Here is a 72089-nt window from a genome sequence, read left to right on the forward strand (position 1 = left end):
AAACTTCCTCGCCAGCCCACACACACTCAAACCGATCCCTGCCACCAGTGACAGGATTAGACGAAACAAAAATGAAGCAAAACAAAGTGAAACCTGTCCTTTTCACCCAGGTCTGACCTGGTCTGCCAGCACACGTTAGATATTAACGTCTGACTTGTTAGACAAGGTAAGGCTGGCTATTCCACTAGTAGAGCATTAATACTGCAGGGTTTAGGGTTCGAGGGCGGCCCATGTAACATCTTTCACTAAATACCCACGTTCCTGTAAGACGTTTTGGATGTAAGTCCCCACCAGGCTGCATATTATTAAAACATTTGCTATGCAGTTTACCATTAGCAATTCAGATGTTTTAAGCGGTAATTCTCCGCAAGCCTTTGTGGTAAATTGTTAACCAAAGCACCCTTTGGAGCTGCAGTATAATGAGAAGCACTGTGCTCTGCGAAGAGCTTCATGCTTCAGCTAACAAGCTGCAGGTCAAGATCCTTTCACTTTGAGGTCCTCCAGCGTTTTCTACAGGCTATTTTTATCCCCTTCTTTCTGGGGTTTCGATAACTTATCATTACTTGAGGTGCCTGGTTGCCAGGCACCCTTCTCCTGGGATGGATGTGATTGCTGCGTGCACAATGCTCAGGGGGAGGGGGGGTTGGACCAGAGATGGTCGTTGACCTTCTTGCCCTCCCACTTCCAGGCTGATTTCTCAGAGATCAACCTGGTGGCCCACTCCACAGGCTCCTACAGCGTGGACATCGACGCCATCAGAAACGGCCATAAAGTCACTAAGTAGGTGTCCTCTGGAATGAACTATTAATGGAGTGGCCCTCATGAATGTGGTCGTAGTGTTTCACTGATGGCCTCCCCTCCCCTGGGGCCCCAGGTCCTTTAAGCCAGACTTCGTCCTGGTCAGAGAGCATGCCTTCAGCATGGCCAGGCACGGCGATCACCGCAGCATCGTCATCGGGCTGCAGTATGCTGGGGTCCAGAGTGTCAACTCTCTACACTCGGTCTACAACTTCTGTGATAAACCATGGGTGGTACGTACCTGGGACTGGGCAGTGAACATACACTTTGTGCTATTCTTCATATATCGACTGTAGGAAACAGACAGGGATTTACGTTTGGTTGTGTTTGTCCCTCTCAGTTCGCCCAGATGACCCGACTGTCAAAAACGCTGGGCCCAGAGGAGTTCCCACTGATAGAGCAGGTTTACTACCCCAACCACAAGGAGATGGTGGGTAGTCTGGCTATCTGCTCTCTCTCTCTCTCTCTCTCTCTCTCTCTCTCTCTCTCTCTCTCTCTCTTCCACAGCAGCTGAGGCCCTCTCTTCGTCTCTCACTGCGGCGTCTGATTTGTTTTTGGAAGCTGGAGCAAGCGTAGCGACAGGGTCTTGATTTTCCAGGTCACTGTCATTATGCTGCACTGCAGAGACATCTGTCTGTCTATCTGTCTGTCTATCTATCTATCTATCTATCTATCTATCTATCTATCTATCTATCTATCTATCTATCTATCTATCTATCTATCTGTCTGTCTGTCTGTCTGTCTGTCTGTCTGTCTGTCTGTCTGTCTGTCTGTCTGTCTGTCTGTCTATAACTCTATCTATCTTCGTATCTATCTATTTATCTATCTCTATCTCTCATTTATCGGTTATCTATCTATCTATCTATCATCTTTCTATTATCTGTCTGCCGGACCGTCTGTATTTCAGTCTTTCTGTCTGTTTCTCTGTCCGTCTGTCTGTCTGTCTGTCTGTCTGTCTGTCTGTCTGTCTGTCTGTCTGTCTTTCTATGTATCGATCTATCTAACCATGCATCCATCAATCCATCCATCAATATCCATCCATCTAACAGTCTAGCTACCTATCTGTCTGTCTAGTCAGTCTGCCTGTAAACATTGTTTGAACAATGAGCAGTAGTTTAAATTCTTTATTAAATATGTTGGATTGAAAGACCCTACACAGTTGATTGGACCATTATAAAATACTTTTGTTGTCCCTTGGTTACAGCTCACTTCCTCTGTCTTCCCGGTGGTGATCAAGATGGGTCACGCTCATTCTGGGATGGGCAAGGTAAAGACCACTATTGTATTTACGCCTGGATTACTAGCCTGTGCATGCCATTGTTATATTCTTCTTACTGGAGGAAAATCTCTGGCCTGCCCACTCAGGTCAAAGTGGACAACCAGTACGACTTCCAAGATATTGCCAGTGTTGTGGCCCTGACCAAGACCTACGCCACTTCCGAGCCTTTCATCGACGCTAAGTACGACGTCCGCATCCAGAAGATTGGAAACAATTACAAGGCTTACATGTGAGTCAACATTTAGCGGTCCCTTCCTCCAAAATGTCAAGGTGCTGTGGGTAAGATTAGACAGTCGCAAAGAGAGACATCAAACGAGGCGAGAAGAGAAAAATACGAAGCAGCTCCACTCCGTGCTCCCGGTTTGGCGCCAGTCGCAGATAGAGACGTCAGCAACACGTCAGCAACACCTTTGCAACACGCCAACAACACACCCACTCGCATGTTGTGAAGTCTCTGTCTCTCCGATTCTCCAGACTTTACACTAGGGGCCTGGGCGGGTAAAATCCGGGTAACCTCTGGGTTTTATCTGTGGAAGGCCGGGCTTACAGTGCATCTGGGAAAGGGCCATTGAAGTGAGTAATTGATTCATGCACTTGTGGTTAACAGGCAAGATGGATTCTCTCCGCACGATCCAATCAGGACTTTTGTTCTATAATGGATCTGGTCAGAATTGACACGGGTAGTAGTCTGATATCTAAAATGGCTCATGCAGAAGGAAACAGTATTCACAGTGCATTTCCTTCTCTAATAGCTGTCGGGGACAATGCCACTTCTAACAAATGATACTCTCACAATAATACCTCCTAAATCCTGCCTACAGCACCTTAAATGAAACATGCAACAACAGCTTCATCTGCACAATGATATTGATAAAGTTATTGATGGAGAAAAAATGGTTCGTTTTACGATAGGAGGACTTCAATATCTGGCAACTGGAAGACCAACACAGGCTCCTCGATGCTGGAGCAGGTGGCCATGTCAGACAAGTAAGACCCGACATGGCAGCACCGGCTCTCAGAGCCAACATCGGATTTCTGATGGTTCTCCAGTGTTCTGGTTCCATCTGTTCACCCTGCCGTTCCAGGTACCGCATGTGGGTTGATTCCTGCTCCGAAGTCTTCGGAGGGCTGGACATATGTGCGGTAGAGGCTCTGCACGGCAAAGACGGCAAGGACTACATCATAGAGGTACCAGACCACAGCCTGTGGTGTCCGTGACAACGAGGAGGTTGTGGTGTCTGTGACAACGAGGAGCGTGTTCTCGTTCCTCAGAGCATAGCGTTGAGCGGGTTCTCCTTCCTCAGAGCATAGCGTGGAGCGGGTTCTCGTTCCTCAGAGCATAGCGTGGAGCGGGTTCTCGTTTCTCAGAGCAGAAGGAGGAGCGGGTTCTCGTTCCTCCGAGCAGACTGAGGAGCGGGTTCTCGTTTCTCAGAGCAGAACTTGGAGCGGGTTCTCGTTCCTCAGAGCAGAACGAGGAGTTGGTTCTCGTTCCTCAGAGAGCAGAACGTGGAGCAGGTTCTCGTTCCTCAGAGCAGAACGAGGAGCGGGTTCTCGTTCCTCAGAGAGCAGAACGTGGAGCCGGTTCTCGTTCCTCAGAGCAGAACGAGGAGCGGGTTCTCGTTCTTCAGAGCAGAACGAGGAGCGGGTTCTCGTTCAGAGATCAGAATGAGGGGCGGGTTCTCGTTCCTCAGAGCAGAACGAGGAGCGGGTTCTCGTTCCTCAGAGAGCAGAACGAGGAGCGGGTTCTCGTTCAGAGATCAGAACGAGGAGCGGGTTCTCGTTCCTCAGAGAGCAGAACGAGGAGTGGGTTCTCGTTCCTCAGAGAGCAGAACGAGGAGCGGGTTCTCGTTCAGAGAGCAGAACGAGGAGCAAGATCTCGTTCCTCAGAGCAGAACGAGGAGCGGGTCGACTCAATTTGCATTCAATTTGAAGAAAATAAATGCTAACATGCTAACAAAACCATTAGAATGTTGCATGCTGAAATCCACCATGCCAACACAGTGTTTCTGTGACTTTAAGCCACTGCAGTTCTTCCCCAGTCCACAGCTGATGTGTGAACCAGAATACTGTTCTGCTGTGGTTGGCGGTGGTCTAACTCAGGGAGACTTTGATAGCTGGGCTCGAGCAGGACACCATGATAGGTTGCTATGGCAGTTGTCCTTTGAAAGATCACCACTCGTGCAAATCGAGGGGCTGGTAGTAGCAGTGGTACTCGGAGGGCATCTACTGGCTCATCACCCGCTCATGAGGGCGGGGCTAATCCCGTCTCTCCCGGTCAGGTGGACGACTGCTCCGTGCCGCTGATCGGAGACCAGCAGGACGAGGACCGCGTCCACATCGCTGAGCTGGTGGTTTCCAGGATGAACCAGACCGTCCCGCGCTCCGCCTCCCCCTCGGCGGTCCGCTCCGCAGCTGGCCAGCCCCCTCAGGTGCTCAGACCATGAAGCGTTTCAGACTCACTGACTGCCACACACCCAGCCGTCTGGCCGGCCTCCACGACGAGGAGGCTCACGGCGGAACGGAAATAGAACAGAGCTGATATGCATTTCATTAATAGAACAGTTCTCCTTTGTTCTGTACTCCTCATGGTTATTATTACATCATCTGTTAAGGAAAATCCTGCCCTGAAGTGTATAAAAGATTTTCCGTCCAATCGGACTAATCATTAAATCTAAAAAACCTGGGTTATATGGTACTCTGTGGTATTGATGGCGGGCTGTCGGGGTGTTTCATGCAGAAGACGGTGTCTCCCCTGGCCGACTCCCAGACCAGGGTACCCCAGGCCCAGCAGCGCCCCCCCACGCAGGGTAAGATGGCCGCTGCAGCCCCCCTGCCATCACAACCCTGAGACTGGTGCCTTGTGGTTCAGCCGTTGAACTCTGCATTGCATTAACCCTGAACTCCCTATAGCATCAACCCCTTACTACCTTGTTATGTTGTCCGTGTTCGTCTGTACGGTTAATCAGACATTATTATATTATCTACAATAATTATGTGTTAGTATATATCTATACTGTATATACTGTATATTTACTGTAACAATATATACTGTAATACAATTCTCTATTTTACGATCATTTTGGAACATGTTGCCATGGCGAAGCTCAGAGGTGCTTTCGTTCAGCCTCATGTCTACACACCTACACGTACACATATGTATTTATAAACCAAAGTAGTAAAGACTATATTAAGTACATGTCCCACAACTAATATTGTGTCTGTTTCATACCGATGTTAAGAGAAACAACACAAGTTTATCCTGGCTATGACACAAATTTGAAAAGAGAAAGGGAAATGAATAGTCGTTTATACTAAAGCTGAGTGACTAAGAGCTTAGTTATAACTCATACCATAGGGTGTGTCTCCCTGTCTGCAAATGAGATTGGTTTGATTTAAAAGTGTTGTTGGTGATACTTACATTAAGCCAATTCACTTAACTTAACACAAAACTGAGACGGTGCAGACGTGTGTGAGGACTCTGTGGGTGTTGTGCTCTAGGTGGGCCCCAGCAGGGCCCCTCTCAGCAGCGGCCTCAGCCGCAGGGCCAGCCCCCTGCTGCCCAACCGGGGGCCAGCCCCACGGCTGCCAGCGACCCCGGCAGCCATCCACCGTCCTCTAAACCCGGCCAGGGGCCCGGGGCAACTCAACGGCCGGCACCAGCGGCCGGCCAGGGCCAGAGACCCCCCTCTGGCCAGGGCTCCCCCCAGCGGAGCCCCAGTCAGGTGCAGAGGCAGCAGTCCGCCTCCGCGCAGCAGAAGCCCGGAGGCCCCGGCCAGAAGACCCCGGGGGGCCAGCAGAAGCCCCCACAGCAGAGGCCCAGCCAGCCCCCTAGGCAGATGTCCCAGGGTGGCAGCTCCCCGCAGCAGAGGCCCTCCGGGCAGCAGGGCCGCCCCGGGGGGGCCCCGACCACCCAGCAGCCCCGACCGGCGGGCCAGGCAGGGCCGGGCGCCAGACCCCCGCTGCAGCAGAAGCCCCAGCCCCCCCAGAAGCCCCGCCTGGATGAGGCGTCCGCGGGCGGCACTCCAGCACTAAAGTGAGTAGACGTGTGAGCGCACTCCGCAGCTCGCCGTAGCCTCGGAAACGTTCCCTAAGTGCTAACAAGGATGAAGGGAAGGTCTTTCATCCTCTGCCTGCTTCCAGAGCTGCATGCCAGGACACATCCCTACTCCTAGATCAAATCCCCGCCCTAGTGCGCATGCAGCCTGCGTGTTTCTGCAGCTCACCCCTGCTGCAGCGCTTGCACAAGACAACGTTTATTTCCAGAAAGCGCGTCACTTTCATAGCAGCCGCATCACGCGGGCGTGTTTTTCCCCCTCATCCACCCATTCTGGCACTGGATGCAGATTGCCTTGGAAAGGTTGGATCAGGGGGAATTTCAGGTTCAGACCACAGTGCTAGTAGTACACGACTGCTCCTTAACCTTGTTTTGAAAACAAAGTAAGTAAAGGTGTGTGGATGAATACAGGTGGGTCCACTGTTTAGGAAACTCCTGGGACAACCAGAAAATAGGAAAGAAAAATAGGATTCTTACTTCAAATCATTAACATCAATGAAATATCGAATTTGAAGATATAAAAAATGCTAAAAGTTTTAATTTAAACGTGCAGTCACTTAAGGTTTTCGATATAATTAAGTCAGTATTATACTTATTATTATTATTATGTTATTTTGATCATGTGACTCGTCATTATTTTAAAAAAATACTAGTGCACTTGAGAAATACTAGTCCTCCCAAAATCGATTCAGCAAATCATGAACTGATTCAGTTGGTACTCCCTTATTTAAATTGAAGAAAAGATTGCTAGCATGCAAATTCAACCAACATGCTAACAATGCAATAACATTGTAGTAAATTTGCTGAAATAAGACAAGCCAACACAGTGTTTATGTGACTTTAAGCCACTGCAGTTCTTCCCCATTCCACAGCTCCTGTGTAAGCCAGAATATTGTTCTGCTGTGGCTGGCGGTGGTCTCAGATGGGGGGATTCGGCTAGCTTGGCTCAAGTGGGACACCATGCTAGGTTGCCACTTGGGCAGATCGAGTGGCTGGCAGTAGCAGTGGTACTCCGTACAGAGTAGGCACAAATAATCCAGAAATATCCCCCTTCTGAGACCACATGTGAACTACAAGTACGGTTTATATAGGTTTCTTTGTATTCCTGTGTAAATAGTAGACATCTTCTGCTGCTCAACGGCTAATATATTCTTGATGCAAACCGTCAAATAAGCAAATGAAAAGTAATTTAGAAAAAAAGAAATAGAATTGTGGAAACACAATGCAATATTATAACAGCAATATAAATAAATAAATATCACATTGTTCACTTAATAAAAATGCAATTAATGCGAACATACATAAATCATTAACCTAATCCTAGTGGATTCTGCTGTTTGGATGTCTTGGCATTGTCCTCAAACATGAGTCATCATTACATTCGTCTCATGCAAGTCTCCTTTCCCGCATATGATGAGCTCATCGTACACAAACACATGACAGGAAGTGCTCCCCTAACGTCACTGGAGGGTCACGCCTTGCCCTCGTCCTGCCCTCCCACCCCGCATGTTGACCGTCTACATGGGTTTGCTGCATGACTTAAAAGCCTCTCCCTCCCCTCTACCCACACTCCTCTTCCCTCCTCCTCCTCCTCTCCTCCTCCTCCACCTCCTTCTCCCCCTCCCCCCTTCTCCTCCTCCTTCTCCTCCTCATCTCCGCTCCTTCCCCTCCTCCTCCCCTCCTCCTTCTCCTACTCCTCCAACTCCTCCTCCTCCTCCCCCTCCTTTCATAGCAAGTCCCAGTCTCTTACCAATGCCTTCAACCTTCCAGAAACACCGGAGACGTGGGCCAGCCTTAGCCGGGACCAGCTGAAGGCTGAGGCCGTACGCAACCTCGCAAATCTTTTGCTAGTCTGTTTTCCGACTGGGGGTGAGCGTGAAATGCCCCCAGTGCAACTGACAATAACATGGACTTACAGGACGGAGGAACCTCTACTCCCCTTCATCCCACCCCCCAAATCAAACAAGGACCAACAACATGTCACCTTATAATGGTTCTCTCACACTGAGGCCAACGTGAACCCTAAAACCCCCACTGCCGCAATAGGTTAAACAGTAAAACACAAGGATAGTTAATCGATGTAGACTCAGTCTGAAACATTCCTTGACCCACTGAAGGCGCAGATGCCTGGGTGATTCAATGACTCATATACTCACACTCATTGGCTGTGTGTTCCTGCTTGCACTTGTAGAAGATCTGCTTCCATTATGCGTACCCGCACACACACACACACACACACACACACACACACACACACACACACACACACACACACACACACACACACACACACACACACACACACACACACTCTTAATCACTTACACACCTCTGTTCCCACAGACACCGATTATTTCACAGACACAGACAGGCACTCTCATAAACATGCACACACACACACACACACACACACACACACACACACACACACACACACACACACACACACACACACACACACACACACACACTAACTTTCTTTGTCTCAAATTCACACTCATGCACACACATGCAAGCACACCTATGTACAGACACACCTTACAATCCCAAATCAAGGGTTTCTTCTTGTTTGTTGGTGGCATGGCGTGAAATATGATCTTTTAAATCAGTCAACAAATCATGGGATGCCTAATCAAATCAACCCAGCTGTAAACTAGATTGTTTGGTGTTGGTGACCGCTAGACATCTTATTTCTGAGCTGTTTTCCAATCATGTCTGTGTTTTAGCTGCATGTCAACATGGAGGTATTTGATCCCCAACCCCCGGTAGTATTGGCTCTTCTTTGTAACAGTGTCGTCAATCGTAGCTCAAGTAGTTAGCATCGTAGCCTTATTTGGTGTTGTGGGAATGTCGTCGCTGCCATTTTGTTCTCTCTCTTTATTTCTCTCACAAACCCTTCACCTTAATAGCATGCCTTGTGAGCACAAGAGTACAGTCAAATGGTGAGATCCCAGGGTTGCCCACTTTGATTGTGACGCTCGTGCTAGGGTGAGGGCCTTCCATTGTGATTTTGTGCGATTGTTGTTGATGTCCTAATGGTGCTGAAGGAAATGCATGGTATTCTGTTTTTTTTTTTGTTTTTTTATGAGCTTGAATGTATTAAGTACTATTGGACTTTTTTGCACTCATTATACAACAGAATTATACTTGAATTCAATGACGCTGACTGATGTATAGACTTTTTCAGGTTTGTTTGATCGCCAGAGGAAAGGACAGTGGTGATCCATGCACAGGCTTTCAGGCTGAATGGAAGGGATCAAATATACTAGAATACCTAAGGGCACAGCAATCTTACTACCATGTAATGGGTGGTCAGTGACATATGAAACAAAATTATGCTATAAATAAAAAATATTTATGGTCGATGATTTATTTTATTTCAATAATAATAATGCTCAATATCAATAATTAATCTCTCTTTTGAGTTAATGCAAAACTAACCGTAAATCGATGGAAATGTTCATTAAGGCCGCTGATGCATATTAACAACAGTAACTTTCAGTGGGGATTTCTGTTGTCCTTTTAAGATCTATTTAACCTTGTATCTGTACTACCAAAAACACAATTTAGCGTCTGAAAGAATATCTAAAGCATAGCATGAAATCGGTCCCTACGCGTTTAGCCAGGAGTGGGCTTCAGTCCACTAAGCCAAGGACTGTATATAAACATGATGGGTGGGGGTCCATGTCTGCAGTAGATGTAATACTGATGGGTGGGGGTCCAACCCTGACGTAGGTGTAATACTGATGGGTGGGGGTCCACCCCTAACGTAGGTGTAATACTGATGGGTTGGGGTTCACCTCTGACGTAGGTCTAATATTGATGAGTGGGGTTCCACATCTGACATAGGTCTTATACTGATGAGTGGGGGCCCACCCCTGACCTTAGATGTGTAATACTGATGTGCACTTATGTGATCCTAATTTCATTTCTGTGACGTCTCCGCTTTTGATAAACCCTGTTGGACCATTTTCCACCCGTCCTGCATCCTTCTGGGATCTTTTATCCTTTGTTTTCGTCGTCCCCTGATAAACTGTCTTCCATTGAGAGAAGCCCCCTACCCCCCCCCTCACCTGTTCGAATACACTAAGGCAATATCCTCTAGAAAAGGACGCAATACCTTAACATTAAGCACTGAGTTCCTTTTTGACCCTTTGCACTCCCTACCGCAGGCTTTGTGTGTATCAACGCATTCATGTAGCCACAGTGACCCCTTGTGATCAGTGGTGTGTAAAATGTGTGGATGTGCTGTCTTGTAACTTGTGGAAACAGAAAAAACAAGTTGATTTGCTGCTCCGGCCTTCGACCCAAACTGGCCCTCTTTACCCTCTGCTGCTAGGTGAGCTGCTTTTCAATGATTTTGTGTTCTCAAGGGTGGAGTCGACTGTTTTGATGCATTTGTTCTTCATATATGAAGTGATGTACTTTTTTAATTCTTAATTTATTTATTTACATGTTGTCACATTTCGGGGCCGAAAGCTGCTTATGTCTGGCTCGTAGGTATGTGTGTTGACTACATTTATCCTCGCCTGGTAACCAAACTTATTTGCAAGCTCATGTTTGATTTGCTCCGGCATGTGCGATGTGCATTTTTTTGTCAGGCTGCATAAATCCTTTGTGGCGCCATTTTCTTCCATTTAGAAATGTGTGTTCTTTCGGCCAGTGACTCAGTAGGTAAGTCATTGTTATATTTTTCATGGCATAGCTCACTGCCAGCCTTGAAGCCTAGTCCCTCGCACACCCAGTGTGTAATTTGTGACGAATGGCTTGAAACGGGAGGGCCTCTCTGAGGGTGTCACGGCATACACATCGATCACGAAGTCCCGCAGACTAGGGTTGTCATGGCAAAATGGTCGCCATCAGTTTTTATTTATTTCACGTTTCAACTGTTTGTAGTGGATATATTTTAACTGTAAATGTATACTTCTTACTTTATTTGCTGGAGTGATTTTAACCGTTTTTCTAAAGCCCACTATGATAGTTGGAAATATCTTGTCTGTTGAACTATCAATCAGTCAGTGAATGTCTGCCAGGTGTGTAAAAAAAGATATGAAAAAATGCAAATTAATATAAGAAGACGCAAAATTGTAAATCATGGTGGAGTGTTGAAGTATGTGTATGGAAAAAAATGTTAAATCTATTATATGTTATATGCAATGTAGCTCTATGATGTGAATTATGTTATCAATACATGCATATATTCAATAAAGTCTGTGACTAACAGTGACTAAGCTTTTTACTTTAATTATTTTAAGTTTTAAGTTATTATAGTTTTAACCTATTTTCTTGAATGGAGCAATCATCGTTAATCCAAAAATAAATATATTTGTGATATTTTAAAGTAAATGTATTCATTTGAAACTATCTGCATTAATATATACAATAATATACAATGTTTATGTATGCTAGGCAAATGTGACCACAAGGTGGTGTGCACTTGCTCTCTGACCACTATCAGTCTTAAAATCGAATCTCTTATAAGGTCTCACATTTGTGTATATAGTAGGCCAATATATTACATATAATTGAATATATAGTGCGTGCTACATTCTGTATTTCCAATTGCCTGACCCATTCAGCCAATCAGAAGACTACTCAAAAAGTAAATAATCCAAAATATAAATATAATTCATACAAATCTTTGCGAAAATGTTAGGGTTTGATTCTAAGGATAATCCTGCCTGCTTGCAGTTAACAGTTTCACAAGACCAAGATGTAGCAAGCCATCAAGTGTGTCTGCATACACAAAAACATCACTGTTAATAATCCTACTTGGGCCTGAACAAAACCAAGACAACTGACACACACAAAGAGGTTTATCTTGGATGCGTATCCCCATCCCTACCGAAGAATACTTGGATTCATGGTTTGAGACGCAGTGAACCTTTTGCAAATCTGAATGGAGACAGCTGCAGCTGGCAGAGAACAATGGGTCTAAGTCGTACCCCGCGATAACTGTGGCCATCATTGAACCGAACACATTTCAACAAGGATATCTCAATTGTACTTTCAATCTCTGTCTCAAAAAAGACACGACTCCTCATGACTCCTCCTGACTCCACGTTCGTTGTAAAACTTTGAGAAAGCGCTGACAGAGACTTGAATTACTCAATCAATATCTTTGACCTCTCACAGTTTTCATTGCAGTTTAAAAATGTATGGAATGTGCATCAAATTTGCAGGCAGGATATCATGTAGTTTACACCCTACTTACTCTGCATGAAAGGTCAGGAAGCCTGCATGCCTTATCTCCTGATGCACTTTATAAAACTCCCAAAGTCAGGTCTCCCCCAGAAAAGCAATAAATGATCTCACAATAAACTGTCTGCGTACCCTTTTAGAGAAACCTCTCAATAAAGGTATTTCTTCATTCGTCAGACTTTAAATTGAGCAATTTGAGACTTCAGTTGTGATATCTTTAGGATATCGTTAGATATCTTTAGGTCCGAGGACAGCACAAGGTGTATGATTTGAAAAGTGGGTTGGCATGAATAACTGAAGACTACACATGGAGGAAAACAAAGCCATAGCCTGGTACAGCTTACCCACACACACCCATGGACACTCTAACATCTCCATTCTTCCTTCATTCTGGTGTTCTTGATCATGATGGGGCAGCACGGACCGAGCAATGGGAGAGCATCACTGTCCAGATCCTGTTCTTTTTATGGGCAGAGGGAAACGATGTGGGGGCGGAGCCTAACCGACCTGCTGGCAGAGCTGGGATATTTCTAGATCTGACCCATTTAAAAAAAGAAAAATCCCTCAGAAGCCGGACGCACAGGTGCAGCCTGGTGGCTGTTAATAGCTTAACAGAATTGTGCAATTACTAAGATTATGATGCTGTCAAAGAACACAGTGCACAACGTGCCACTACTCATTACGTGTAGGCTGTAGTTTAATTGGCTGACATACACAACAGACATCATAAAAGGTGATGCACGTGTAAGCATTACCAATCATTCCTATTTATTTATCAATAAAAAAATAATAAAGATGCTTGCGTGTGTATGGGAGGGGCAAAAAAAGAGGGAGAGAAGGGGAGACCAATGCTAATGCACGACTCTGATGCACTATTCAGCAATTACATAATAGCCTTTGAATGTGAAACAGTGGACTGGCTGTTATCAGCTATTATGGGAACTCACGCCTTCCACCAGGGGCCCAGCCAGCGTGCGGTCAGGACGAGATCCTATTGTCCGCCTCGGAAGCAGGGGGCGTTTGATTCCACATTTCTACAAAAGACGCAGAAAAGACAGAAAAGACAACTACATGTGCTTAGCGTGTAACAGGACGAAGTCATTCCAGTCCTCCGCTCCCCTCCATGCCACAGCGCTGTGTAAAGTGTGTGTTTGCAGGGCATTAGACAAATGATTCCTTTGCCCCAACTGGCTGGAGACAGCGGATGAGCGACTAGTGTGGAGCAGAGATTTAATTAAAGTCCACCATGGGACGCCTGACTGTGACCCGGGGGACCGGCGACCAGGGAGGGTGTGTTTGTTCGCTGTTGTGAATAATATCTACACTCTTCCGCCATTGACCTACATGGGCTGGGAGGAAGCAGCCACAACCCACGCAGGATAACTTATTTACTGCAGTTATGATCCCGGTGTTTTTTTCACTCACACTTGAAATCACAATGTGTGCTGGATGATTATTGTGAGGCGTGTTATGAAGCTTTATATCCAAGTGAGCCATGAGACTGAACAGAGGAACTGGCCCTTGGAACTAATCATGGATGATCCACCCTCCTGCTCTCCCCCCCCCCCTGCAGACCCCCAGTGTGTTTGCCTGTAACCCCCACCTCCCCTCCACCTCCCCTCCGCCTGGCCGTGACGCAGCCCATTCCTTACGTTCTCCACGGTGGGCTCCCCTCAGCACTTTGCATCATTACATCAGTCCCTTGGAAATCAAGTCCCTATCTCTTGCTCCTACTCTGAGCGGGTTGCCATGGATACGGCTCCCGGATGGTTTGGCTCGCTCCTATGTGGATCATGTGTGTGTGTGTTTTTCTGAGCGGGTTGGAATGCTTTGCCTGTGTTTTTTCACATCCTGTTCAAACGGGATCTAATGATGGTGATTCAGCACTGTCAATATTGTCAACTGCTCTCCATCAGGGAGTGATTAGACTGAGCAGAACTGATCAGAACACAAGTTCATCTGAACACAGCATTACAAAACACACACCTGGATCATGGGATTGATACCCACTCAAACAAGCCACCTTGACACCTTTATTGGTTTGACGAGGTAGGCCCTTGATTGCACGATAAGGTGCTATAAAATACACAATAAAAATGATTATTGATTTTTTTCATTTTTGGAAAATGATAATGGTCATGAAGTGGGTACCTATGGGTACTGGTGGGAGTTGGATTATGATCAGACTATGCTAATACATGCAAATTACACTCTGCTGTGAAGGAAAAGCCAGAGTGAGACTTATTGATTCGCCCTTGAGGCCCTAGACATTGCTGCGTGTATAATCCGCTCTGATCCTCCGTGAATCTGCGCCAGGAACACAAATCCACCGCCAAACGTCTGATTCTTCGACGGCATCCAGACTGCACTGGAAATGCCATCCAAGTGACGGCTGCCAGGCGCGTCCAGACCCAGACCACGACACGCGGGACCTTGTGGCCTCCGCCCTGAGGCTGTGGTGCCGCAGCTGGACACGCTTGGGTCGGCCGTGCTCTGAGGAGACTTTTAGTACTTAGATAAATCTGGAAGGATCTCCCTAGATTCCTCAGACTCACCACTCCCTACTCAGTCTTTCTGGATGTGACTTTCTGGGTTCCGGGTTGGTTCCTTGTTTTGAGCGGTTGAAGACATTGTGGAACCCGACGCACGTTCTACTGCAGGTATACATCAAAGGGTTTTATGTAATCTGGATATTTGAAGAATGCGTCACGTTGAGGTCAGCATCACCGCAAAATCATTCATTGATGTGCTGGGGAATTCTTCCCCTGATGCATATCTTCCGCTTCGAACTGTCCCTTTAATGTGTTCTGGGTTTTCTTATGCTGCACATTGCATTCTGCTGCAAACACAGACCAACTGTGCCTCATGTCATCTTTGGCTGCAAGGCTTCTCCCTGCAGCTCCGTCACAGATAGCATGGACCCTGTAGGGTATGTGTGTCTGAATGGTCACCAACATGCACAATTCCTTAATTTAACACCCCCCAATACTCATTATAGTAAATCTAAATATAAAAACACAAGCATCATGTCCCCCTTTGAAATGGTCTCTGATGGCCCCCCTGTCTGTTTAATCAACAGCGATTGCTGTGTAATATGTCTGATAGATCCCAGTCAGGGGGTGATGGGGGGTCTACTAATCAACAAAGAGTCATCGATCCTCTCTCTCCCACCACAGGACGAGGTGCCTGAGACACCTGCTGGCCAACCAGCTGACAGAGAGCAAAGCCTGCAGACCCACGGCTGTCATAACCTGATGCCAATGCATGCATGCTGCTGAGGGAGGGTTGACTCACACACACACACATACACGCACACACAATCACTCACACACATACACACACACACACGCACACATACACACACACACACACGCACACACACAACCACACACGGTCGCACGCACACATCACACAGGGTCTCACACGCACACACACACACACACACACACACAGGGTCTCACACACAGTCACACACACACACACACATGGTCGCACACACACACAAACACGGTCACACACACACACACACACATGGTCACACAGAGCCCACTCTGGTCAGTGTTGGCTGTGGAAGCGCACACACAATGTGACACCCCGCTGTGCCTATGAATCACAAGCGACGCGCGTCTTATGTCACCGACGGAGGCGTGCAGGCTCTTCGTAGCGAGGGCTGGCATAACTGTATGAACGTGACGCGGGCGGTATTCAGAAGGAGAGGCCGTCAAACTGAAATCCCCCCGGCTGCTGGAAGCGCCCCACATGATCGGCGATCGTCTGAATCGGGGATGACAATCTGTTCTGCTGAAAGCACCGCTCCAATCTGTGTTGTGATCTCCAGCGACGGTGAGACGGCCTGAGCCAGCAGTTCTGCTCCCTCTGCATTCCCAATGTGGAGGACTGGTGTTGGGATGGGGTTGTTTCCCTGTCCTCCACACTCCTCCCTCTGCAGTGTGGAGGGCAGGTCCCATGCCGCTCGTGTTACCCCCGTCCCAGCAGGCCGGAGTGGCGCCCGGACGGGGGGGATGGAGCCATGTGGTGTCACTTGTGGTTAGCTGTCTCTAACGGATGGCACACGATTACATGCACGCACGCACACACACACACACACACACACACACACACACACACACACACACACACACACATATACACATACATAGTCAGCCATGCATGCATGCAAGCATTGACACACACACACACACACACACATACACACACACACAGCCATGCATGCACACAGACACACACACACACACACACACACACAAACACATACAGCCATGCACGCACACACACACAAACAAACACAGCCATGCATGCACGCAGACACACACACACATACACACACACACACACACACAACCATGCATGCACACATACGCACACACAAACACAGCCATGCATGCACACAAACAAGCACACACAGCCATGCATCCACACATGCACACACTCACCACAAACACACACACACACACACACACACACACACACACACACACACACACACACACACACACACACAGACATAACAGTGATGTTCATGTGACCATGCACAGGTTCTATGAAATAATTATTAGATTTTGTAGTCTCCTTCAAATGTTTAAATCAATACATAGTTATTTGTGCTGGGAATTATGTTTGATTGTTTTTGGATTCTAGGATAACAACAGGTATGCATTCCTTAGTCAATAACAATAAAAAAATGAGCAATGCATTGAGAGTAAACGTGATCTACTGGGACCCAAGAACCAGGGAAAATAACAAGCTGTGTGCGGAACTTGCCGATAGGCAGGCTGGGAAACAATAGGCTAGTTGAACCCTCGTTTAGGAGACCGCATTGCTGCTGCTTCTTCTCGACTGAACCGTCTGTATCCCCCATCTCACCCCCCCTCCAGCCTCCCCCGCCCCCATTAAAAACAGGCGCACGCACCACGCCTACGACACATGCACGCGCGCATGTATTATTCCACGTTCACCAGCGCAGGCTCAGACACACCTCCTCTCTCAGCCCAGATGATGACACTGCCAGAGCGGAGGAGTCCGCTTCCTCAGAGATCTGGAGGCGAACTCGCTCACTACGATGGAGGACGGCGTCATGGCTCTTCGGCGCGGATAGCTGCAGGTGCTGACGTTTGACTGTTACAACCACACACACACAAACACACCACACACATACCAGCGCGTCGTAGAAGCCCCGGATCTCAGGCAGTCCATCGGACCAGGGCTCTTATGAGAAGGTAGGGCCTTTTATTATTGGATCAAATGTTCGTCTTATCTTATCAAACAAAAGTTATCTTATGAGCGGCATCTTATGAGTGGGACGTGTGACGGGTTCACTATCTGTGATCATGACGTCATGGGGGCTCAAAGACATCAGGTCAGCCGCGGACGGTGCGGGGGGCCACCGCTCGTGCTGCAACAACAAGATAAAAAGGGGGGACCGAAGTGCACAATATTCAAAGAGAGAATAGCGTCCCCTATTCGTCTCTCATCGTGCCGAGTTTGTTTGTGTTCGCCTACTTGTGTGTGTGTGTCAGGAAATTGCGATGTTGGGGTTTGCACAAGACAAGACCTGGGTATATAAGATGTTGTGCGCGGTGTGTTGTGATTCTGCAGTTAAGCATCGCTGTGATCGCAGCCTCGTAAAGCAGCTCAGAGCGGCAGAATCAGAGTTCATGCTCTTCCTTTTGGATTAATCTAGCCGTAGGTATATTGTTGGACACTGCAGATTCTCGCTAGGATGTTTCGCTGCTTTGTACTCGTTACTAGGCGACAGAGTTTTATGGCATTTGGGCTTTCAGGGAGAAAAGCCTCTGCTGTCCAACTTTAGCAGGAGACGGATATCTGAGTTACCCTGCAGACCTACTTTACAACATGCCTTAAATAGATTTTTTCGCAGCACCATCATCATGATGTGGCGTAATTACAACATGGATAAACTGCGCGTCTCACTGAAGCCTAATAGGGCCTTTATCATGAGATATGGAAAACTAGTAGTTGGCCTGAATGAAGAGCAGGATGAGTGGCCTACCCAACCTTATGATACAGGTTGTAATAAACACGAACGTATACAAAAACAAGAACCCTGAACATTAATATCAGCAACAGCAAAACCTACCATTACCATAAATTACATGTTAATCATTGCGAATGGTTGGGAATGTGTCTGTTGAGGGTGTGTGTGTGTGTGTGTGTGTGTGTGTGTTTGTGTGTGTGTGTGTGTGTGTGTGTGTGGGGGGGGGGGGGGGGGTGTGGGTGCATGTCAGGGACATGGTCAGTTTTTCCTCATTCAGATGAGCAGATGGTAACTCAGGGTTAGCTCTTGAGCGAGAGCCAAGAAGGTTTAATGTGTGTCCTGTTGGTGGTGGAGGCGTTCAAGTGTGTGTGTTGTTGTTGCATGATTGTCTGCTTGATGGTTGTGTGTGTGGGTGTTATGGTGGTAGCATGCATGTTCAAATTTGTGTGTGTGTGTGTGTGCGTGTGTCTGTGTGTCTGTGTGTCTGTGTTTGTGTGTGGTTGGATGATTGATGATGGTGTGTGTGTGTGTGTGTGTGCGTGTGTGTGTTTGTGTGTGTGTGTGTGTGTGTGTGTGTGTGTGTGTGATTGATGATTGTGTTCAGGTGATTGTGTTGTGTGTGTGATTTAAGAATGTGTGTGTGTGTGTGTGTGTGTGTGTGTGTGTGTGTAATTTAGTGTGTGTGATGATTCTATTATGTGATAAATTAGGCAACGACTAAAAGCTTGACATATTTGGAATCAGTGGTTAGAACATTTTGTGTTCAAACCTTTTCAACAATCTGTACAAATATTTCTAGCAACTGACATAACAGTATTCATGGACTAATGATTTTAATATATCAAGGATGGTGCAGCTTTAACTGTTATGGATTGAATCTTCTACAGGAGTGGCTAGTCTTTAATTTCATTTCGATTTTTGATCCATTTATCTCTATAGTATTTAGAAAAATAAAAATGCTTTTTTAAATTCACGAGCCTCCAAGGTACATATGTTACGACAATGTGTCAAGATCAACACAGATCACTTTGCATTATTGCTTTCCTCTAACTTTGGTTTATAAATATGGCAGCTAACCTATTTCCTTCTTTTCACAGGCTGTGTTGATCTTGAATCACACTGCATGAAGCCTAGGGGAGGTTCTCAAGGATGACACGGACACACCCACCTGATATACTGGTATCCACTCTATATCAGGACATCATACCCTCCAACCCCATCACTGGGCGCTCCATTTCTCTCCGTTCCCCCCAGCAATGTGACCTACAAATGATTGACAAACCGGAAATCATTAACAAAAGGCACTGCCGCAGCTTTGACTTTATCGAGTCCCTTGATGACCCAAAGTGCGTCTCTTCCTCCATGGAGTATCCGTACACGACGGCAGGACAGCACCAGACGCCGGCCAAGGATGTCATCTGGAACAGCCTCGACCAACCGGGGCATCTCCGCTTCTCGTCCCCCGACCTGTTCAACGCCCGACAGGTCCAGCAGCACGTCAGCCACGACACCCCAAGCCCCCTCACCTGGTCCGGTTCCAAGAAGAAGACCCGGTCTAAAAGTGCCCCTCGCTTGAAGCCCACCCTCAAGCCAGTGCCCATCTCGGTGTCCCCGCCGGGAAGCAGGAAGAGGAGGGACATTCCCCGCGCCGTGTCGGATCCGGTGAGGACGGTCGATTCTCACCGCGAGTCCTACTCTTCCAACCGGGCCTATTTGAATGACGTCCACCCCATTAAGCTGCAGCCTCACTCTCCCCTCTACGTCTCGGACTGTTTTGAGGAGCAGAAACCGGATAAACCAGCCATAGCTCCCCATGTCAGGTGCCGCGTGGACATTAAGCCGGACGCGGCTGTCCTCCAGCACACAGCCTGGCAGGTTCCCAGTGTGAGGCCTGAACAGCCCTATCAGAGGTACTCCCACTCCAGCAGTAGCAGAGGCTTGTATGTACCCCGACAGTTTGCCTCCTCGCCAACGCCCACTCCTAGCGAGTGTTACAGTCAAGACTTCCGACCAGGGTTCCACCCTTTTACCACCAGTGTGTCCCCCATCTCATACCAGCATCTAGACCCGCACAGAATGCAGTCCCCGACAATACCATACCTAAGTAGAGAGCAACGAGCATACTCCAACCCTAACATACCCACAAAATTTTTCTACACAGAGGACCCTGTCAGATACCCGGTTCATCCGTATGGAAGACCATACTTTCAGGACGACCAAGCGAGTCTTACCAGCCACGGCAGCACTATGACCAGTCAGTACGATCCGAGGACTCGTCTGGCGCACACCCTTCCAGTCAGGCCCTATTACACAGAACATCCTGCTCTCAGGGAGCCCATGCAGTCGGTCTATGGCAGACCTTACTCCACCAGTGAGGCGGGATCCTACTTTTCACAAACACCCCTATCCAGACATTACCACGAGGAGGATCCCAGGAGTCCGTATAACCTGAACGGCTCCAGGGTTATTTATTCAAAACCGTTTAGCCCCCCGGCTGAACAATACGTCCCAGCGAGGCCATACTACACAGAGGGCAGACGGCCACTGCGGATCCCCCAGTCTTATTCTGACGACGTGTATCGCTCCAGTATATCTTCTTACTCTAACCAGTCCTTCATGCACACACCACCGACAGTCAGGCAAGAACCCTGGTTCGCAAACGGTTGCATGGAGCCGACTAGGCTTGGTGTTGAAGTGAAAAATCACTCCAAGTCCTGGGACAACCTTCTGAACCCACGCTATGAAAGAAGCCGGGAGCAGTCAGTGCCCCGTGGACGCAGCTATGAGAACTTGTTCTACCAGGGAAGGCATAAGGCCCCATCCGGTGTCACGGCTCAGCCAGTTATCCTTAACCTGTCCAGCTCCCCTAAGCGCTACGCTGCCCTTTCCCTCTCGGAAAACTCTTTGGATCGGGGTTCCAGCAATCCTTGGAAGAACTCAAAGAGTGGGCTCTGGTTTGTCACTCCGGAGATCACCATCACAGACAATGACATACGGGGGGGCAACAGGAAGCTGCGAGACGTTCACTCAGTGAGCTGGGAATCGGACCACGAGAAGGTACATGCTTCGTCCAAAAGAGCAAGTCATCTAGAAGGGAATTCTCCCACACCAGACATCGCCAAAGACTTTAAACCCAATAATTTCTCCCTTCAACAGAGTCTTGAACAATTGGATGAGCTGTTAGCCGACCTTGTTGTTGACTACAAACCCCCCGGCAGTGGTAAGTCAAGCGAAGGACTTCTGGACCAGCTCAAACAATTGATCAGTGAAGATGACGAAAAAGACAGGGAATCTTCCGGTCTTCAGAACCTAGGATTCCTTAACATGCAGCTCCCGTCCAGTAAATCCAGCCCAGACACGGTGAAAGACCCAGACAGCGGCTGTGATGGCTTACAGAGGAGCGCGGACGGATGTTCTCCAGACCACAGCACAGACGACGACAATGATACGATGGTCTGCTCAAACAGGAACTGCAAGCGGATAGAGACTCTGTTCAATGCGTGCCTGTACTTTAAATCCTGCCACAGCTGCTACACGTTTTACTGCTCCCGCAACTGCCGCCGGGACGATTGGGAGTCTCATAAAGGGAACTGTTTGTACGGCCGCATCAGCAGCATGTGTCGACACACGCTGAAGTTCTGCAGAGAGAGCGCCGAGATCCATAAAGCCTTTTCCCGCCTCGCAAAGGCGGGCTACCTTTCTCGCGGCCGCGGAGTCCTCTTCCTGGGCTTCGCCAATCCAGGGACGGCTGACAACTTCCTCCAAGTTGGGCTGGAGTGTCTTCTCATGTCCCCGACGTATCTTTCCCTCAGAGAGCTGGATGGCTTCAAGGACAACCTCGGAGAGTACTGCAAGGAACTGCAGCACGCGGGCAACGAATATGACCCCAATGAATGTTTCCTTCTGAACGTTTCGATAGCCGTGGGTGAACTCTCGCCCAAAGTACCGTCCCCCAGGGTCCAAGCTCCCACAGTTCGTAAATATGCAAAGGTGTCCTTGGCCTCCTCCAGTCCGGAGAAAAAGCTATTCAAAAAGGACAGCGAGATGGAGACCCTCATTCTCACCCCTCCCCCCGGCACACCTGACATCGATCAGGAGGGGGAGGGGGGGAGGAAGGCAAGAGAGGTGTGCTTTGTCAACATCCAGCGTCAGCTCAGGACCAGAGGAGTGTTCCTCCGCCACGAGTATCCCAAGATCTACACCCAGCTCTGTGAGTTTGTGGAGAAAAACCAGAGGTTCACCCCGACCACGATCTACCCTATCGATAAGAGAACAGGAAGACAATTTATGTGTATGATCATGGCGGCCTCCGAGCCCAGGACCCTGGACTGGGTGGGAAGCCCCAATCTTCTAGATGATATTATATAGCTTAATGCTATACTTTATATGATGCTATGAAGTATGCTAAAGATGTCAGATTCACTTTGTGTACATACTGTGGATATTTCCAATAGTTTTGAGGGTTTTAGACCAGATCTCTCCTTGTTTCTCAACGAAAGCAACCGGAGAAACACAAATTTAAACACTTGACACAACATGCTGCATTTGCTTTGTTTTGAACCTGTAGCACTGGAAAAGAGTTTTTAGCTTGCATGTCGACTGATATATTTTAGATCTGATAATTGAGGCGTTCAGAGATCTAAACATGTATATTCGGTGTCTTGGGCGCTATTGTATGAAGCACACATTATGTATAAGCTAAATGAGGCACGGCACATCTTACATTGCTACAGTCACTGTTTTTTGTTTTCTCTCTATCAAATGGTGTATCCAAAACGCATAATTGTACCTTGTTACAGTGGCTGTACTATTGCAACTGTTCAGTAATAGGCTATTTAGATATTATCTCCAAAATATATTTGTGTAAGTTTTTATTTATCTTATTGCTATTTTAGTTTTTTTGTTTAATAGAAAAAAGGAAGACGCGTGAAGACCAGCCAGTTGATTTCCTACACAGTTTTGGTTGAACACTTTTGATCACATGACCAGAATTGATGTCATTTTTGTGTATCTCACTTAGTTTGAAAGTGGCCTTTAGTCAGATTTATTTTTATTGACACAAAGCAATGTATCAGCTATCTCTTAGATCCTGACTGCTCTTGGCTTAGGTAATGATCGGCCATTTGATAATTATTTGCTCAAAGCATGTTATTTATATTCAGGTATTTTAATATCAGTTAAAGCTAATATTCAAATAATTAAGTTCATAGTATATTTTCATTTGATCCTTGGAAAAAAGTATCTATATTATATTTTGAAATGTTTGAACAGGATACCTTATCATTGCGTTATAACAAAGTTATAAACCATATGCAATACAAATAGGAAAACCTTATCAGAGCAACATAATCACATGCTAGGAAAAATGCTATTTTATTAAAGATGTTGAGAAATTCCTCAAAGCGAGGAGCTTCAACAACTTTGTTTGCACTAAAATGTAAATCATAGAATATGAATGTTTCTAATGTATCTGGAGTTCCCTTAACCAAGATTGATATTGTGATTATTTCCATGGTTACGCTTGAATTTACGGTTGCTATTTTTCTTCAATATTTATCTATGTGCAAAACCTTCCCCTCTATTTTGTGATGTTTATAACTCATATATATATATATATATATATATATATATATATATATATATATATATATATATATATATATATATAGTAATAATAATAATAATAATAATACAAATAAATGGAATTCAGAGACTTGTCATCAGTGTGTGTTTCTCTGCTCTCTGTTTTCTAACATAGGAAAGTGCTGGTCTTAACAATACATTTACATCAATGATACTTTAAATATGCATTCAAATAAAAGGTCCCTTAACTTTCATAAAAGGATTCTGAAAATCCAGTGTCCCACTCCCCAATAGTTATAGGCAATTGTTATTAGAATACAAGGGTATATTGCAATATTCATGCATTAGATTGAGTAGGCTACATTAATATTTATTCAATATAATACATTCCATTTGAATTGCTATTAGTAGTGAACATAGGCTATAACTTATATTATCCGTTATAACACTTAAATGAATCACTATAGTCAGCATTGTCTGCATGATTAAGTCATTCGTTTAATTATTTTGTGATACAAACGTGTGTATATCTTATAAAAATCAATTCCCCAGAGAGATTCATTAAATGCAGACCATCCCCGCTGTAGCTGGAGCAATTGGATTTCTTGCATGGAGTTTGAGCATAGCCTAGTGGTTAAACGGCTCTATTGCTCATGAGGAATTTTGGTTCTACGATATCACAAAGCTTCAGGATTGTTATTTTTCCAATGTAACATGACATTTATATATATGTTTAATTGTGTAAATCAATGCACACGGCAGATGTATGATCCAGACCTGTCATTTAATTGAACAGGTCTATGCAACTGGTTAAACGCCCTTTACTTTCCCCAGTGTCTCAAACACCACATATCTGGTGGAGTAAGGAAGAGAACTATGTTAAAATAAAGCAAATTCGAGGTGTTCCTTTTGTGTATTTTTATAACTTCATTACATGAAAACCGATGGTGACCATATGATAAATTCTCTTTGTAGGCTATACTAATACTAAATTAATGCAAATGGTGAGTCACACATCTAACAAAATATGAATTAATGTTTTTTTTATTCATCAGAATTCCTGATCCTTTTGGATAATTTCAGGGCATGGCAGGTTATAGTTGCCTGGCCACTGACCAATCACCTTGGCAAGATCAGTCTAAATGAGGACTTGCAGGTATGTGAATCACATATACTTAAACACACTCTCAATACAGACATGTCTCACTTAGTGAAGACTCTTGTCATCCAACATGTGGGTCTCTAAATGTCAAGTCTCTCAAAAAACATCATAGACACACATTTAACACGGTCAAAATTTCTTGAACTAAATGCATTGCACAATCTGAACTTGATAGTAAAAACTGGAGCCTCTGTGTCACTCTTAGAGAAAGACCTATAACCACCAAAAAGCAGAATCCTCATCGGGGTATATGGTCCGTGCGCATGCGCGTTGCGCAGGTCTCCTCGTGATGATGACAGCGGATGACAGCCAGAGTTCCAGTCGGTTGGCCTGATAACTCCTCCGGGACCGAGTAAACAGCGCTCTGTGGATACATCGCAAGGTCCTACCACACCTTAACGAACCAGGTATGGGGCTGAATCCGCGGGTTAACAATCAGGGAGGATGATTTTGTTAATGAACCGCGGGCTCACGGAGCTAAGCTAGTGGAGCTATCGTGTCTTGTTTTGGCTAGCGTCTGTTAGCGAGCCTCGGCTGGGTTCAGGTTAGCCTGGTGTGTTTCAGGTTAGCATGGTTGGTTTCAGGTGAGCCCCTACACGGATCGAGTCCCTCCGACTCAGTCCTCACCGTGTTCCCGGGTCTTTCCGAGTCCCAGATCCACATCCAGTTGCAGGGCGTCGGGTCTGTTGGGCGGTTTGATCTGATATCCTCCAGAATGCTTGCAAGCTCCGCGTTAGCTCGAAGCTAAAGACGAGCTCAGCTGACGTTGTGTTCACCTTCCTCTCCTTTAAGGGACTAAACTCGAAATGGCATCTTGAATTAAGACATTTGGAAAAAGGTACTCAGAGCAGAAAATTAGAGAAAATACGCAGATTGTTTTGGTGTCTTCGTGTTGTTGACATTGGATTAATTTAATTTCAGGATACGAGCAGTAACTTGTCGTTTCCTCAGTAAGTTGTGGAAATCTTTGTTTCTACAAGATTAGTTACTGAGCAGTCCTACAAGTAGGTCTGTTTACACTCTCATCGTGGAGTCGGCGTTAAGCTGCTGTCAGTGACAACATGGTGGACCTCTGATTGTGTTGTTCAGCCCTGGTCTCCAACATGGTACAAACACCTAGTGTTGGCTGTGGGTCCTATTTTTTTATTTTACAATCCTGGACTTTGTTTTAGGCTCTGAATCATTTAGAGACCCTGATGGACTAAGTAATTTTACTAACTACTCTTTCTGTTATTCTTTAAATAGACTTTGCTGCTTTTTGTGGTCCATCTAAGTGCCATCTCCTTTAGCTGATCATCCTGCTGTGTGTGAGGATGAATTCAGAAACTGAGAAGCATCAATAGTTTATATTTATTCATGGGTGATTTCTGTTTCACAATGTGTTAAATATATGACTGTGGTCAGATTAACATCTGAAAACAATGTCTTCCACAAGATAACATCAGAGGGGATTACGATTTAGCCCCATGTTACCAGTTGTGTTAACCAAGACCAGTCTAAGGCCCCCAAAACATATCGCAAGCCTCACTACTTTAAAACAACGTTCTGGCCGTGGACATCCCAGTGAGGCAGTCCGCCCACATACTGGTTGCATAATAAACTCCAGGCTTCTACTAATATTGGCAGCTATATTAAGCTATTCTAAGCTCTGTTTTGTATTGATTTTTCTAGATTGACAAAGACAATTTAAACATTGTCAAAAGAATCCTTCCATTACTAAGATGAAAAAACCAATGCAAACACTTAGTGTTTGCATTGGTTTTAGCAAATAGCCAAGTTCATGGATACAATCATACAGTCCTACGACAAGCGTTGATGTATAGTTAAACTCCAACAATCATTTGAGACAGCTGTTTATTTCAACCTGCTGATAACATAGTAGAATCACTGCATTCAGTGCAGCATTAGCTTTAAATAATGCTAGGTGGGAATTTCTCTATCCTTGAAAGACCCCTTACATTCCCTTCTTATGGCAGAGTCCATTAACATCCATATTTTATAATGTTGTGTGCAGTATGCTGGCAGATGCTGTTTTTCATGATGATAGGGAGCAGTATAGCGTAGTGACTTGGGTGTTTGACTCGCAAGCAGGAGGTACTTAGTACCTCTATCCTTAATGTACCAGTAAGCATACTTGCCCAACCCTCCGACCTGCACTGAAAAGGTAGTTAGGATAAAAGTAAAACAACTAAATAATGAAATAGTTTCCATACTTCACATTAAAATTGTGAATGTTTTCTCTTCAGCATATGCTATTGGCCCAATTTGTCCTCATGGTCTAATCTGGGCTGTGATTTGTTTTGTATTATCTCATTTCTGTATTCTGACCTGTGTTATAGAGCTATCACCACTACTTTTCCATGCCAAGGTTTGGTTTAGCTTATTTTCTCTTCTGCTTTAGAGTTCCTCTAATAGTCCTCCTGGGACAGACACGCTGTCTGACAACACAACAAGGTTTTCTATTTTAGGAGGCACCTGAAAGTTTTTGGACACCAAAACGTCCTTTATATGTCTGTCCGTCAATTTATTGATTGGATATGGAACAGCCACTGATTGTAGACGGTTGAGCATGTATACACAACTGTTATACAAACATTCTCATCTTGAAAGTAACCTTGATACACAATCCATTAAACAAACGTATACATGTATCAAATCTGTAAAGACCTATTCCATTTCTCATGCATATCAACTGTGATGCTGTGCTTGTTGAGCACTTGTCTGCCCAATTGCAGTCTCTGAGTCCCAACTCCTTGGTCTAGTTTGCTGGTCTTGCATAGCAGCCAACCACAAAGAGTCCTTTTTTGTTTCTCATTCTCTGGGGAATCATTGAAATTTCATGCGTTCAATCACGTTTTATGTCATTGCTGTGTCTGTTTTGTGAAAGAAAGAACGTGATTTGCATAATCTAGCGTGTTCAAAGCTTGGTCGAAAAGATTCTTTAGGAACGGAGGCCTTTGGCATTGTTGACATGTCAGAGGGGCCACTAAAGCATGCTGAGTGTACAGCTTTCTGTATGTTGTAAGTGTGAGCTGGATCTGCCAGGAATCTTGAACAGGAAACTAGACATTTTCCTATTTGCCCCTGTGAATTCTTAAACTTAAATAGTACTATAGTTTATTTAAAGATTTATTTTAGCATTTTCATGCTCTATTATACAGTGAGATATAGAGGAAGGTATGGGCGATAAAGGGGAGGACATGCAGCATATGACCACGGCTTACCTGGGTCGCTGCGTTCAGGACTGAGCCTATATGTGACGTTCAACCCCGTGAGCCACCTATAGTCTATGAGGGATTTAACGGTATGAAAATTTAACCTCACGGTTATTGTGACCAAAATTATCCCGGTTTTCGGTATTATCGCAGTATTTTTAAAAGTGTGTTCAATATGTTCAGAAAGCACTGATAGGCCTACGCAAACTGAAATAGTTTAAAAAAAGTGTAACAGTGTTTATTATATTTATTTATTTATATATTATATTATCAAAAGTGCAACTTTTAACATCAAAGGAACAAGGGTTAAGCATGTAAACATCCTATCTGTCATGAACATTTACAGTAGTGCAGGTTTAATCCAAATATTCAAGACATAAAGAACAATATGTAAACAAATCAAAGAAACACCACTTGTCTTATTATATACTTATTTTCTTTTATTAAAATGTAAAACTGTACGCATGAACACTGTACAAGTAAACGGAGATGAGTCATGAGATTGAACGTATTGTTGCCTTTAGCAGAAACTTTTTTCTTGCACGTTTTGCAGACAGGATAACTGTCTTCAATCAACTGTCCCTCGGCCTTCTTATAATACCCAAAATATGCCCATACTTCAGACTTAGTCCTCAGAGGGATGGGCAACGATCGTCGAATAGTCGAATAGTCGGAGTCACGTAGAAAATTTAATAATAAAAGTGACTATCGTTATTTATTACACGGCTCTTCTCAATGCTGTTGAACGCTCCGTTCACTTGCATGGGCCTTCACAACTTGGGATATAATGACCGCTGTCAAGGAAAGTGGATTTATTTTTTCTTCTGTCGTATCACTCCGCAAGTAGTCCGGTAACAACCCCAGCGTCCTCGGTTGCTAAGCATTTTTTTGGCCATAGTTTCCATATGCTATAGACGTGTCTAGTTCACCATCATGCCAGCTGTGTTCAGAAAAATAAATAGCGATCTGTTTCCGGCGCATGTAGGCCTATCTGCCTAGACCCACGTTGAAATAATTTCGACGTTGAATGTTGATGGCGCAGTTGTTGAACTAAACAGATTGATTTCATACAAATCATAAAAGCCTCTCCCTGTGTCATTGTGCGTGCGTTTATACGAGTTGCATCCATGCGTGCGTGCGGGGTTCTTGATTGACCGATTTTCGAATATTATTTGTATACTTCTCAGCGAATATTGAATAGTATGTTTGCCAGAAATGCACATCCTTGATAGATGTCTTGAGCGCTGTCATCTCCTTCCGCCATGATTCCAACTGCAAGAAAATTAAAAACATTATGTTGTAGGCTACAGAGTGCGCCTGCGCGGCAACTTCAGGAGACTTGGATGAAGCGCTTGGAAGGATTTAAGCACACGGTTTCCACACCGCGGGCGCGGTTATCAACCGAGATATAATAATTTGACAATCATTTTATTTGAAATGAAAACGGTAATTTTTTATTGACAACATTTTTATCTGGGTTTACAGTTACACCGGTAACCGTTACATCCCTATGTAACGGTTAGTCTATTAAAGACCGTTACATCCCTATTTCTATTAAAGAAAAACTTTTCTTTTACTATTGACACCAAGATTATTATTTTTTTTAACATTTAAACTGCTATTTCTGAACCTCGTAGTGCTTTTGCTTCTTGCTACAAGAGATTATTTTCATCCTATAAATAATAAAAGGGAAACTTTGTTTTGCTTGAAGTTGTTGGTTACCATTGGTGCTCCCAGTACTGCTGTTCCCCCTAGCCTTCCACATGACTCATCTAACCAACCTCCTCCGTCCCTCCCTGGCTCCAGCTCCTAGCCTCTGTGCCCACCTGAGCCTGGGAAGATGGTGAAGCCAGACATCCACACGCTGGCCCACCACCTTAAGCAGGAGCGGCTGTACGTGGCCTCTGAGAAGCAGCTGATCCAGCGGCTGAATGGGGACGTGCTGAAAACGGCCGAGCGGCTGTACCGTGCTGCATGGATCGCCAAGCAGCAGAGGATCAACCTGGACCGCCTCATCCTCACCAGGTGGGCTTCACTTCCTCCCTCAATAACAGAGGGCGATCCACGGGGCTGAAGATCAATTTAAGAGGGTCATCAGCTTATTGGTGACTAAAGTTGATTCAATGGAGTCTTTGTTTAAATGGTTAAGAATTGATCATGGTGGGATACTATTTGATTTGATTAAATAAAGATTAACTAGTTCATAATTAATTACAAATATTTTTTAGGTGGATAGATGAAGAGACCAAGGGCACATGCAGATTTGTTTTCCTGTCATAACAGACACACACACGTTAAATCAATGCCATTCCTTACATAGTTAGCCTGGCTCTCATTTTGGCGTTTTCTACGGAACTGATACTGGTACAGGCCAGAAGAATAGGTATCGGTGTATCTGCCGAGAACAAAGAGTGGTTAAACACAAACTTTTTATTTTCAACTTCCCTTATATGCAAACACCACTCTGATGCGTCATTTTTATCTCTGATCAATGCTGTCAATTGTTGAATCAGATTTGACATTACCGTACAGTAACGTTTAGTATCGTTGTTTTCATACATTGTTGTGTCGTTCCATAATTCAGTCTAACAGGAGGCCGTGGCTTTTGTTTGTCTGGAAACATAGAAGGTGGTCAAAAGATAGAGTTTCAGGCTTTCACAAATTGCCATAGAACAAACCTGTTTGGTAGCAAGTTAAACTGGGACACCCGAATGACCTAAAAGGGTAAGTGCTGGTTTGATTGAGATTGAACCAGCACAGGTCTGACGGCCACACTTCACACTTGAATTTGAACTCTGTGGCCGGACCTTCCTGGTAAGACAAATGGCCTGACATAGCGCCAGGTGGAAGAGTAGCCCTTATTGAGGAGGCAAGCACTCGCTGTACGCATTACATCACTGATTGCAGTTTGGGTTCCTGTGGAGAGAGGGGTATGGGTCAGAGAACACAGCCAGCACTGGTGGGAACAAATGGCTGTTGGAGGGACATCACTGTGTAAAGTATTGGTAGTAGGCTGACTAAGCATACCAAGCATACTGGGAGAATCCTGGCGGGCTCTCTATTTGCATGGGGTGTGGTTTTAATGACTTTGCCAGCAGTCCGCCCACATTGGGACCAGATTGTTTTCCACACCTATCCATTCATCAGTATACAAGCCTGACTTAATTGGGATGTTGGCTAGCTTATCGGATCACAACGTGATGAACATCCGATTTGGGATAGTGCAGTCTGGACATCAACTGCGTCCTGGCCTAATCTGAGGATTTAAGACGCATCGAAAGCATAACTGAGTCCTTTTATTGCTACATATGAAACAATGGTATTGGTTTCGGCATCTTGGTGGCCCCTACGCATACTGGCTCATGGCTGTTGTTACTCAGCTGGTTCTAGTTGCACAACAAACTGCAGAGTCTGGGTAGCCCTTGGATCCCGTAATATCCTGCACCACTGTGGCCTTTTTAACCACCGTTTACCAGCCTTGGCTAGCATTAGAAAGCATCTCTGTCAAGACCTCCTGCCAAGCGCTCCACAGAGCCTGCCGCACCGCTGATCAAAGGCCTTGCTTTCACAGCGCCGAGGCCTCACCCTCCGAATGCTGTCAGCACGCCAAGGTGCTGGAGGACACGCAGTTTGTGGACGGCTACAAGACGCTGGGCTTCCAGGAGAGCATCTACGGAGAGTTCCTGGCCAGGCTGAGGGAGAACCCCCGGCTGGTGGCGTCCTGCCTGGTGGCCGGACTCGGAGAGAGACAGAACCAGGATCACAGCCAGGGGGTCGTCCACACCGTCTTCACCTCCCTCTATGGCAACTGCATCATGCAGGAGGACGAGAGCTACCTGCTGCAGGTCAGAGGCCCTAACCGTGTCTGGTGCCAGCAATTAAAAACAATCCAATTAGGACAAAAGTATATTGATTCACCTATTGTGGTGAACATGTTTTTTTCTGGGTACATTTTTAATCTTACCAAGTTGCTTGTGAAATTATGTATGTCAAACATTATTTAATGATATCTGTCGATCCATGAAAATAAACTTCCCAAAGTCTTGCCGCACACAAAAGCGAAGGAGCGGTGTGCATACAAACAAAGTCAATGCAAAAACGCCAATGGATGCAAATATTTGCCAGCCATGCCGGCGGCGTGAAAGACTCGATTGATATGGCACGAACCACGAGGTTAAGTGGATTTCGTTCAAGAAAACTTTGCCATTCGCGCAAGAAGCTTTTGGTATGAACGCATTTTTTCTAAACCAGCTAGCTTAGGGAACCCCCACAATTGATAAGCTAAATAATTAAACCCCAGCTTTGCTCTTTGTCGTACCATTAAAAAAAAAAAGTAGAGAAACAGAAGTAGAGATGTTCCGATAGAGTTTTTTCCTTCCCGTTACCGATTCCTGAACTTGAGGTTCGGCCAATGCCGAGTATATACCGAGAAAGCATCTAGCATTGTAGCTACTAATAGCACCTGTTCTTATTCTATTTTAATGGCGGCAATGTTAATGTTGGTTGGTTCACTTATGGTCGGCAAAATATTTTTTACATTTATCTATTAATCTATACTTCTAATAATACATTTGTGTTCTTGTAGTTAAGCGTGAGCATCCATGTTTTTCCGACTTCGTAGCTCGAACGCACGTAGGTTGGAGACCATTAACGAATGCAGCATAACAACGTTCTTTGCCTGTGTAGTAAAGGAGCTAGTCAAGACACGCCCACTCTCTGATACCCGATATTTTATATTAGGCAGTATCAGAGGAATTTCCGATACTGGTATTGTCATCGGAACAGCTCTAATCTAAAGCACAACTCAGTATATGCCGTCTTCCCAGACTCAGTCGGGCGGTGCGTGACGGTGTCTCTCCTCCTCTCCGCGTCCCCCAAGGTGCTACGCTACCTGGTGGAGTTCGAGCTGAAGGAGAGCGACAACCCGCGGCGGCTGCTGCGGCGCGGCAACTGTGCCTTCAGCGTGCTCTTCAAGCTCTTCTCCGAGGGCCTGTTCTCCGCCAAGCTCTTCCTCACCGCCACGCTCCACGAGCCCATCATGCAGCTGCTGGTGGAAGACGAGGACCACCTGGAGACGGACCCGGCCAAGGTGACGGAGCGCCTCACGCCCGCCCAGCAGGAGCGCTTCGGGGAGAAGGGCTCGCAGGGCTACCGGCAGCGGGTGCAGGCGGCGGTGGACGCGAACGAGGCCAAGCTGGTGGCGCTGGTCAACAAGTTCATCGGCTACCTGAAGCAGAACACCTACTGCTTCCCGCACAGCCTGCGCTGGATCGTGTCGCAGATGTACAAGACGCTGTCGTGCGTGGAGCGGCTGGAGGTGGGCGAGGTGCGCACCATGTGCACGGACCTGCTGCTCACCTGCTTCATCTGCCCGGCCATCGTCAACCCCGAGCAGTACGGCATCATCTCGGACGCGCCCATCAACGAAGTGGCCCGCTTCAACCTCATGCAGGTGAGGGTCGTGGCTTGGAGGGTCCTTGTGGCATTGCAGTACGGTGGAACAATGTAAAACCCTGTTGTTTATGTGATCTTTATCGTTCTACAGGTAGGACAACTTTTGCAACAACTGGCGATGGCCGACGATGACGGAGACCCCAGGAGAAAGAGCAGCTTGTCCAAATTTGACAAGGTAAGACCTTCACTGCCGATACTTGCGTGAGTGTGTGTGTGTGTGTGTGTTATTATAAAACCGTTCTATGTTTGTCTCAGCAGAGTTGCGTAGCTGCCTTCCTGGATGTGGTGATTGGTGGGAGAGCAGCGGAGACCCCGCCCATGTCCTCGATGAACCTATTGGAGGGCCTGAGCAGGACGGTGTTCTACATGACTCATGGTCAGCTGCTGACCATGGTGAGCTGCGGATCCAACCGCTCACTAGTGATGAGCCAAGGACCACTAAGTGCCACTGTTTGTTTGTACTAAACAATGGTATGAGTAGCTGTGCAATGGCAGGCTTACTGTACACCGTAGTGTATTTTGGAACGGTGACGGTTTAGATGCTAGTGCTGACAAGCTCCAAACCCAACCGTCAGGTTTTCTCAGGATGATGAAATCATTTTATTTGATTAGGACCCGTCATGCGGCCCTGTTGAAACATTATAATTACCAATCGAATGACGTTGGTTCACAACCAGGGTCCAAACTAAATGGTAAATGGAATGCATTCATACAGCACTTTTCTAACCAGTGGCCACTCAAAGCGCTTTATTGCCTAGCATTCACCCATTCATGCACGCATTCACATACCTACCTGGTGTCAACCACGCAAGGCGACAGCCAGCTCGTTGGGACCGGTTAGGGTTAGGTGTTTAGGAACAACTCGGCACTCAGTGAGGGGCTCGAACTAGCAGCCTTCCGGTTCGCGGGCGGCCCGCTCTGCCTCCTGCCCCGACGGGTTGAGCTCACGGTGGGTTCTGTCCCCGGCCTCGCAGGTGGACTTTGTGCGCAGCGTGACGGCGGGGGACCAGCTGAGGGAGGAGGATCACGCCCTCCTGGAGACGCTGGTGGCCACCGTGCCCTTGTCCCGCACCGTGAAGAGCAACAGCCTGGAGATCACACCCTCCAACACGCCCCAGCTGTCCCCGGCCACCACCCCCGCCAACAAGAAGAACCGACTGCCCATAGGTACGGTGGTGTGGCGCTGCACTGCGAAGGGGGAACTGGGCAGCTCGTGACTCGGAGCGCAGTTCCCATCTCTGAGTTCCAGTGCGGTTGAAAATGAAAAGCTAGGTTCGGTCGCAGGAGTGGAGGATGTAGAGTAAATGTTTATGTTCCATCACAACTGATAATGAAACCATGCGTTTGTGATTCTTCTAATTGTAACTAATTGCAGGAAATCGCTATATAATCTATCGAATAATATTATAACTCCCTCGTAGCACAAGTCGAACACAAGTGTTTTTCTTTCTACTGGTTGTTTGAAGGCATCTCTGAAAATTCACCGTGAAAACTAAACACAGCATTGACAGGAAAATATAGAAACCATGTTGGCATAAAACATTAGCATGAACGGCATGCGGATTGACTAAATAAAAAAATTGCCATACCTCGTTGGCTGCATGAAACAAAAGAGAGAATAGTCTTAGAGTTCTCCTCATAACGCACGCATCACTCAAATCACGTCGTTAACCTGCACATGCCTTTCACCGCAGCAAACACGATGTCCCTGCTTGCTTTCTGCTCCAGAGCCATAGTCATGAGAGAGCAGCCCAACGAAGCTGGAACTCAACTTCAGAATAACAGCACTGTGACCCTCACTAAATCAAATAATATACAAGAACACACTTGCATGACCTCCCAACTATTACATTGTCAGAAAAAGACAAAATACGATGTATAAAACCAAGCATGTCTTACACAAAATGTAGTGCTTGACAGCATAAAACACAAACTGCCCTGCTGTGTTTACATAACACAGAGCTACAGGTTTGAGCTCAGGTTTGAGCCGTTGGCAGCTGGGCAGTCATTGAACAGTTCTCTTGGTACTCTGAAGCTGTATCTTCACACTTTCTCCTGACGGCAGCAGTACTATTCACCAGACCTGATGCCTCCTGGCCTCAATCTGCCCCTCTAAATCATTGAAATCATGAAATCATCTCTGAATCATTGGTGTCTGGCCGCCATGCAAACAGATGTGCAAAAGATTCCTGACATTGGTGTTGAAAGGGCTACTCGTACCATATTTTAAGTCATCCCCCCCCCCCCCCCCCCCAGCAGTAGCATTAAAAACCAGAAGTGGTACCTAGAGTTACCTCAATGCATTTCAATGCATTTCCTCTAATGAGAGAGGAGGTAAACAAGCGGATGGCGAGCGAATGCCACTTGTTTCATAGGAAGGTAATGAGCTCCCGCTCAGCTTGTTATGCAGACAATTAGCACGGCCCAGACCAGAGCTCAATTACAGAAATGACAACCAATTAAATTGCCAAATATAAATGAACTAATTTTAATTGGAATAGATGGAAAGATGCATAGCCTTCATTAACATCAGCTAGACTAATGATACCGTAAGCAACCGCCCTCCGTCCCCAGTCCCCCTCCGTCCCCCTCCTCGATTAGCGGAGCAACACCTCTCCATTCAAAGAGAACAGAGAGGTGTTTTTACCTGGAGCATGACTTGTGTGGCTGCAGTGCAGCGTTGCATGTGGGTTATCGTTTGCTCCCTCTCTTTAACCTTCAACCCGCCCTTCTTTTCTGCCTGTGCTGCCAATGACCAGGACAACACTTTGCCGCCGCTATCATTTCCTGGGACCCCAGCACCGCCGCACTCGCTGCCCACATTCCATTAGTCAGCCCTTTTGGTGCGTAGCCTCCCCCCACAGCACCTAGGGCTGGGCAGGTCTAAACTGTTTGTGTCTGTGTTTTTATCAACAATAACACTAACCCCATGGCTAACTCCACCCTAACCCCACCCTAACCTCATGCCCTGTGCTGCAGTGACCCCACATCGCCACACGTAGCTTGGCAGCCCTGTCACCGCGCCACGCTTGCTGTAGCCGCGATGCTCCTCCCGCCGCAGCAACTTCCCATTAGAGGTTAAATGTGACTTGAGTTTTAGTATTTTGTTTTTTGCAGGGGGCTTATTGCTTCTTTCTGTCTCTATTTTCCGTTCTGCTTCCTCCTCACCCAGCGGGATGTGGCTATTCATTCCCAGGTACAACGAGAGAATGTGTAGGTTCATCTTTCATTTAGCTCTCGTGCCCAGTGTAGTTGACGAATAGGATGCGGTAGTGGTTCTGTGATTGTGTGGAGTGCTGCTTAGATGGCATGATTAGCTTACGAAAGCACTTGAAAGCCACACGCTGACTGTGTTTTCTTCAGAGGCTTGTGGTAATGTGAACATAACGCTGTAGTTCAAAAACAGTATTTTTTTTCAAAATCTTTACTTTAAAGGGAACCCAAAGTCTTTTATTTTTCACTTGAATTAATGGTAATGGTGATATCTCTTCTTGTATGATCTTCAACAAAGTAGTCTATGCCATTTTGTCACCGTTTTGAAAACGGGTCAAACCGTATGTTGTTGCCGGTCTCTGCCAACCAGACCTAGTTGCGTTCTTTCGATGATGTCAAAATGCCTTTTCTCAAACAATCAAGTCAAAAAGCACAGACGGAGTGATAATAAATTGTGAATGGTATGTTTGTTTGGTCGTTCATATCTTAGTGGTTGGTCAAAGATGATCCCAACAGACTCTCTTCATTGCAAATCAGGTCATACCGTGTTCATCAAAGTTAGCTCCTCTTTTAGCCAAGCCATGTATTTATAACTTTGGCGAGGTGGAGGGGCTGGGGAGGGTGACACGCTGTTTTGCTAATTCTGGGACGTAGTGAGTGGTTTGTGCGATCGAAGTCTATATTAAACCTGCCCTTGAAGAATACTCTGTTGCTATAAAAGCCGTTTGAGACAGAGTGGCGCAGACAAATCCAAACGGGCCCGTATTTATAAAGCACACAGAGCATCAGGAACAGCTGCGTCACAAATAATTGGCCTGAACTGCCTCTGAGCTGTCACTCTAATGGCATAGATGTCTTTTGTGGTGCATCGTCCTTCGCTGTGCTCCGCTTGCACTCCTGACCCCTTCAGATGCCTTGCAGCAGGTCACTCGCTGTGACAATAATTACAGTCTTTTGGCTGTTAGCAATTGATTTGTGTCCTCCCTGCATCGTAAAGCAAGATGCATTTTTGGCCTTTTATGTATAATTTCCAGCATTGAATAGTCCGGCGGTGGTTGTTTGATAAGATCAGAGTTGTATTTTATATTTGTGTTTTACATAGCATGTTAATGCATTCATATAATTCAGTAGAGATGACAGTGTTGGGGTCTTCCCTCCTCTAATGAGGCTCTGTCCAAAAGGTTATGTTGATTCTAATGCGATAGAGAAAGTCTGCAGGGATTCATGATCATGAACCAGTATAGCCAGTAAAAAGGGTTTCATTCTTTGTTGTGACTGCTGATCCCTGGGCTGCCAGATCTGTTTATATTAACAGAGATCTGGGCCAAGTCAGGGAAAGTCGTATTGTCCTGTTTTAATTGCAAACAATGGGCTTTGGGATCAGTGTTATTGAGTTGATAGACATGTATATTTTTATATATGAAACGGCCATGTCCGGGAATGCTTGTGTGTTCGTGTGTTATCAAAGATCAGTCTTGGTGCTTTGGATTCTAACTTTCATTCAGAGATGTCCATCTTGCCTCCACTGTGTTCTTTGACATTACCATGCAAACGTGCAGGCCTAAGTCCTGTCCAGGTGATTCTGCTGTTCACATTCCAGCTGTTGTCCGCGTCAAACCACCAAGTGTCTGCGTCAAACCATCTCCGTTGACCACCCTCTGAGCTCCAGTACCCTCAAAGTAAACCTTTCTCCCCGGTGCCTTTCCCCAGCCACGGCCCGGAGCCGCAGTCGTACCAACATCGCCCAGGAGGGGGAGACAGAGGCCAGCTCCCAGGAGTCTGTACAGGAAGTGATGCCAGAGGAGGTGTTGGTGATCTCACTGAGCACGGGGCCCCAGACGGTCCCCGGGATGATGTCAGAGAATGAGGTAATGGGATATGAATCAAAGCACTCTAGCTTCTAGCAGGGCGAGTTTAACGTGTCAAAGTACCATAAAGACTGCTTTTATTCAGTCAAGGGTAGAATGAGACCGTACATTTATAGAGATTTGATTTTATGAGGCCTTGCGGTTGCTTTGATGACAATCGAATAAAGAACTAACTGGACTATAACTGTGACCTCTTGCATTAAGCTGTACATACTCATTTTTTTATTGGATGGTTGATCCCTGTTCTCTCTTTCTCGCTTTGCTTCTCTCTTGTGCTTGCTTTCTTTCTGCTCCTTTTTTCGCTCTGCTATTTTTTTTTCTTCTCTCTTTTCACTCTCCTCTCGTTTCTTTTTTCTGTCCTCTTTTGTTCTCTCTCTTCTCCCCTCACTCCTTCCCTCTCTCCTGCCCCCCTCTCTCCTGCTCTCTCACTCTCTCTCTCTCTCTCTCGCCCTTTCTCTCTCCAGGTGCTGAACCTGCAGATGACAGACGGGCCCCAGGGCGACGCCCAGGCAGACGACACCAAGCAGCACGGCAAGCCGGACAAGACGCTGCGCTTCTCCCTCTGCAGCGACAACCTGGAGGGCACCTCCGAAGGTGGGCTGATCTCCCGCTCCTATCGGGGAGTCCATTACATCTACATTCAGGGCGCTGAGCAGATGCTTTTTTCCAAAGCCACTTACAATAAGTACATTTGTCAGTAGAAGGAGAAAAAATATGTCGCACAGTTAGGCTGTTCATAGAACCAAATGCCAAGCACTAACAATGCCGGTTAATCCGTTCCCCGTATATAACAAAGATAACTAGGATAAGATGCTACACAAAGTACTATTTTGACTTTACTTTAAAGGTCCCATGGCAACAATCCCTTTCTTCTCCATGTCTTGGTTCATGTGCTTCAGGGAGCCAAAGCCAAAATTCCTTTCCCCCAATTCCTTCTCAAACATGGTTGAGATAACCCCCACTACAGGTCTCTAGTCGGGTTCTCCGACGTCTCTGGTTCTTCCACTTCTACATCAATCTGAAGTAGACTGAAATGCGTGCTGCCGGCTGCCTGCTGCCGGCTGCCCGCTGCTGGGCATTGGTGCCTCGTGGCGGTGGTGCCTCGTGGCGGCGGGCGGCGGGGCTCAACGATGGATGATCGTTGAGATACCAGAGACATCAAAGAACCGACGTGTTATGCACCATAACACCAACAGCAGAACAGTTATCCAAATAACAAAGAAGTGTACAACACTTGTGTTACAGTGTGTGTAATCACACACATACACACATATGTGGCGCTCGCAAGGTCGTAGCTCATTGTCTCATTGGCGGGCCAAATTGTCTGGGTGGGCAAGGTAGAGAAAGGGGAGGCAGCTTGGCCCCTTATGACGACATATGGGGCCACATTCAAAATCAGCGCGCTTGAGCTTCCATTTTTTTCAAAGGCGAGCAGGATACATAGTGCTCGTTTTACACCAAACGCAAGTTTAAGTCACTGGAGGAACGTAGGCAGGCTAGGGGAACTTATATTAATGTGAGAAAACCTCATAAAGTGAGATTTTCATGCCATGGGACCTTTAACCTCAAGGACATACAACATACAGTAAGTGCATACATTAAGTGCCAGGAAGTACAAGATACATTAAGTGCATAAGAAGGGTGGGATCCATCGATGTCGTCACGGGTCGGCGGCGCGGGCACATGGCGGGTTGGGTCCGCGCCGGCCGTGGCGTGGGGGCTGATCTGTGTTCTGACTGCAGGTCCGTCCAACCGCTCCAACTCGGTGTCGTCCCTGGACCTGGAGGGGGAGTCGGTGTCAGAGCTGGGCGCCGGGCCGTCGGGCAGCAACGGGGTGGAGGCCCTGCAGCTGCTGGAGCATGAACAGGGTGTGTGTGTGTGGGCGTAGACGGGTGGAGTGTGAGTGTGAGTGTGAGTGTGAGTGTGAGTGTGAGTGTGAGTGTGAGTGTGAGTGCGTGTGCGTGTGTGAGTGTGAGTGAGTGTCTGGAGAATAAGATGTTTTTTTTCATACACACGCCTTTTCCACTTAAGAAAAGCATAATTAATAATGCTTTTTCTCTCGGGCCCGCGTCTCCCGTAGCAACGACTCAGGACAATCTGGACGATAAGCTGCGCAAGTTTGAGATCCGCGACATGATGGGTCTGACGGACGACCGAGACATCTCAGAGACAGTCAGCGAGACCTGGAGCACGGACGTGCTGGGCAGCGACTTCGACCCCAACATGGATGAGGACCGCCTGCAGGAGATCGCAGGTGAATACGTGATGATCATTGTTGTCCTGCAGTACATTTCAAATGTTCTGGGTGAAATACTGCCATCTTGTGGTGTGGAGATGTAATGGCATCAGTAATGAAAGCAGTCTTCCTCTTAGTCTCTCTCTCGCTCTAATTTATACTGTCACCAATGCTTTTGAATTCAACAATGGGCAAATGCAATGAACACAAATCCATCAGCCCTCTCAACTTATTTAAATGTTGCTCTGCACTCAGAATTCAGAATCATCACAGTGCCTTAACACAGCCGTTTTAGACAGTGGATTCTAGCTGCGTCTCAGTCTCTTTATCTGAGTATGGTGTGTAATCACATAACCGTAACCTACAAGCTTACTTCTTTTGGAGAATGAAGAGATGTAGTTATGGGAGCTGCTAAACAGCCAATTTGAACAGAATGGATGTCCATTGCTCGCCAAATTGGCCACTCTTGGAATGCCCTTACCCGGCGAGAGGTGATGAGTTGTCGTGGCAAACCGGCACAATCCTTTAAATGTAAGACGTATCCATCTATAGATTATGTCAGATGATAATGAGATGAAAGATGAGTAATTCATTGTGATGGTGTCTGCAAGAAAGCTCTCAACAAATGTAAGGTGTTGGTTCTATATTCGCTTTATAAGTGCTTTCCAAAGGCAGAGCCTTGCAATTCTAAAATGTAGTATCTACAGCATCTCTGGAGCAGTGTTTCCAAAAGTGTTTTCCTCATGCCAACCAGTTTAAAAATGGTCAAGCTCAAAAAGGTTAGACAGGATCACTAGCTTTATATCATCGTCATCAAAATGTCTGTTTGGTTGAAATCTCCAGATTCTTCTTGTAGCTCTGAAGTTGGGCCACCCTCCCCCTCCTCTCCTGGCCGCCCCGTCTCACTCTCTCTCACTCCTTCTCCCCCTTCCCTCTGACATTCACTCAGTCCCAGCAGTCTTATTGACCTTGGTTACTTCTCATTTGCATCCACCATTTTTCATTCTTCGGAATATGGCGTTGGGGGACTTTTCCATCATTAAGTGAATTTACAGCGATTTCCTTATGTGTTTTCTCCAAGGGATTGGGTTATGAGATGCACATTAAATATCCATTAATACCTCATTATCCCACTGATAAGATTACCATGATAATGAGGCAGAAATTCAAATTGTTTCACTTCTCGTCGTGCCACTCATTTAATCATCCACCTGAAAGACGGCCGCTCGCCGCTCTACCTGGGAGGACTGTAAACAGGGACAGCAGGGTAGAGCCCCCCCCCCTCCCTGAGCCACGGGCCCTCCCCTGCACACACGTGCTCACGGTCTTGGCTGAGCACTGGCGGGCGTGTGTGCTCGTGTGCTCGCTCACCGTGCGTGTGTGCGCGTGATTGTGTGTGTGTGTGTGTGTGTGTGTGTGTGTGTGTGTGTGTGTGTGTGGAGCTGGTCTGTGGGGCCACGGGGCGGCTGGCCATGAGGTTCATCCACCGCTGGTCCGCCCTTGCTCGCCCCCCCCCCCCACCCTGCTGCTCTGCCTTCACATCTGCTCACATCCACGCGGGCACACGCACCCCGCCCCCAGAATGCACCACGCTCTTCCGCCTTGTTAACCCGAATGGAGATGGAGGTACGGCGCTATGAGGACTTTGAGCGAAGGGGGGTGGGGGGGGTAGGGTGTAATTTGGTTGTGACTAATGCCTGCCGTAATCAACGGCTTGAAGTCAGGGCCCTGGGGGCTAGGCACAGGGTGAGATATTGCCATTAACCCGTGATCTCTGGCACAGTGGTTGATACGCGCCTGTGGGTCCCAGCATGCATTGCGCTCGTGACCTCAAGGTGTGTGTGTGTGTGTGTGTGTGTGTGTGTGTGTGCGTGTGTGTGTGTGTGTATACACTCTCACTCATCAAGCAGTAAATACTAGGCTGCCTGTCTGAAGGCTAATAGCCGTCAATGTTACAGAAGTCACCGAACTGAACATGGAGTCCTTTGACTAATGCATGCATAGTTTCCGTACACAGAATAAATTATACATATTGTGGTTGAACGTTGTTCATGTCCACGCATAAAATATCTTCCTGTGGAAGTGGGCATTGTTTTTGTGTGCAATGTCATTGACGTCTTGAGTTGACGTTGGAACAATTCCTGTGCGGTATTCAAATGGCGCCTCGTTACCACACGGCTAAATATGAACATGGATATCAAGAAAGCCAACGGGTCTGGAATCCAACTGACGGATGGTTTTAAGGCATGACTCTGAAGGGCCGCAACGCATGATGGGCCGTCTCCTCCAAAGCCGTTTCCATCGCCACTCCACCACCTCCCTGTGCTCGTTCTACGAGGGCAGAAGGCTCATGTTTGTGTTTGATGTGTTGATCAGGGGCGGCTGTGGAGAACATGCTGGGCAGCCTGCTGTGCCTGCCAGGGTCCGGTTCGGTGCTGCTGGACCCCTACGGCTCCACCATCTCTGAGACCACCAGCGAGCCCTGGAGCGTGGAGGTCCTACCCAGCGACTCAGGTGGGTTCACTTCCTCCCCTCGTCGTCCTCGCACGAAGCGCGTCCCGTCCTGACTTTGTATAATTTGGGGAGTGCCACCGCGGCGACAGCCTCCCCCAGGGAGGGGCTGGACACGCCAGGTGTGGCGGCAGCAAAACTTGCGTTTGTGTCTGTCAACGCGTTTGTGATTGCTTGCCGGTTTTCTCTGGGTAAATCTGCGCGTGGCAGTCAAACGGCGTCCCGGGGCGTCCCAGGAGGGGGGCCTCCAGGTGCGCTGGCACCTGTGGCGAGGCGGCGGGGGGGCGGGGGTGGAACGCACGGGGGCGGCAGCTGTCCTCAAGTCGGTTTCCATGGAGCCCAACCTTTTATCTGTCTAGACGTGCCAAAGAAGCGATGCTTAACGCCACCTTTTCCTCCATCATTCTTTATGGCGGCACAGAAAGGAAAACCTGTTGGGGCTCCTCGCGCCAAACGCGTTATGGTTATGTCACCGAGCGATCGGAGGGTTATGGCGCACAATCCAATGAATTATGCAGGCACGCGACTGTGTCTGTTTAGCTAAATTAACACACTTAAATCCTAAGCTTTTATTAATGCAAGATTACGCGCACAACCGTATCCCCCTATCCCCTCCCTCCCTTTTCTCCCCCTTTTTTTTTTTTTTAAACCCAATGTTTCGTAAAAATCAGTCGAGTGCTTTATGAAGAGCGCTAAGTGTTTCTTGGAAAAGCAGGGGCTGGGTGCTAATTGAAGCAGTACACCATTTCAATATGTGTGGCGGCAGGAATGACATGCATGAGTGTCTTGATTGCGTTTTGTTCCATTTGCTGCCCCTGTTCTGCGCCGTAATGGCGCTATCCGAGGCTGGCCCGGAGTGGAGCACTTGTTTCATGGCCAGGCAGCAGAAAACTGCACTCTGAAGAGCACTTCGCCGCCGCATTATTACTAATGAGCATGCAAATGAGCGCTGCTGTTGGGTGGCCCGCCGCCGGGTTCGATCCAAAGCGCTCCGCTGGGCGGCCCTTGGATCTGGTGCACTGGCTTTTTTGTGGTGGAGCGTGGCGGCTGGAAGACGTCATGGGATGTTTTGTTTGACTCTAGACATATGCACTTTTTCTCCTTCGGCTTATTCCCCTTGTAATCATAATTGCATTTTTCCTTTTAGAGGGCATCGCTCTATGCAAAGGTCCGCCATTTGTAACAAAGCACAGGAAAAAACCCATAAGTGAGGGTTAGGCATGGTTTAATAACATGATTTAAAAACCCTGGCTCTGTGTCTTCATGGTTTAAAAACCCTGGTTCTGTTTCTGTCTTCATGGTTTGATAACCCTGGTTCTGTGTGTGTCTTCATGGTTTAAAAACCCTGGTTCTGTGTCTTCATGGTTTGATCACCCTGGTTCTCCATGTGTCTTCATGGTTTGATAACGCCGGTTCCGTCTTCATGGTGTGATATCCCATGTTCTGTGTGTGTCTTCATGGTTTGATAACCCTGGTTCTCTGTTTGTCGTCATGGTGTGATAACCATGGTTCTGTGTGTGTCTTCATGGTGTGATAACCACGGTTCTCTGTCTACATGGTTTGATCACCCTGGTTCTCTGTCTACATGGTTTGATAACCATGGTTCTCTGTTGGTCTTCATGGTGCGATAACCCCGGTTCTCTGTGTGTCTTCATGGTTTAATAACCCTGGTTCTCTGTGTGTCTTCATGGTTTGATAACCATGGTTCTGTGTGTGTCTTCATGGTTTGATAACCCTGGTTCTCGTGTGTCTTCAGGGTGTGATAACCCTGGTTCTCTGTGTGTCTTCATGGTGTGATAACCCTGGTTCTCTGTGTGTCTTCATGGTGTGATAACCATGGTTCTGTGTGTGTCTTCATGGTTTGATAACCCCGGTTCTCCGTGTCTCCTTCCCTCTAGAAGCAGCTGACCTGAAGCAGGAGGAGCGGCTGCAGGAGCTGGAGAGCTGCTCGGGGGTGGGCAGCACGTCTGATGACACGGAGGTCAGAGAGGTCAGCTCCAGGCCCAGCACCCCAGGCCTCAGCGTGGTCTCAGGTAGCCCCCCATGCCTGTCGTTACCGCCCTTCCCCCGCTGTGTCTCACTTTCTCTTTGTCTCTCTCTTCATCCCACCCTTCTTTTTAGTTTCTCTACATCTCTGCCCTTCTCGTTCCCCTTTTCACCTTTTATCCAATTCCAGAAGTCATTTTCTTCATTTACTAGACGAGCCTAAACTGCATGGCAAGGTAGTTTTGTCCTACCTGGTCAATGTTGCAATGACTCAAAAGACTGGCCCTCCGCCGGACGCCGTGTCTCCGGGCAGAACAGGGGGCTGGGCGCGCTTGTTAACCAGAGCAGTGGGTCTCTGTAAACGCTTGGCTAGGACACGCCGGGGTGGGGGGGGGGTTAATGCCGGGCGTCATTGCCGCGGGGGGCTGAGGTGGGCTTGCTACCTTCTGTGATGTGCATGAGGTAGTTTCCCCGATCAGGAGGCCCGTGGCTCTGCTGACGGGGGGGGGAGCGGTCCCCAGGGAGCAGGCCGATGGATGGCGCCTGGTCCTCTATTACTCTTATCGGGTGACTTTCCCCCTGCCCAGGGGAGCTTACGCTGCCAATTCAGCGCTCCCAGTGGGCTCCCATCTGAGGGATATGGGCCATTCTGCACGCCCCTGACGTTCCGCTCTGTCTGGCGCTCCGCCGCGTACTTCTCCGCCAAAGAAGTTCACAGCCCGGAGAACGGCTTTCACCGTGTATCCCTGACCTCTCGTGTTTCCGTCTGAATCATGACTTATTCTGTGTATCTGTCTGTGTGCTGTGTTTGGCTGTCTGGACGGTGATCGCGTGGCAGGCATCAGCGCCACCTCAGAAGACATTCCCAACAAGATCGAGGACCTGCGGTCCGAGTGCAGTTCGGACTTCGGAGGGAAGGACTCTGTGACCAGTCCGGATGGGGAGGAGGCGGGCCATGGTAGGAGACACATCCAATGGTTGGCAAAGCCGCCACTCTTGTTTGAGCTGCTCAGAATGGCAACTGTCACCGTCGCTCTCTGCTGCTGATGGATCTGCCACCAGCTCCTCACTGTAGTTGATTTGCTAAATGCAGCTCATGTCAGACGTCTTTTTTAGTTTAATAGTCGTTTCTGGTTTGATGGCTTGCATCTATTTAAGAATGAGGTTAATTGACTAAATGCTTCTAATCCCGTTGTTTGCAGGGGCACACCAACTGACCTCTCCACCCTCGCAGACGGACTCTCTGCTGGCCATGTTCGACCCTCTCTCCTGTGACGGTAAGTTGTCCATGTCCTGAAACCGGAGAAGTGATGTTAAGCGAATGGGTGAACTCATCAGCGCGCGGGACACATGGCAGCCACTAGCACACTTTAAATGACCCAAACTGGGACTCTTTGTCCCGATGATGGGGTAATGGTACCGTGCTAAGGTACGCCACTTCATCCTTCCCATTTCTATTGTTGCGCTTCCGCTTTTGGTCACTCATCACCTCAGCTGTGTGTCACTACAGCGCCGGGGGGGGGGGGGGGATGGGGGAGGAGGGGCTTTGTGAGAGAGTGGGTGTGCTGGGGAGGGGGAGGGGGAGTGTGTGTGTGTGCAAGGTGAAGGGATGACAGTTTGAGAGACCTCTCCCCGGGCCCTTTTGGCTCGGCCCCTCGCCCCACTGAGACGCCATTGGAGTCTCTTCAGCAGAGAGCTTCTACCCTTGGAACAGGTGGCCGAGCTGCACAGAGGGCTCGTCTCCCACTAACGAACACCCTCGCTCTCCCTCTCATTTATCTGCTACTACTAATACCACTACTAGGTTTCATTTTCATGTACCTTTTTGAATATTTGAATGTTATTAAAAGAATCCATAGTTCAACTGGTTCAACAATTCAGCAGTTCATTTCATTGTGGTTCACCGCCCCTTTTGAAACAAAAAATCCAATTGGTTTGTGTACCTTTTTCAACCCCTCCAGCCAATCACTGTACACCGGTGCTTAACGCCGGCCCTCCTCCCCACAGGCTCCTCCACTGGAACCATTGTGAGGCCCAAGGTGCACTACGCCCGGCCCGCCCACCCTCCCCCGGACCCCCCCATCCCCGAGGCCTACGCCCTGGGCCAGGAGCCCCGCCACAGCATGTTCACGCCCCACAGCCTGGTCCAGGCGGAGCTGGAGCACTGCAAGCAGCGCCACTCCTGCCCCGACCGGCTGGTGCGAAGCCGCAGCTCCGACATCGTGTGTCCCGGCCGCCGGCCCACCAGCGACCCGGGGCTGAACCGACGGACCATGGTGGAGGAGAGGGACCAGGGCTACTCCCTGGGGCCCACCTCCTCGCCCAGCAAGGACTCCCTGAAAGGAGAGGTAACGGGACGGACGATGCACCGAGGAGGGTCAGTGGGCCTCTGTAGATCTTAGCTCAGGAGGCGGAGGGGGTTGACTTGCCACCGGAAGGTTGCTAGTTCCATCCCGGTCTCCCCCTAGCTGAGTGACGAGGTGTCCCTGAGCAAAACATGTAACACTTACTGCTCACGACGAGCTGTCGGTCACCTCGCATGGTTGACTCCACTGTCGGTGTGTTAATATGTGTATGCACTTGCTTTGGATAAAAGCGTCCCCTAGCGTGCCCTAAATGTAAATGTAGATATGGATGATGGACGATTTGTTGATAACCATCAGGGATTCTGCGTAAGGTACAAATTGTCTCAATATGAATATCATGACATCTAATGATAAGGTGATCTGATTGCAGTGCATACAATGGTTTGTTTGACAAGCCTTAAAGCGGTCGGTTAAAAGTGATTTTGTTTTCCCCCCCCCAAGGTTGAGGACAGGAAAGACAGCGATGATGAGAAATCGGACCGCAACCGGCCGTGGTGGAAGAAGCGCTTTGTCTCAGCCATTCCAAAAGGTACTGCCCTCTGTTTTCTGGCTCATTTTTTAACATGTCTTTCTCTGCCAGAGTGGGTTCAATCGATTTGTATCATGGAACTGTCAGTCGACACCGTTAACTTCTGCTACCTTACACAAAATAGAAAAGCTCTCTTGACCGCAGCCGTGACGGAAAATATTAGACTTTAAAACAGAGGCGCCAGGACAATTTATAAAGCGGTGAAAGAGTGATGTGATCCATGCTCTACTCCACTGCTGATGTTACTCTTGGAAAATAATGCCTCTTGTTGTTCCAAAAAGTTCCTCCCAAGACATGTCTTCTACATGCCCTATCTCCATCTCCGTTTCTTCCTTTTTGTTTCCTTCTGCCGCTCTCATTTTGTCTCTCTCTCTGTCTCTCTCTCCGTCTCATTCTGTCTCTGTGTCTCTCCCTCTGTCTCGTTCTCTCTCTCTTTCTCTCTCTGTCTCGTTGCCTCTGTGTCGGTGTCTCTCTCTTGTTCTCTCTAGTGTTCACTAGCGGTAGATTTATATAGCCCGACTAGCAGCTAATCAGTCATCAGAGGGGCCTGGGCCGGGCTGGTGGACGGCGTGGCTGCAGCCCTCCCAGCAGTGCTGTCAGCCAGCGGCTAATGGTCATTAGATGGACCTCTCTGTCATCAGGCGCTGATAGATGGCACATCTCTCGATGCCGTTCAACTGCAACCGCCGTCTCTCATGCATCTGTCGGGGAAGTAATGAGCAGCGCGCACACGAGATGACTGCTTATTACTCTTTGAGATAATGACCCTCCGCGAGTAAACATTAAACGGATATGCATAAAAACCGAGATGGTGGGTGGCGGGGCTGCAGGCGGAGAAAGTGGCGATCGATGCAAGGCTTTGGTTCCCGCGGGCCGCCTGGCGCCGCCATGTTTCTATTGTGTGTGTATGTGTGTGTTTCCTGCCGCTGTGCGCGTGCCACGCACACATGGCTGCAGCATCAGCGTGTGTATTGGGCCAACCTGTCTGTTGTGTTCCTCGCAGTGCTGTATTGGACGGCCGAGAGTGAATCACCAGGTAAACCCGACCCCCATCCCCTCCCCACCCACCTCACCTGTCCCATCGTCGTTGTCATCCTGCCTCGCCGGCCTCGCGTCTCTAGAGCCGTGCTGCTTTGTCCCGTCAGGCGGCCCCTGTGGGGCCCTAGATCTAGAGCTGTGATGTGGTGCCAGCGGCCCTGTTCCGTCCCGACATCTCCACCCTCGCCGTCATCCATGCGTTGGCTTGGGGGCGAGCCGACCCATCCCCCCCCCCCCCCCCCCGACCGACCCCATTTTGTTCTTGTCCTTTTAAAGCTGCATCATCCATTCTGTTGTTTGGGGTTATTGGCGACGATGCTCCCAGAGTCTCAACCTAGGATCCCTTGACCAGACACTCCCACTCTCACCGTGCTCTTCTGAGGCAGGGTGTTGCCTCATCGAAGCACTAGATCTTTCTTGGAAAGTCACTTCTAGTTGGCTTTCACATCCCGCAATAGCCTTTTGTGTTGCTATGAAGCCATGGTCGGAAGACACCAAGCCAGTGTATGTACACACTGCTTTATCGTAGTTGTAATACAGTGTAATACTACTACTACAGTAGCTTCTTAACCAACAGATGCATGCGATTTCACAAAATCTGTTATATTAGTTATCATCTTTCTTCGCCTGAGAGCATCCACTAGTTGGAGGGACCAGAGGATGCCCGTGCCGTGAGAGTGGATGTGTTCTGTCAGCGTATCCTGCAGCTTCTTCACCAAACCACTCCCACAGAACCCTGACAACCATAGAGTTATAAGAAACAGAGGGAGTGAACACCTGGGCTGGCCAGGATGTGTAGAGTTCTTGGCGGGCGAGTGACAACTGTAGAGTGCGTGCGTTTTCACTAGAAGCAGCATAATCTAACCTAACTGCAATCTTTGGGACCCCTCTTTATGATGACCTGCAGCCATTTTGCAGCCATTCTAAGTGAATGGTTAGAGGAGGTTAAAAACAGTCACTCTCTCTCTTACCTTTATTAATCTCTATGGTTAGAACCCGGGTTGGGTCCTGTTAGCATCTTGGTGTTAATGGGATGCCCTAAATGACCAGTCAATCTTAATAACTTATCACAGGCCGGCACTTGGGCCTTGTTGATGCATCGCAAACATTGTGTCGTTTCTAGTTTCTAGTCTGCATTTCTTTTTGGATCAATGTTAAAGATTAAGAAATTATTTTTACATCTTATTTTGAAGAGCAAATGCCCTCAATCCTTCATCGATAAATATAGACAATAGGTTTACCTAAAGCCCTTTCTTATTTACTATTAATTAAGTGAGGGCCCCCACTAAGAGGGCCAATCAGCCTACAACGTCCTCCTCTGTCTCCTCACTACAACCCTCTGCTCTCCACAGCTCCCATCGCCGCCTTCCGGAAAAAGGACAAGCATGAGAAAGATGACCTGGCTCATGAGCGCTCACAACAAGGTCGGCCATAGTTTGTTCCAGCCACCGGTTCCAAGGTTTTATCTAATATCACAGATGCCCAACACAACTTACGTTAGAATCCACTCACCATGCGAATGTTCCTTCTGCAGACGAGCCCCTTCACAGGCCGAGCACCCAGGCCCAGGCAGCGGAGGACATCCTGGACAAGTACCGCAACATCAAGAGGACCAGCCCCAGCGAAGGTGGGTGGCGCGGCCTCCTACTACACCGCAGGAGCTTTGGCTCGTAGACATCGGAGGACTGTAAAACATTTGATTGTGAAGCACTCCAGAAAAGTGCTTCCACTGGTAGCAAGGCGTTGGTGGCACCGAAACCCTTCTGGTCGTAGCGTTTATTTATGGCTGCACCAGTTATGACCTCCTCTTCCTTACCATCCGTCAAGTCAGTTATCCGGGGAATGAAGTGTGCGATATGTTTGGGATAATGATTGATAGGAAACGATATAATGAACAGCAAAGTGAATAAATAATGCAGGGTGCCGAAATGATGCGTAGGACTAGGATAACTAAGACTAGGCTGTGTGATTTGACTTATCTATATAAATTACCTATCAATTATATATAATTGGTGTCGCAGATATATATGGCATCAGCGTCTTCACACATCCAACGAAACAAAAGCAGGTCAAAAGAGCGACAAGCAACGTTTGCTTTGCCTAATTAATTTTCCTGTTTCTGTCACGCTAGTCTTTTTGCTTATGACTGCACCTGCAGAGCCCTCAAAACAAATTTTGGTTACAGTATTGATCAGGGAATACTGTGGGAACAGCACAATAAGCTTGATCCTTCTACATTACTTGGCAACCTAGTTAAAACAAACACCTCTGCTGGTGGACAATATAAAAAATAATATTTTTCGTGTCAGATCATCCTCAGTCCCCTCCTATGATTTTAATAAATAAAAAATACTCCATTTAGATCACACAACTAAAGTGAAAGGTTGGATGAGGATCATTTGGTTGGCGTTGGGGCCGTGTTGTTGTGATGGCCTATAATGGAAGTGTGCTGAGCGTGTGTGTGTCTGTTGACAGACCTGTGTGTGGAGGAGAGCGTGCACGGCTCCCCCAGGGATGACGGCTTGCAGAACATGGCTTCGGACGACCTGCTGGACTCTGCCAGTCAGACGGCGCATCAGCAGGATGCCAAGTTCTCCTTCAGGTCAGACATGTGACTGGGCCGGGGCAGGACCACTGCACACATTCACCGAGTGCCGCTGGTGTGGCTCAGACTACCAGGAGTCTCACGCTGCACCCCTTTGAGCTTTCACTGTATCTCGTCCGAAGGGTTATGCTGTGGAGCCGATTTTGTTTGTTTCTGTCGATCCTTTCAGTGACGCCAAGAAGAAGCTCCGGATGGTCCTGTGTTCTGCGGACTCTGTGGCCCTGCCTATCATGGCTCCGGCCACCACCAGGAACGGACTCCCGGACCACAATGACCCTGAAGGTAGACAGACCCCCAGACTACCCTGCTCCCGTAGGTAGACAGACCCCCTGACTGCCCTGCTCCCGTAGGTAGACAGACCCCCTGACTACCCTGCTCCCTTAGGTAGACAGACCCCCAGACAACCCTGGTCCCGAAGGGAGCCAGTCCTCTAGTCTAGACCACCCTGTTCCTGAAGAGAGCCAGTCCGCTAGTCTAGACCACCCTGTTCCTGAAGAGAGCCAGTCCTCTAGTCTAGACCACCCTGGTCCTGAAGAGAGCCATTCCTCTAGTCTAGACCACCCTGGTCCTGAAGAGAGCCATTCCTCTAGTCTAGACCACCCTGGTCCTGAAGAGAGACAGTCCTTTAGTCTAGACCACCCTGTTCCTGAAGAGAGCCAGTCCTCTAGTCTAGACCACCCTGTTCCTGAAGAGAGCCAGTCCTCTAGTCTAGAACACCCTTGTCCTGTAGGGAGTCAGTCCTCCCAGTCCTCCAGAACACACTGGTCCTGTAGGGAGCCAGTCCTCCCCCCCCCCCCCCCCCCCCCCCCGTCCAGGTCTCATGCACACATATTTGCTGACCATATTCAATCTACACTGAGGAAGACTGTGACGTCTAGCTTTCAACATTTGCCAAAAGATGTGCTGAGCCCATTGGCTCAATGGGGGTCTCTCCTTCTGGCCTGTACGCCAGGCATTGGCAAGAAAAACAAAGAGAACGACACTCTCTGAAACGGTGTACGGCGAATTCTCAAGAGGCCGTCTTCAGTCAACAGCCATCAGTCAAACGCCGTGGCGGGTTGATCACATTACAGCGGCTCACAGAGTCGCGAGAGCCCTGTCTAATGCTCCCCCCCCCCCCCCCCCCTCCCTTCCTCTGTCTGCTACGCTCCCCAGACAATGAGATCGTCTGCTTCCTGAAGGTCCAACTGGCGGAGGCCATCAACCTGCAGGATAAGAACCAGATGGCCCAGATCCAGGAGACGACGCGCTGCGTCAGCCGCTTCGACGCGCGCTCCTGTAGGAAGCTGCTGGCTGCCATCGCTGAGGATTACAGGTGAGCGCGGGGGGTCTGCACGGGGAGGGGCGCTCTCTCGCCGTGCAGCAGCAGATCCAGACTCGCGCCGCTGCGTGCGCTGAACGCACGTTTCCCTCAGCTGTGCGGCGCACATGTTGTCTCTGACAACCACCGGGGTCCTGGGATAACCGCGGAGAGCCCCGTTCTCTGACGGCACCCTACTACGTCGACGGCTGATGGTTCTATGTGTCGCCCCCCCCCCCCCCACACACACAACAGGAAACGCACGCCGTACATCGCCTACCTGACCAGGTGTCGCCAGGGGCTGCAGACCTCACAGGCCCACCTGGAGAGGCTCCTCCAGAGGGTGCTGAGAGACAAGGAGGTGGCCAACCGCTACTTCACCACGGTGTGCGTGAGGCTGCTGCTGGAGCACATGGAGTCCAGGATGTTGGACTTCATCAAAGGTGATCTCCCTGCACGCGGCCCTGGGGAACATCTCGGAGATCTGTTTGTGTCTTCCCCTTGCTTTTACTGTTGGGCTCGTAGGCATTTTTTAGTGCATGCCATTTTGTGAACACTTTTCTCCAAAGCTGTGTGCTATTGTAAAGTGCTTATGTTCTTGGTCGGCCCCAGAGGGAGTCAAACCTCTAACCCTGGTAGTGTCAATGCACAATGTAGATACACTGGATTACATCTATCAGAAGTAAGATGCCAACAAACGTTCAATCGTATTGTTCAATCATAACGGTGTGTGTGTGTGTCTCCGCCCGCAGCCTTCCAGGGCTGCACGGCGTCCGACGATAAGACGGCCGCGGTGGAGGACTTCCTGCGCTACCTGTACGGCGCCATGGCGCGGGACACCATCTGGCAGTACGCCAGCGAGGACCAGCTGCAGGACGCTCAGATGGCCATTGAGCGCAGCGTCATGAACCGCATCTTCAAGCTGGCCTTTTACCCCAACCAGGACGGGGACATCCTCAGAGACCAGTGAGGACACGTCTGGAACGGCCCCTGGCTCCCTCAGTCTAGTTTTAGAGCAGTATCGGAATACCTATGGCACCTTAATGTGTCTCCAATTAAAGTGTTCTTATAGACGTCCATATCATTTTTTCAATTTTGATCTGCTCTTGAAATATAGGAGTTGTCATGATTCATAGAAGATGTGTGTAATTACCCTCACCTCACCACTACTTTTGCCCTTTTGCACCTATTCCCTGGACCCCCCCCCCCCCCCCCCCAACTTCCCCCATATATAACCGTGCCTTTAGACCACCTGTGTGGTGTTTGGTTGTCCCTGGCTCATTGGTTTGTTTTCCTTCTCCCAGGCTTTTCTATGAACATATCCAGCGGCTCACCCGAGTTGTGACAGCCAATCACAAAGCTCTTCAGATCCCCGAGGTAACGATCGCTCCTCCCATCGGCGGTTAGATGTACTCGCCCAGGATCTCCGGAGAGGTCTGACGGGATGTTCCATTAGATCTATTCGTTTGGCAGACACCTTTATACTCGGTTACTTACAGCCAAGGCTGAGAACAATCAAAGCAGAAAATCAATATTGGAGCGAGTACAGAAATACCAAGTGCACATCCAAGTTTTAAAAAAATATCATATGGACAGACTGCAAATCATAGCAAGATGTTAGTTTTCTTTAAGTGCAATAGGTACGTGAGCAGTAGAGTTTTAGGGTCACAGCAGGCCCTGGTTGCACAAAGGAGATATGTCGATTCTATATCCCGTTTTGGAATTTGACTATCTTGATTCAAAAAGGCCTCAGTTTGCACAAGAGGCACCATGCGCTCTCAACCCTATCCTCTCACAACCCATCAACACGTAGGGGCAGTTTACCACAGATCCACCCCTTCTGTGGTGGACCAGCTCACATTGCTCTGGAGAACACCACAAATCATGTTTAATAATACTCGTGGTCTGGCCCTCGTGCAATCCTAAGACATGGAGGCACAGCACTAGTTCTGCCGATTAATCAGCATGTGTCGCCCTCTCGCTTTCTGTGAGTTAACCAACAAAGACGTATGAGCGAAGTGTGTGACTCGACAAGCCATCTGCGAGACATTCAGACTGAATGTCGCGAGCCCTGTTCGGACGGAGGAAACTTAAAGAGGGCTGTGAAGGGGGATCCTGAATGCGGGGGTAACCAAAGCCATAGAGCTGGTGCATAGCAGCAAACATTGACCTGCCCTTGGTCCCCAGGTGTACCTGCGGGAGGCGCCCTGGCCCTCCGCGCAGGCCGAGATCAGGACCATCAACGCCTACAAGACCCCGCGGGACAAGGTGCAGTCCATCCTGCGCATGTGCTCCACCATCATGAACCTGCTGAGCCTGGCCAACGAGGACTCGGTCCCCGGGGCCGACGACTTTGTCCCCGTGCTCGTCTTCGTCCTCATAAGGGTGAGTCCGGGGAGACGCGCACAGCGTGGACGCTGCCGCGCACACGTACGCGCACAAGATACGCACTCACGGATATGCGCACGCATACACTTACATGCACGTACACGTACGTATATGCACACACACACACACACATACGCACGCATACACACGCACGTGTACATATGTCTGCACACAAACACACACACACAACTAGTTCAAACTACTTGGGAGGCGTTGGTGTTTTCTTTCTTTTTGTTTCCATAAACACTTTTTCGCTCTCCCGTCTGCTAACCTTCGCGGGGCCGCTTCACATATTTGCATATTAATGCAGGGAGTCGCCGGGCTCCGTTGCGCGGCTAACGCAGGGCCCACGCCCCTCTTCTCCTGCAGGCAAACCCGCCCTGCCTGCTGTCCACCATCCAGTACATCAATAACTTCTACGCCAGCCGGCTGAGTGGGGAGGAGTGCTATTGGTGGATGCAGTTCACCGCGGCGGTGGAATTCATTAAGACCATCGACGATCGCAAGTGAAGCAGAACCGCCACCTGTACGGGCAGACTGCGGGGCCGAGCCGGGAGACTGGGCGGGGGGGGGGGGGGGGGGCCCAGCCAACTGCTCCCTCCGCACCGCCCCCCCTCCCCCCGGAGCCCTGGTCCCCAGCCTGCTGTGTATAGCTGTACATATCCAACAGACAATAGGAGGGGAATACAAAGCATATATGGTATAATGTATTTGTGTTGGACCACATCCAGGGCATAGACGGGGTGGGGGAGGATAAGGCCTCCAAAACAAACAAACAAGCAAACAAAAACATAATGCAAAAATAATTGGTTAATCTTCTTCCTTTTATCTCTTGTCTGATAGTTTTTTCTTCTTCTCCTTGAGTCTTTATTAGGAAATTTTGTACCCAAGGTTATTATTTGTATTATTATTATTGTTACTATTAATATAACATTAAATTGATAGAAAGGATGAAACTGATGAAAAAGGGACCACGCTTCATCGATTTGATTCACTGGTTGTGTATTTTTTCTCTCAAAGCTGAGGTTTCACCTGCGGGTGAATGCATTCTTACTTGGGGAAGTTGAGTAGAGGGTGGCTCACTGGAGTTCAGTACTGGAGTGCTCATTTCATGATCACTATGCTTCTCATACCGCTAACCAGCCATATAAGGGCAGCTCGTTGACTTCAACATGAAACCGGTCACTTTCTCTATTCCCTAAAAACACCCCACTGTGAGGCAATTTGGAAACAAGGACCCTAATATTTATATTAAATAAATATGTTTATTTCTTCATTTCTTTTTAATGCTTCCTTTTATCCTTCATAAGGAGGTGAAATACTTTTCACGTCTGTTTTGAAGATTTCTGAGCCACCAAAAGATTTTAGATGACTTGCTTTTTAAAAAAAGGTGCCAATATACAAGGGCAGTCTGGGACCGCACCTCGTGACGCAGTGGACAGCAGATCACTGGTGCAGGTTAGACACAGGGTCAGAACTGGAAACGGGGATTAGAACTCTTTAAGAAATACTGAAAGTAAAAAATGGTGCCTTTTATGGCAGACACTGTGTTAGCACCGTAGAGATAGCGTTTAGCCAGCTGTACGTTGAGGTGGTGAGGTCGGGTAAGAACCCAGAACATACCTATAATCCACTCCAGGAACAGCTTCATACAGTTCACTGAAACAATCTCAGTCCAAACCTCAACGTGCAATTGAGGTGCGAGTTAGAAGAATCTTCCCTCTGATGCTGGGAGTTCCTACCTTAAGGTGGACCCAGATGCCCCGCCCCCTTCATGTCCACTTGAGATACCCGCCATTCCATTGGCTAACAGCAGTGTCATCAATTCTCTTTTGCACTGTTCAGAGGTTAGCTTTAAGTTCCTCAACATAGCACCTTGTACCCGTGGTGCAATGAGACCTGCTGGTATAGAAACATTGGATGTATCAAACTGCTGTGATGCTAGTTCCGATCAACCCTTTATTCGCAAGTGTCTGAACAAAGAGGGTGGGTGTGCGACCTCTGACCTCGCGGAGAAGTGACACGATGGGGTTGTGATGATAGAGCTTTCTACCTCCTCAGAAGTTCAAGAAAGGGACTCCTCTTTGTGCACTTATGTTTTCTTTTTCATTGTTATATTATGCTTATACATTTTATTTTTCCAGCCCGGTGTTCTGGTGTACTTAGGAGCTCAAATACCATTGTATCATGTGTTAGTATCTGTGATTAACCTGTGATTACTAAACATCATTCTCCCCCTGAAGTCCGCTGCGTCTGTCACGTACACAAGTGTGCCATTCGTATGATATAGTTTTGGATATTTCAATACGCTAATCCCTGAATTACCTGACAGCACAATATACAGTAGGATAGAGAAGAGCATATAATCAACACTATTCACTCGTTAGTGATGTGCACGTGTGAATGTGTGTGTGTGTGTGTGTGTGTGGGCGTGTGTGCTAGAGCGGTTGGTGTCGCAGTGCACTGGTCAAGCGGGCGGGTGAGAAGATATTGTCTTGACTGTGGCCGTTTGACCCTCTCTCTGGTCCTGCATGATGTCATGGAGCGGTCTGTACATCCTCACTCATGGTAACAGTACAATAGGATTAGTATCTGACACCGAGCAGTAATGGAGGCTAGGAGGAGGACACTGAGCCCTCGGCTGATGCCTTTGGATCAGCTGACAACCGGTGGCTGTTGGCTCAATGGATGTCCTGCTCTCCTTCTTAACACGAGGAGAGCAGCTCTGTCCCTTGGTCTTGGATTGCCTTCACAGCTGCAGTGATCTGACAGGAATATAATGTTTGTAAATCCAGCAGTGATTTAAGTAGAATAAGGATGTGACTGGTTGTTACCCTTTGCCCCTTGAATTAAATGAGTTATTCACATTTACAGGTTACTTGACGATTTAAAAAACAAAGCCATTCAGGCTTTTCTCACACTTTGGTTAAAAACATGAATGTGTGGTTTATAGCCCAGTCTTTTTCTGATAAAGAGTATGGACTAATAGATGCAGCCAGCAGCGTTGTATACGGAGAGAGCATCTCTATAACGATGCTGCTTACATGTGGATGTAATGTCACTTCAATTAGACTATACCAAATCTGATTATTTAAAATTATATTAGATAATAGCACCTGGCTATTGTTTCCATGTTTTCTTTGACAAACGAGCTGCCCACGGCTGTTAATGGTGACCCGACCGAAGCAGAAAGAATAGAGACGTTTGACGCCGAGGAAAGTCTTAAGGCGGAACCCAGACGCATGTGACAGTGTCAGCAGCTGTAATTTAGCATTGATTGTATGCAAACCGGCCAGATGTTTTTGCTGTGGCGTGACATAGACGGGCTGAAAACATCTGTTCTGAAAGCTTTACCCTTCTCCCCGTGCTCTGCCGTTTCCCCGTGTACAATTAGAGTTCAAAGGCTGGGTAGATAAATGCATTTTACATTTTTATCTTAATTTAAAGATGGCTTGCACACATATATGGTCCGGGATAAGGCACTTTGTCATTACTGTGAAGAATGCATAATTCTTTGAAAATAAAAACAATAAATGAAGCAAAAACTTTAGTGGTTCTGTGTTTAAAAACATCTCTGTGATGCTGTTTTGAGAACTTGTATTCATTTTTCTGAATGATGTCACTCACTGAAGCCTACACTTTGTACACGGTGGAGGTCCGCGCCACAGCTCATCATACAACTGCCATGGAAATGCGCGGCAGAGCTAGTGGCGGTGGCGGAGTCCCTCCAAGCTACCAGCTACAAATAGCAACCTCTCTGCTAACATTTAATTACTGCCGACTTGTACGGTGGTTCTTAATTGGCGATATCCCCTCACATGCGCCCCTCCTTACTGTACTCATCGCCTACCTCTCAGCTAATAGCCTTTCTTCTCTCCGACCTCTCGGCGGGCGCCTCGTGCCGATGATCTCCAACGGTCCACACAAATTCAAAAAATGGCGCGCGTGGTTAATTAAAGCTGCTGTATGTTCCATGGACTGCCCCGTACCTCGTTTAAAATAATCTGCTCTACGCCTGATTTAAAGATAGGTTCTTATACCCGATTTAAAGATAGGTTCTTATAAACTGCTCTATACCTGATTTAAAAATGGATTCTTATAATCTGCTCTATACCTGTTTTAAACATGGGTTCTTTTGTCAAGGATGTGGCTTTGGCCGTTTTTCGGCGGGCTAAAGTAGCATTTAAAAACGATTATATTTAAATAAAATTACATATAAATGCGTTATGGATGTAATTAATAATATTTCAGCTAATACATTAACTTTACATAGTTTGACCAATATAATTATTTATTTAATCTTAATCCAGTCGGTGGATGAATTTGGTTTGCGTTTATTTGACGCAACTGTTCCGTATGTTGTCCTTTTGCCTGAAGACAAGAACAGCCCTGCAACTGATCTGCAGCTCATCCTGTAGCTGATCCCAGATGGCCGTGAAACAACAGATGATCCGTCCAGTAGTGCTGCTGCATGATTTCATGCACAGGTCTGCAGCACGACGCTTAACTGTGACGGTCCTGACTGCATATCACTGCCCGTAAACTCACTCACTACCCAGGTAAACACGACCAGGCAGGCCAGTGCGCTGAACATAGTAGTAACATTATAACAAATGTATGAAGTCTAAAAACAACAATAAAGAAAATAACTGCAGCAATGCTAGTAATAATCCTATCGTCATGAGATTAATGTTTTAAAGTGTACCTGGTGTAATGTTGAGACCGCGTCGTGCTGGCTCTCTCCTGCAGATGGCAGACGCGCCATTCCGGGCGACGCTCCTCGGACGCAGCGGACAAAGAACCGCGTTCACGTTAATATCCACTGGACTCGCTGGATGCGTTTTTATTTGAGAAACTAGCCCGATTAAATTGAACAAGTTGAATACATGTTAAATAATAAGCCTTATTTGTAATAATAATCATAATAACAGCGATATTTGTTTATATTAATATAATAATAATAATAATAATAATAATAATAATAACAACAATAGTAATAATAATATCGGCCCATTTTTAAGTTTGAATATCAAAATAACATGTTTTAAATGATGAACTTAAATTTTAATCGAATATGCATTTCAAACAAACTGACAGATACTACACTTCTTTACTCTAGAGTCATATGTTAACTCAGACCTCACAGCAAGATCGCATCATGATGGTAATGATGGTTTTTTTATGCCCATGCACAAAAGTATATGCACACACACTACAAGGGAGAGCTTTTCCTCATCCTGATGTTAATGGTGAATGTAAGCCACAAATGTGTGTGTGTGTGTGTGTGTGTGTGTGTGTGTGCGTGTGTGTGTGTGTGTGTAAGAGAGCGAGGGAAAGAAGGAGTATCCAATTGAAGGAAATCTACAAAGGATAAAAAAACAACAACACAGGCAGCACGTCCATTACATTATGATGGGGGAAGGGGGGGGGGGGGGGGGGGTCTAAATGAACAAAATGTCAAATCTACATATTAAAACTTAAATTGGAATAGCCGCAAGGAAACTGGGAGACGGGGAGATTAAAACTCAGAGGGATGCCGGGGCACTCCAGCCTGCTGTGGTTGTACTGGGAGGGATGGAAATAGAGAGACAGATCTCTCCTAGTTAGCTCAAGAAACAAACAAAGTGTGTGTGTTTCTGTCTGTGTGTGTGTTTGTGTGTGTGCATGTTTCTTGGGGGCACGGATTGAGATATAAAGTCGATGCCAACGTTTCAGAATCAATGACTTTGTCCAAACTTGCCTCTATTCATTATGAAAGAAAAGTTGGGGCCGAAAAGGATTCTATTATGGCGAATCCCTTATATCATTTCATAAGCTTACGTCCATGTCCCTTTTATAAAATCAATCTTAGAAACGTTTGTCCATTGTTACATCACCGTGTGGTGTGTGCACACAATAAAAAACACCCTATGTTTTTCCCTGCTTCCTCTATTGTGCACCACAATCACATAAATTAGTTAAAACTGTCAGTGGGGAGTGTGCTTCTCAGGCCACAGCGTGCCTTCCAGATATGATGTTTGTGTCATTAGAAAGGAACAGTTTTCATAGGCACAGCTAATTACCTGCAAGCAAAAGAGTGGGTGGGTGGTGGCATCAGGCGGCACCGTGCAAACGGAACAAGAACTAGATGCACTTAGCCTTAGCAAGTTAATGGCACCAATCAACAGCCAATTACCTTGACAAGTGCAGGTGTACCCACGCCACGCGGCCCTTTGGTTCATTTCCATAAATACAGCCATAAACGTCCCTTTTTTATTGTACATGCATTTTCTGTCACATTTGCAATTAAGCGCTATTGTTAGCTAAGTGTCTACTGAGGTACAAATTGATAAGTCTCCCCATGGGGCAGTGTTGATATGTTCAGAGCCTTCGCCTCTCTTTCAAGAACCACAGGACTACTGAGCACAGGGAAAGTTTTAAGAGCTCTCACTACTTTTTGTTGATTTAAAAGAAAGAATTAAAGAAAGTTCTGTTCGATTTGTCAGTTCGCTGGCAGATAGTGTTGTTTTACACGGGAAGGATTTGAGTGTTAGCTCTTGGCATGAGTCTGTGTTTGTTTATGTGTGTGTGTGCGATTGTGTGTGTACGTTTTTTTATGTTTGTGTGTGTATTACTGTTTGTGTGTGTGTGTGTGTTTGTATGTGCGTGTGTGTGTGTGTGTGTGTGAGAGTGCATGTGTATGTATGTCCGTGAGTGTGTATGTTTGTGTGTGTGTGTGTTTGTGCAGCATGCTGCTGATGCTGATTATCCCTGTCATGTGACTGCAGTCAGGGCCCTCTGCTTACTACCGGCCCCGACACATCCAGGGCAGGCACTCACAAGCCAGTAGGAGAACTGCACTGTACAAATCAGGCACGCACGCATGCACGCACACACGCATGCACGCACACACACATGCACATATCCATGCACGCGCGGACGCACGTACGCACGCACAAACCAACGCACGCACGCGCACACACACACATACACACACACACACACTCATCATTGGCACAACATACACGGATGAGGCACAAAACATTTTATTTGAGTGGTATCCATTGTCGTGATTACACAACTCATACCAGGTGATGGTATGAGTTTTACTGCAAACTCCTCTGTGACACTGCCCCACCCACACACACGAACACACACCCCGGTTCAGAACACGGTTCAGGGCCCTGGGAGAGGCGTCTGGCAACATGCCCGATCTACAAGTGAGCTGTCCTATCGCTGACATCAAGTGAGCTGAGGATGTCATGTCTTCATCTTGTGATAGTTCAATCCCCCTTTCAGGAGGGATCAAGCTCTGTGTCGCTGTGGAGAGAGAGAGGGAGAGAGCAAGAGAGAGGGAGAGAGGGAGACCATGAAGATAAGTGTGGTAGATCATGCTAGCTTTCGGGGACGTTTGAGAAAAAACCCATGTGACACAGAAGGCTTCTAATAACGGCATCACATGATCACAGAAAAGAGTCTCAGGGTTTGCACGCGGTTTATTTGTTTTGTGATGGCTCGTTATCTTGCCGTTATACATAACGGCAGAATGTCTGCTGCCTTAAAATAATCAACTATAGACGACGCGGCGAAAGTCTTGGAAATAATAAGTGGATCTGTGAGAGGAAAGCTGTTTCCATCAAGGGGGGGTGGGGAGGGGGAGATGAGTGGAGTTGGGGAGGGCACCACCACCACAAGGATCGCGGTGATTATCAAGCTAACTATCTCTTGGGGCGGTGAGTTCCACTGGGCTGTCGTGATCTCAGCAGCTGGGAGGAGGGGCTGACCCAGGGCTGCTGAGAGGATGGAGATGAAGTGTGGACTGAAGACAGCCACAGTGTTCATGCAAAAAAGTCTTTCAGGATATTTATATTTTGTTTAAAAAGGGGCTAGTATGGTGAAGTGGCAAGAGTGGTGATAAAAAAACTGCTTTTCGGAATACAAGATTAATATTTATTTTTTATTAGAATTGATAAATACTTAAGTGAAATCATATCAGACATAATGTTGCAGAAATTGCAAACATGTATGGTTTAGATAGCATGAGAATATCGCCACTTACATTTTTTTTTCAATTGCTTACACAATAAAATGACACTCGGAAGTAGAATGAATGAAACTGGCTGTCAGAGGGGAAAACCTCAGATCTGCTCTCAAACTCTGAACACATTTACTGCTTTCAACCCAATGTGCAGTTCAACACGGCAGCTTTTGCGACACACTGCAAACAGTTCCCTACATACGACCCAGGAATCTGACATGATCTCACTTATTTGGCTTTTCAAAAACACTTTGATTCAGAATTCTGCACCCTCTGTATCCATGTAACCAACCATGGATACCAAGAGTCCAGTCCAGCCTGAGCCCATGTACTGGTGCCTCTGTCATCCTGACACAGAACATAATTCAGCACTCCATTAATCAGCTGTGTGACAGCTAATAATAGCAGTTGTATGTATTGTAACAATAATATTGACCAATCACTATATTTTTGTTTATTTTAAAGGTTTGAATGTTCAATAAAGCACAGGAAGCAGCAATAATTAAATCGTATATTTGGCAAATAATGCAATAAGGCCCAGAGGGAATCAAAGCCGCATCATGAGGGGACGACACAATTCAGCAACATATGGCTGCTTCACAGGGTTCCACTGGGGAGAACTTCCGTGAATCAGTATCTAAGACATGCAGATGTTGATGTGAGTACAAGATTGAGTACATTGCACCACACTATGTTATTTTATATCGACCGACTTTGGGAATCTTTTCTTGTTCTGAGAGAGCAGAGGAAATGGATGCTACTGGGATCCCACTCAAGTGAAGTGTCATAGATAAGGATTCCTATAAGTGAGCAGGGGAAGGAACATCAGGGATCATAGAGCCGTAGATTAAACATGGCCGCAACATCTCAATGTGAGGCGCCATCGAACATAAAGGAGTCCTCCAGCGCCACGCCCACCTTGATCAATCCAACACGGCCAGCTGATATTTCTCGACGTACTGCATAACATTTTGATACAGGCAGACCATTTGGATGATGCAGAGCCGCGCAAACAAGTAGTACGGTACAATGTCAGCTGCCATGGTGCAGCGCTGGTCCAGAATTGGGTGGTTGGCCAGTACCTACAATATCTTCTTCTGTACCTTCCACCCTACTCTCCATTCCTCAATCCATTTGAAGAGTTATTGTGAAGGCATTACTACTTTCTTCAGGATGTTTGAGGTGTGTTGTGAATTGTGCTTAAAGTTCTGAGAAAATGATCCCTGTCTCAGGGCTGTTATTTAGCAATTCAAACCTATTTTAATTGTGTCAAGATTAACATTGTAAGCAATATTACACATTGCATTTTTGCAAGTGCAACATTATCCATTGTTGTTGTGTTCTTACAGATGTTATGTTACACTAAATGAGCAGTTAATTTTCAGATACCGTAACAACAATAAACATCTAACAGCATCATAGAATATGTCAGCCCTTTTCTCTCTCTCTCTCTGTCTCTCTCTCCCCCTCTCTCTCTATATCTCTCTCCATCTCTCCCCCTCTCCATCCTCTCCAACCCCTCTTTCTATCGTTTGCCCTCAAGCTGCTCACCTTGCTCTACTTGACTCCTGAACCATTGGAGAGTCTGATTGCTCTGGTCTCTCCTCCTCCACCTGTTCTGCTCCGCCACAGAGGCTCATATACGAGACGCCGTTTCCCCAGACCAACCTCTTCCACGTTATAATACATTAAGTCATGCCTGAAAAGTAACAAAAGGTAGAAATATAAAAGCAGCTGAGTGTTCTAACGTCTAATGACAGGTTGTGACCGTATGAATGACCCTGTTTAAACACTGAGTATATATATATATAATGAATGGCAGTGTAATTATCTGTGGTTTTCGAAATCCAAGGCCTCAGTCGATACACTTTGGTGTATCCGCTTGGCTTCGCTTAGTGGTAAACACTGCGGCTGCTTAACAATTCATATTAATCACTTCTGAAATGACATCAATAAAGCAGCCCAATGGAAAAAATGGCAATTAAGCACTTATTGGCCCTAACGTGATCGCTGTTGTCAGAGGTCACGCGTCAGCCATCAATGCATGCTTTTCTGTGTGTGTGTGTGTATGTGTGTGTGCGTTTATGTGTGTGTGTGCGTGTGTGTGTGTTTGTGTGTGTGTGCGTGTGTGTGTGTGTGTATGTGAGTGTGCGTTTATGTGTGTGTTTGTGTGTGTGTGTGTGTGTGTGTGTGTTTGTTTGTTTGTTTTTATGCCTTTATGTACATGTTTTTGTGTGTGTGTGTGCCAAGTGATGGCACAGTTTGACCATAAAAGGAGAAAGGGAAGCCGGGGCCCTCTCTGTGGTGGTGTTGTTGCGTCGCTGCGGGGAAACCCCTGGCTCTCCATCACTCTGTCACCGCCACGCACCGCTGCTCCCCCACAGAGCCCTCCACAATGCTATATATTAATTAAGAGCCTTCACAGACCATAATGCACACGATAAAGCCGGCCCTCCCACCCCTGTCCGGCCGCCTTCCACTGTCAGGCGGCATTAGGAGGCGCGCCAGAGGAGATCTCAGAGAGGTGGAGGAGGAGGTGGTGTCTGTTGGGTGGGGGTGGTGGTGGTGGTGGTGGAGACGCCGCCCTCAAGAATGTAATCTCCCTGACGTTACACGGTGCAGCCCCTAAACTGATAAATTGCAGATTAAATGGCGGCCACACTCCAGTCCCCTACCCCCCCCCCCGTTGCCTTCACACAGGGCTTCTTTTGTGTTGCCACTCGCTGCTCCTCGGCCCGTCAATTGGGCCTAATCGGCAGAGGTACTAAAACACCAGGTCCTGACAGAGGCAGATCAAGAATGATGAACATCTCTCAAAGGCAAGGGGTTGGTGCCCCTAACTCTGCTGGAAGGCACCGCATCACTTATGCAGAACTCGGAGGCGCGCCCCGCCACCTAGGAATTATGCCCGCTGACAGGAGATGCACGAGGTGCGCCCGGTGCGGGGGCCTTGACAAGTGACGGTTAACTGCACCAGCGGTGACCCCCGCAACACACAAGGATACGGCTGCTTATTAATGGAGGAGCATCGGTGTCAATAAGCTCTGCTTTTGGGCGGGGTCCCGGAGCCACGCGTCGGGCTGCAGCGCCGCACACCGGGGGCCAACGCATCTACTGGATGGGGGGCTTTTAATAAACACGCACCGATGCACGCACGCACACATGCAAGCGAGCACACACGCACACACACACGCACGCACGGGCACATGAATGCACGCACGCAAGCAAGCGCACGCACGCACACGCACGCTCGCACGCACGCACATAGACACACACACACACAAATGCACATGCACACAAACACACATACACACACACGCAAGCACACAAAAGTCGTGAATATAATTACGCATAGAAAGATACTCTGACCTCCCATGTGTCTCACACAAACACACAAACACACAAACAGACTCATGAAAAAGTCCTGCAGTCCTTTTGGACTTTTTCTTGCCATAGATTAGCCCATATACCATCTGGCAACGTAGAAAATAGAGGTGAATATTAATCAAATTATATACTTGTGTGTTTAATTATTCATATGTTTCTGTTTCCCTTAAGAAACCTTGCCTGCGGTATGGGGTGGAGGTGTGTGAGCAGCCAGATCCATACACACCAACACAAAGGCATAAGCCATTAAAATCCTAAATGCATGTTGCTCTTGTCGTCTATGGAAATATTTGCAATGTATATTCTAATTTTTCCGAATAAATTAGGCAAGGATGCATTCTCATGTAAATTTATTCAAGGCGAAAGCAAGAGAGAGCGTGGGGGGTGCGGTTAGATCTGCCCCGATTATGCATAATTGTAGTATTGTAGCCTTCATTTCTACATCTAGCTGTGTATTGCCTGGTCATTAAATTCTAAAATAATGGCAACCACGCTCTTCTCCATCCTAATTGCCCCTTCCTTGCAAATGCCTTCCCCGAGACAATATGATGAAGTGCACTGTAGGATGTGTTAATAAGATGGCATTTTCTAACCCACCCAGACGAAGAGGAAGAGGAAGATCTCTCTATTCAGAGAGCATTTCTCTTCTGCACGGTCCACACACGGCCTTCATCCTTATCTTGTGTTCTTTATATCCTGACATATCCTTCGAATGTCTGTCTATTTGTATGTGTCTCTCTCTCTGTGTCTCTCTCTGTCTCTCTCTCTCTCTGTCTCTCAGTGAAGTCTTGGGAGGCAGCTGGGCGAGTCACGCCGGAGTTAACCCTTGACCCCCGCTTAACAGGATAAAACGGGGACTTTCCGCCCTCAGTCTCGACTCATCACAATATGCATGACGAGAATCAAAGGAGTGCGGAGGCTCATTAACGTAGCGTGTCTTTAATCCATACAGGGGTCAGAGGGAGAAGGCGTTTGAAGACTGCCTGTTCTTAATGAAATGCAACGTGTTACCTAATTGCGTGGCCCCCATCACGGCCGCCATGGTGTGAATAACAAACGCTGAACATACGCAGAGTATACATTTAAAAAATATAGCGCCGGCCCCAGTGACGGGAGCAGGTGGGACGGGAGGGGGGAGATGGCGTTAGGGTTTTTTGTGATGTGTGAAAAAGGGCCAGTCCATCGCGTTCTCTCTCTCTCTGAACACACACTGTGCTGCATCCCCATTACTTTCAATTTGGCCCGGTATGAGCGTCCATTAAACAACAACAACAGCCAGCATAATAAACACCTCACAAAGAGCCGAATGACAAACCAAAAACACCCCTCGCTCCCCAGGTGCGACTGTATCCCTGTGGCGCTCTCGTTCCCGGGACCGTACCTGAGAATAACTTGGAGGCGGAGGCGGAGCGCGTGACAGATGGTTAACGTAATGTGTGCAAAGTGCACCCTGGTGGTCTGCGTGGAGTAGTGGACTCACCGGTAGACTCTCTCCACTGGGCTGCTCCTGGTCTCAGTGTCCACCTCCCCCCTCCACCTCCCCACTGACTCCTCTGTGCTCCTCCTCCTCCTCCTCCTCCTCCTCCTCCCAGACTCTCCCCTCTCTCCCTACAGTGGCTCTGTGCTGCCTCTGACGTATAGCCATGCCTCAGCCTCCTGTATCCGTTAAGAGCAGAAATTAATGACAAGCACAAAGCTGCTCATTTATAATTGCTTCATTATACCGTTGTGTTCTCCTGACAATAATAGTGTTGCTGCTGTTTTTCTAATTATGGTAGCTTCTTCTTTTTTTTTCGCTCGTTATCAAGGACTTCAGGTAATTGTGGTGAAAATAATGACTGCCTGCTCTGCTCCTCTCTCTCTCTCTCTCTCTCTCTCTCTCTCTGTCTTGCTCCCTCTCCATCTCTCATGGGTTGCTCATCACAAACAGTCTCAGTGCAACACCGAGCCTTATCAAGGAGTTGTGTGTGTGTCTGTATTTGTGTGTTTGTGTGTGTGTGTGTGTGTGTGTGTGCGCGTTCGTGCGTGGGATGCCTCCTTAAAGCCGACTCCATCGTGCGCAGCTCCTCCTGGCTGTGGCCTCCGCCTCTTTAATGAGCTACTTGTGTTTCGAGCGTTTAACTCAGAGGTTGACGACAGCACGGAGATAAACTCAATCTCAGCTGCATCTGAAGAACAAAAGAAAACATCACAACGCATCGCTTAATTATTTGTATTAATATAAATATTCAGGGGTAAAAAGATAGGGGAGCCCCTCAAACCAGGATAGTGGAATGGCGCATTCGGAGGCGGCCCTGGGTGATAGCATCAGTAATAACGGCGTCTGGCCGCCGTGATTACGTACAATGGAGGGGAGATTAGCGGGGCGCTGTCGGGGCTGCCCGACCGGAAATGGCTGACGGCATGATGAGTATGAAGGGATAATAGTGTGTGGGGGGCGGGGGGGTTCTCCCTACTGTCACATCCTTTTGGAGGAAGAATCACCGATGTGGGGAATAATAATAGTGGTAATAATACAAATACTAAGATGCTCTCTATGAGTATTACTTATACAGTAGTAATTATTTAGCATTATTAAAAAGAAAAAGACTCTTGGTTTTACTGTCTTTCTTTTCGTTTGTTATTTTTTCAAACGTTTTTTGTTCTGTGGTTGCATCACAGAGCTCAGCTCGGTCTCAGAGGCGGGATTAATTAGCTGCTAAGAGAAAGCTGCCAGTGGGGGGGGGGACACACACTTTGGAGGGGCTCTGAACTTGGCTAATTATCGGGTAGGCTGTAATTTAGTGCGGACCCTGGAGGCCCCTGACGAGGGCCGCACCAACGAAAAAGACAAGAAACAGGAAGACGGAATAGGACATGTGAGAATACTGATGATAATAATGACGATTATACAACAACAACAATATTATTGTTAATAATAATGTAACGAAAATAATTACAATACTGTTTGCAGTAGGATGAGCAGTGGTAGCCAAAGTACCACAGAGATGCAATCAGTCATCCTTTGCCTGCGTCTGTGCGTGTGTGTGGGTGCGGGCGTGCGTGTGCGCGCACACTTCTTGTGACACATCACTGAAGGTAGAAAAGGTATGGGTGAACATATTGGCCGCGCTGGTGAGGGCGGAGGAGAGAGAGAGAGAGAGAGAGAGAGAGAGAGAGAGAGAGAGAGAGCGAGGGAACAGGACGTAGTATTACTCGGTGACCGAGAGCGCAGGGTGGATGTCATCTATTTGCAGGAGTATGAGCCTGACAGGGACTGTGTTTAGCAGATTCCTATCCCACATGCATCAAATTATGATCCTGAAGTGGCCCAGACGAAAGGGAAGGTTGAATTGCCGTTGACCTGAGTGAGCTAAAATGACATAGATTCAGACAAATAGAGCTCTGAGCCAAGCACGGGGAAAACAAAGATGGATGTGTCGTGGCAAGGCGTACTAGCACACACACACACACACACACACACACTCTCACACACAGGCGCTCTCACACTCTCTCCGTTTGATGAGTGCAAACTTTTGACGCGCCACTCTAGAAACATCATTCAAGTCTATTGCTGTCGGAGTTGATTTCCATTTAAATGTGCAAAGAAAGCCCAACTCAGAGCACTCGGCAGCTCCATGGAGCCAACTTCACCCACTTTAAAGGGTTCGTAACGGTGCAGACACAGGAATCCTCTGAATCTCTTCAGCTCCTCTCAGAGTGGCTCACTTTATGAAGAGGGGGGGGGGGAGGGCTCCAAAATATTGGTGTTGTCTTCCAGGGCGGTGTCCGGGATTACCCCCTGACTCAGAGTCCCGGAAAGAGAGTCCCCTGTGTGTGTGTGTGTCATGTGTGTGTGTCTGTGTGTGCATGTGCGTGTGAGTGTGTGTGTGCGTACGCATCACTGGGGACGCAGTGTCCAATATGCACGGCCGAGCGCATTGAGAAAAGAGAGCACTTGTTCCTCACCCGCTCTAATTGTTCCACAGAGACTCGTGGAATTGGAATCTAAGTGGAATTCCAGGCTCAGACTCAAACGGCCGATACCACCATTAACCCGCCCCTCCACCCTACATCCTCTCTTTTACTCTCTCTCTCTCTCTCTCTCTCTCTCTCTCTCTCTCTCTCTCTCTCGGTCTCTCTCTTTCTGTCTATGTGTGTCTCTCTTTCTGTCTGTCTCTCTCTCTGAGGGCCTGAGGGGTGGGGGTGGTGCGGGGAGCCTCTTGATTGGGCCCTGTCTTCATCCCGGGCATCCTCTGGGCTGAGGGAGGGGGGGAAGGGGGGAGGAGGAGGGGGGGGGGGGGGGGCGTGCCGAGGTGTTAGGCTTTATTAGCTCCTCCTCAAGCCAGGAGCACCTCGGGGAGGTCAGACGCTGGTCGTTAAAAATCTATTGTGACTCGTGTGAAAAATGAATAAATGAGCACATTATTCGCTCCCTCCAACGCCGATGCCGTCGCCGCCGTGCGTCTGTTTGTCCAATCAGGCGGGTGGCGGCGGGCCAGGCCGGCCGCGGCTGACGGGCTCGTTTTATTTAGGCTCTTTCTTGCAGTCTTTTCCGCGGCGGGTCTGTCAGAGGAGTTTAGACGCGTAATGAACAAAGCGGCGGTGATCTGAAATATAATCCCATTACACTGATGAAATTACAAAGGCGGCGAGAGTTCACAAATCACACTCATTGTTTTGCAGCGTGAGTGATGCCCCCTCTAGAGGGGTGCGGTGGCGGCGCCGGTGAGTAGTGACAGCGCTGGGAGAGGGGAGCGGTGGGGAGCTGAGGCGTGCCACCCCCCCCAGCCCCCCACCCCCGCCGCTACCCTGTGTGTGTGTGTGTGTGTGTGTGTGTGTGTGTGTGTGTGTGGGAGGGTACTGGGAGGCCCGGGGACGGCCGTTGGGTTCTCACCACCGCT

General features: G+C 47.5%; 3 protein-coding genes across 5 annotated transcripts in view; all 3 read left to right on the top strand.

Annotated features, from left to right (window-relative positions):
• The window catches only part of syn1 (synapsin I), a gene marked incomplete at both ends in the record, with an annotated part of 9152 nt that extends 1223 nt beyond the window's left edge, over positions 1-7929 (top strand). The window contains 11 exons of the mRNA XM_079751547.1: positions 689-780; positions 875-1031; positions 1139-1228; positions 2003-2065; positions 2164-2306; positions 2990-3064; positions 3163-3265; positions 4357-4506; positions 4815-4884; positions 5576-6110; positions 7902-7929. Coding sequence (XP_079607673.1) covers positions 689-780; positions 875-1031; positions 1139-1228; positions 2003-2065; positions 2164-2306; positions 2990-3064; positions 3163-3265; positions 4357-4506; positions 4815-4884; positions 5576-6110; positions 7902-7929 — 1506 coding nt within the window. The remainder of the gene's footprint in view (positions 1-688; positions 781-874; positions 1032-1138; positions 1229-2002; positions 2066-2163; positions 2307-2989; positions 3065-3162; positions 3266-4356; positions 4507-4814; positions 4885-5575; positions 6111-7901) is intronic.
• Positions 7930-19497: 11568 nt separating this feature from the next.
• Positions 19498-22716, top strand: unm_hu7912 (un-named hu7912; the record flags this gene model as incomplete). The annotated part of the gene is made up of 1 exon (XM_079733222.1): positions 19498-22716. One exon carries the CDS (start codon positions 19498-19500, stop codon positions 22714-22716), a length of 3219 nt encoding a protein of 1072 aa, XP_079589348.1.
• Positions 22717-25380: 2664 nt separating this feature from the next.
• gapvd1 (GTPase activating protein and VPS9 domains 1) lies at positions 25381-56469 on the top strand. 3 transcript variants are annotated; one of them, XM_079732288.1, is made up of 27 exons: positions 25381-25500; positions 30115-30333; positions 31880-32153; positions 33188-33760; positions 33854-33937; positions 34018-34155; positions 34737-34929; positions 38686-38843; positions 39308-39437; positions 40586-40711; positions 40924-41097; positions 43456-43593; positions 45489-45623; positions 46415-46534; positions 46779-46853; positions 47584-47924; positions 48384-48471; positions 50862-50933; positions 51044-51136; positions 51985-52111; positions 52284-52396; positions 53270-53429; positions 53670-53857; positions 54167-54380; positions 54719-54791; positions 55602-55799; positions 56172-56469. In XM_079732288.1, exons 2-27 carry the CDS (start codon positions 30149-30151, stop codon positions 56310-56312), a joined length of 4311 nt encoding a protein of 1436 aa, XP_079588414.1. In that variant the 5' UTR covers positions 25381-25500; positions 30115-30148; the 3' UTR covers positions 56313-56469. The 3 variants fall into 3 exon arrangements, with proteins under 3 accessions (XP_079588414.1, XP_079588416.1, XP_079588415.1); XM_079732290.1 differs by having other exon boundaries at positions 45492-45623; XM_079732289.1 differs by having other exon boundaries at positions 34021-34155.
• The last annotated feature ends 15620 nt before the right edge of the window (positions 56470-72089 follow it).

Source organism: Pollachius pollachius (assembly GCF_949987615.1).
Source record: "Pollachius pollachius genome assembly, chromosome: 1".
NCBI lineage: Eukaryota > Metazoa > Chordata > Actinopteri > Gadiformes > Gadidae > Pollachius > Pollachius pollachius.

Bases quoted from the DNA above. Each gene is read 5' to 3' on its own strand.
- gapvd1 (XM_079732288.1), top strand. From the start codon at position 30,149: ATGGTGAAGCCAGACATCCACACGCTGGCCCACCACCTTAAGCAGGAG. The intron at 34,930-38,685 runs GTACGGTGGTGT...GCCTTTCCCCAG, and splicing joins GAAGAACCGACTGCCCATAG to CCACGGCCCGGAGCCGCAGT. The intron at 39,438-40,585 runs GTGGGCTGATCT...TTCTGACTGCAG, and splicing joins CCTGGAGGGCACCTCCGAAG to GTCCGTCCAACCGCTCCAAC.